The sequence below is a fragment of the Acanthaster planci genome, linkage group LG19 (genome assembly GCF_054643075.1).
Source record: "Acanthaster planci isolate LZ-2023a linkage group LG19, COTS_SCS, whole genome shotgun sequence".
Lineage (NCBI taxonomy): Eukaryota > Metazoa > Echinodermata > Asteroidea > Valvatida > Acanthasteridae > Acanthaster > Acanthaster planci.
The window spans coordinates 12226945-12299033 of record NC_141795.1 but is presented as its reverse complement, the minus strand read 5'-3'; the positions used below and the strand labels follow the sequence as shown (position 1 = coordinate 12299033).

At 39.3% G+C, this 72089-nt stretch overlaps 1 protein-coding gene across 2 annotated transcripts; it reads left to right on the top strand.

The window, feature by feature from the left end:
- Positions 1-30954: 30954 nt before the first annotated feature.
- On the top strand, positions 30955-54726 carry LOC110987863 (uncharacterized). 2 transcript variants are annotated; one of them, XM_087130158.1, is made up of 5 exons: positions 30955-31443; positions 37008-37150; positions 43134-43309; positions 45289-45856; positions 51821-54726. In XM_087130158.1, exons 2-5 carry the CDS (start codon positions 37009-37011, stop codon positions 52375-52377), a joined length of 1443 nt encoding a protein of 480 aa, XP_086986284.1. In that variant the 5' UTR covers positions 30955-31443; position 37008; the 3' UTR covers positions 52378-54726. The 2 variants fall into 2 exon arrangements, with proteins under 2 accessions (XP_086986284.1, XP_022106679.2); XM_022250987.2 differs by having other exon boundaries at positions 37003-37150.
- The last annotated feature ends 17363 nt before the right edge of the window (positions 54727-72089 follow it).

Below are 72089 nucleotides of genomic sequence, written 5' to 3'. Positions count from 1 at the left end.
TATTTTGTGATCGGCTTAATCGCGACCCTTCAGTCTCTGGGCTTCCTTTCACTTATTCCATCCCTCGAAAAAATATAAATAATAAAGGAGAGCTTCGTCTGTTTGACTTCAATTTATCTTGACTGAAAAATTGTCAGTTTTAATTATTGAAACCTGCGTAAATTATTACTGGTTTCGAGCAAAGAAGCCGATTCTACATGATGATCAATATCCCCCTCCTTGCTCAAGCTAAAATGGTACATAATTATCTTCTCTGGGAATGCTTTGCTGCTCATTTGTAGATCCTTGATCAGAACTGCTTTCCTTAACGCCGGATCCCTTCATCACGCCTTCGTTATTCGCTACACATTTGTGCAATGAAGGGAATTCGCGTTACGTATGCAATGTGATTCAGTTTGTCGAAATCGTGATGGACGACGAAGTATGCCACAAAATACTTTGGATACTTTTCGTTTCAACTTAAACCAAAATACAACTGTGAAACAAACCATGGTTTTCTTCGATATCAGACTTATATATAATGACACTTGGGAAAACTTGCTGAGTTGCCTTCAGTGACTTCCATGCACTCTGAGAACAAGGTTCGAACTGAGAGTTAAAGGCACTACTATCAAAATAAAACGGTGCTGCGGTCAACTGATTAAGCCACGTCTTCAAAATTCGTTTCAAAGAGACCCTGAACCAGACAAAAATGTAACTCATGAATGACGGATTCGCTTGGCAGATGAGTTTGAAGTATAGTTAAGTTATTTTAATTGTGAAAATTAACTGTAGAACAAATGTATGCCAATAACTTTAAAATCAGCCTTTTTATTGCCCGTTATTTTTTGTGGGCTTCTTCGCAAAGTTGCGAAAAAGGCATTACTTCTGTGTGTTTTGGCTTCTTCTTATTCTTGAAAGAACAACCCTTATGCATAGATGGCCGTAGAACAATGACGTCAATATTGATTTTGTACACATTTTCAAGGCACCATTTTGTTAACTTTGCGATGCTTTATCATCGTCAAAGTTACAGCCGACAAAGACCCTGATAGAAATATTGTGCTTAATTTATTACGTCAAGATGACGTTGTCACCTAATTTGGTATTGATTTTTGAATATTAATTTTTACCGTATAGGTTTTGTACACGTTTTTCAACAGCCACTCTTCAGCACTCTGGTCAATTTAACTGAATTCTGTAACATTAATGAAGTGTCAACGTTTTCTATTTGTTCTGATATTGTCATAGGTTGCTTTCTCAAAAATTCCAAAACAGCCCACAGTTGTTTTTACAAACTGTCAAACCTCTAGTTTTTTTTGCATTACAGTATACTTAGTTCATGTTACTTTGTAAGAATAATAGACACCTCTCTGTGAACCTTGCCCTATGAATTGAAATCAGTCAACGAGTCACGTGACATTAAAGGTGGGCCCTTTAAAGTGCAATATCTCCTGAAGTGCATGAACGATTGGGTTGAAACTCGGCAGGTATTTAGGAACATTTAAATTTTGATGAAAATTGACGTCATTTGATGATGACGTCATCAAATGATCATGCCACCTGACATTAAAGGTGCACTCTTCAAAGCACTATCTCGTGAAGTACATACCCGATCGGGTTCAACCTTGCAGGTGTCCTAGAAAGGAAGTGCTTTAGACAAAAAATGACCTGATGTGATGATGACTGATGTGATGATGTCATCTTGTGACAAGTCACGTGACATTAGAGGTGCACTCTTCAAAGCACTATATCTTGTGAAGAACATGGCCTATTGGGTTGAATCTTGGAGCACGTGAACAGGGAAGGCTTTTTTTGAGTTCATTAAACTAGGTATCTTCGACAGTTGTTTCAAAACCTCAAAATGCGAAAAGTGTTTTGTCCCTGAGACAAACGCACAGAATTTTGGTTTGCATTTCAGTTTCTTCTGTGCACTTTTGCGTGCGTCTCGTTGGAAAACTCCCTTTTCTCATTTTAACACCTCTGATGTTACGTACAGATTATTAATTGGAACACTTTGTCTTTGTTTGGTCTTCGCAGAAGCGAATGTTAGCCATGTTAGCATGTAGATGTCATAGTTAGTGGGATTTCAAACTCACGCTTTAACGTGACCTGGACAGGTACAACCAAAAGAGAATAAAGAGAAAACTGGAATAATCCTGAGATTTCAAAAAGTAACAAGAAAGTAAAGAGTAAACAACGACATTGTCAATGACACGACCCTATCAGCAGTGATAAAGGAAAGGACCGCTAATGAACTAAGACAGAGCATATTAACATAAACAAATCATAATCATATACTAACACCGAAAAGTGATTGTATTCCAGCAATTGCAATTTTTCCATAATTCTAAAAAAGTAAATCGTTGAATTGGGCCTAATTCTGCTGTAAGTACCAGGCAAAGTCTTCTGCTGTAAAAGCATTAATCAGAAAGAGCATCTCTGCTTATTGTTTATTTGAACCTAAATGTATGACTGATGTATGTAAATGTATTATTAAATGACATGTTGTCCAGACAATCTTAACATGCTACACAAAATTTCCATTCGTGTCAAGCGTATGTGATCAGACTTAACACCTAGGCTGTGTACCTGGCCACAGCTCAAAATTACATACAATCTATTACCAGTTCAACAATTGGCGCTATCCACGGTAACGGAAGGCGGTAACGGAGTGACATTACACGTGCAGTTTACATTTACACACAAGGTAGATCTCAAGGTTGGTCTCAACGTAGGCCTAGGCCTACGTGCGTCAGCTGTCTGCATCATGATGTCGAGTCGAAAAACCGCCTTGTAGCGTCTGTATCTTCCGGGTTTAATTTTTTTTTTTTTGGGGGGGGACTCAGCGATATTCGGTTATGCCATCATGAATAGTTCAATGCTATTCTAGAGCCAATCACATAAATCGTCCTCCCCCAAAAATATTAATTATTCATTTTGGGGGACCAATCATGAGCTTCTTTGATTACACATGAGACGCAGTACTGAAAAAAAACATCCCCACGCAATAATCACGATCAAGCAGACACGAGCGGGTACGCGATGCACGGTTACCAGCTACCTATAGCTTGCATTAGTACAATCTAGTACATGTACATGTACAGTATGTGAACACAAGGTATGAGTACATACTTGTACATGTACGTACGATTAATGGACTTTTTCTAGGATCTTTCTATGAACCGACTAATGTTGTCAAATTATGACAACTTCTTGGAGCCCTCAACGCTGCTGATGTGACATTTTGAAACACTTCCACCTAATAGGTGTACCAATACCATTCATTTCTCGCTAGGGGCGCGTCCTTCGTTAGCGTAATGAGTTGTGCTGCCACGGTACAGAAACGTGAAGGCGTCGGGTTACGAACCAGGATAAGGCACGCACCATAGACCTGGAGGAGAAAATCTCCAAGTCTATGCACGCACATAAGGGAGCTGAGAGTGGCGCAACGGCTTCACTGTCACTCGCAAAGCATAACAGCACATGTGTATTAATAAAAGCAAATCTGCTGCAGCGAAGGGTATTGCGCAACACACCGTGCAGTGTTTCCGCCACGCACGTACAGCAGGGCTGTCGGTCGGGGTTGTCAAAATCATCGCCCAAAAACGCCTTGATCGAGTCTATAAATGACGGGATAAGACCAACAAAGGGCAACACAGAAGAGAATAGTGCTTTTAACAAGAACTTCAAGGAGGGTTTGTCATTTAAGAAACACTTCAAGGATCAAGGCGTGTACAGGAAAAGGAAACAGTCACAGCATAACTCGAAATAGGTGGATCATTGACAATTTTGTTTTTTCATATGGACAAACTTACAGCCACATACATTGTGGTTTATTTTTGGATCGACACAGGGTCATGCTATCAGTTGCATTGATTCCAAGAGTCCACTGTGCGGTCTTTTTATTCACCACTTTGTTCATCTCTCTGTGAATGTCAGCCGGAGATGAAATTTACGAAAGAACTCATTTTAAACTTATGTATAATCATTCTCCACGTCTCTTGAAAATTTACAGTTCACTTACATGCCCTTTTCCCTTTGAAAGGAATCCGACAGGGCTGTCCGTTTTGTGGTTTATTGTACACTATCGCAATTGAACCCCTTCTTCATACCCTTAGAAGTACGGTAAGTTACAGAACAAATGTTTTCTTTACCAGAAACTAACGTTAGAATTACAGTTCTGTTAATGCCAATGATGTCTCTTTTTTGTTAGTAAAACTAGTGGATTTTGTGACGTAGAAGAAACTTATAGATTGTACAGTAGAGCCTCCTTGATTATCATAAATTGCAGGGACTTTGGGCAGGCTCCTGGATTACCTGAACAGACCACCCTCTTGATGTTAATTGGAACAGTCCAGGTCTGAAATTTCTTGTACATTGGAAACATTATATTGGAAACTCTAATAATTATTTCCAGCTTAATTGACAAGTATGCCGTGAAGAATTCACAAAAGTATTGGCCTGATGGAGAGGCCTCTCTAAATCCCTATCTTACAAGAGCAATGTTCTCATAGCAAATCAGTTGGCCACCTCTCCACTTTTTCACATTCTTTCTGTTTTTTCACCTCCTGACCACATTCTTACCGAACTTCAAGATCAACTTATCATTTTCTTTTGGTCAGGGGGAAGACACTGGCTGAAAAAAGTTTCTATACCAAAACCCTCAGAAAGGGGAATTGGGACTTATGTGTCTTCAAGCTTGTATACTAACCTTCCGTTTTTCCGTTCTACAAAAGTTTCTCCAAAATCCCCCCCCCATCATTCGTTTCAATTTATGACACAATATTTCCGTCAATATCGCAGATTACCTTTTATTTCCAATTTCTCAACCTACGAGCTTGGATGAAAACTAGAGGCTCGTATTGTTACACAGCCCAACTGCATACAGTTTGTTAAAAAGTTACCCTTATATACTATTAATTTAAATGAGTTTACCCCAGGTGAACAGACTCTCTTTTCATCTCGAATCTTGGCATGTGGAACAAACTTGTAGGTGACACCTTCGAACAGTTGTCTGGTGAATGGCTCTCTGCACAACATCTTCTAAAACGCGCTTCAGTGAGAATTCTTCAAACGGAACCAACAAACTTACAATAAATTCTTGCCCGAGCGTTTCCTGATTTGTTCTATTCAATGGGATGTCGTCTCTCAACCTGTGACCCTCAGGACTCCAGCAACACTCCATTACTCCATCCAGAGATCCAAATGATGCCGACTACATCATCACTAACTCTACGAGTTAACTTCTTGGAAAACAAGACACTCGCCTACTGGCACGCCAGAGGTGTCATCCCCACTGGCCAAATAATATCGTGGATTTACCCATCTTCAAAAGAAGGGGCAACATTCCCTACTGGTTACTCCATAATATTCTCCCCAGCCTGATGGTTCTTCATCATTTTAAATCAGATGTTTCACCGATGTGTGCTTGGTGCGGTCAAAAGGGGAAACTCTCCACCTCTTCATTGAATTCCCTGCCATCCGACCAGCTCTTTATCTTCTGTACTCTCTTCTTCATAGAATTATTTCGGATGTCACCCTCGACTTCGATATCTACTGGTCGTTACTTCCATATGCCAAGAGTCCATCAAAATCTGCTGTCTGCATTTGCAATTATCTTACTATGAGTTTGAAAGCCGCAATTTATTTTTGTATTTGCCAGAGTCTATCAGCGACCCTCTCACTGTATGGAAATTTTGCATCAAATGCAAAATTCTTATCTTGTTTCACTATTATCAGTCTCAAAACAACTTACAAACTTTTCTCCAAAAATGGAATTACAGCAATACTATTTTTTCTCACCGATGATGTACTCACGTAGCAATTTTAGTTTTCATTTACACCTGAACCACATTAAATGTCTTCTGTCTTAAGATGTAAGGTATAGTAACATTATTCTGATCTTGACTTTAAATGTTGTCCCTTGCCGGGGACAAAAACAACACAGATGGAAATAATTTATTTATGTGAGTTAACAAGTGTTATGTTTATTAGAATTTTATTATACTCCTAGTAATATTTCTTTTCCAGTTAAATTTATTGTATATTTAATTTTTGTCTGTATTCTGGAATAAAGATTAGCTGGAAAAGTCAAAAAGTCTTTCTTTAAATAAAATCTACCTATAATTAGCTTGCAGCCTCGTTATGTGACATAACATCTGGGCATTATGTGACATTGTATTTTGCTGTGCGCATCTCGCTTATTAACAGCAGTGGGTAGTCGGATCTGGTGCAATGGCAGCGCACGTGAAAAAGTCCCGAAAACCAGCAGTGAGAAAACTGCAAGGTTATAGTTTGCATCATTGTACAAAAACCATGCAACGGACGCAGATACTGAAGAAAAGCACATTTCATCCTACTGGTGCGATTGCACTGCATAATAAATTTTGTAAAAGTATCTATCGGCAAAATAAGTGAGAAAAAAAACTCAAAATAAAAGCAATTTACCAATTATATCTTGGGAAGAAACTCCCACGAAACCTTTAACTGCCTATACAGACGTGTAGGTCCGGCTTAATATGCCGGTGAGTAACCGATTGCCTGTTGCGATGTGAATATTTTTCAAATTCAAAAAGCTAAAGCTTAAATGTCAATTCTTTAGGATGTATACCTCATTGAAAACACCAAAGGGTTGAGTGGTCTGTTATGCCTGACCGTGCATCATTCTCAACAAATTAAAAATAAGTTTTGCCAGCAAGAAAAGTTTGTATATTCAAGTAATTATGTGATTCGTAGGTCTGAACCGCCTTCCATCGTCTGGGAGCCAGTCGTACAGGAGGAAGACTAAAGCAGACCATGGCGAAATACGAGAAGCGCAACTCTGCCTGAAAGGTGTTTCGTTGTCTCACTGTTAACCTTTGGATGGGATATGTGTTCTTCCCATTTTTCAAGGGATTTGACGAGGTTTTAATCCCCGAGTGAGAAACAGCAGGACTACTTGCAATGCGTCTCGGATAACGCATGCACTGGAATGTTCTCTTTATTCAACTGGGTATTTGGTTGCCTCTTTCGATGAACTCTATTTTGAGGCTGGATCACACCATTTTAACTGCTGTTCTCTACTGTGAACAAAACAGTTTCAGATTGTACAAGACAGTCTAATTTCGAATGTTGCAGTTGAAAACTGCACGCGTATCTGCTAAGATTTAAGAATACATACAAAAGTTTGTGCCGCCATGGATGTCCCCCATTGGCCTGTATAGCACTACAGAGGAAACATTTTGTAACTAATGGGGAAGTGGCACTAAACCGCGTAGATATGCGCGCATGTTCAAAGCACGTGACTTTTTACGCGTTTATGACGGACCATAAAATGACCCACCGTTACTGCAGAGTGAATTAACGCGTCTGAGCGCGTTGCTCATATAATCTCCTGTCTAATATTACATTCTACGTCTATGAATTTTCCCGCCAGCCTGTTTTTCTTTGCCGGTGAGAGGGTGCTTCTACTCAGGGTGGATAAAGACCATCTCTCATTGCCACACGCTGATTTTAACCGGATACCAACAAAGAAAGACATCAATAATATAGCAGGAAATCAGCGGAAATTACCAAACTTGCTGTTTCATGCGCTTGTTTGTTGTCAACTTAGAACGCTAATGACGAACCACCCAAAGTCTTATTTAATTGCATCCCTGTGCTTGAAATTAAAAAGAAAGACTAATGACCGTTTCGTATGGTGTGGTAAAAATTCTCCAGTAAGAAAAACACCGTTTATTCTCCCTCATAAATCGCTCCCTGATAAAATACAATGGGTGAACCCCAATAAAAAAAACACACACACACGCGCGCTGGTTGTCCTTCGCCGGGTACCGGAGACGGGGCAGAGTAACCTTGAAGCAATATTGCATACAACCTGGTTAAGCCATAGTAAAAAGGGAAATTGAACGACTTTTCTCGGCTGTGCGTGCAACCTCTCCTACCGCTTTGCTCTTAGCCAGTAAACATGGTGTCTCGCTGGCTCCGCTTGTCTACTCGCAAACCGGACACGGCTGAAAAGCGATCTTTCCTCGTACCACATCTTTTCATTTTGATGAACTAGTTTTTGTCCAATGATAAGGAGCCCTTTCTTTAACACTGGAAAATAGATCCAAGAGCCGTCTGTTGTCTGCTCTTGTTAGCTAGTTTGCCACTGTTGTTCCAGTGTCTACTTTATTGCAACCACCAAAGTATTAATGGGGAACTCCAACTGATTTCCGCAAATGGCATGGTCACAATTTAATGCAAGCGATATATTTCCCTTCAGTTTTGACTTCATTCAGACCGTTCTTCGTCGTTTTGAAAGCTCTCAGAGCAAGAGTCACTTTATTATTACCAAGGGGTGTGGTATTAAACATTTCCCTTTCTTTATTTTCAACATCATTCCAGTTGCTTGAGCAACTGGAATGATATAACGATATGTGAAAGATCCACTTCCTATTGTTATGTGTTTGGAGAAATCGGAGCAGAACTTGCTGCACCAAATATATAGTTACATTGCCCTGATCATCAAACGTTCTTTGAAGAAAAGGAAGGATAAAAGGCCACAAAACAAAAGAAAATTGTAAAAATTGACTCTGAGAAATTTCTAGTTGCTTTGGTGGTTTGATAGAAAACAAGTCGCTTGTTTAGACATACATGTACATTGTAGTTGAATGCGCAACTTTTAGATTTTAAGCATCGGTAATTCAAGACTTGATTTCACCGTGTGAGCCAAATATGAAACATTTAGCCTTTTTTAGTGTGTGCACAGTCTAAAATAGATCTTTGACGCTCACTAGAGGCCCATGTTGCAAACCCTCTAACGTTTTGTTTAACCCCATTGTTTCCATTATTACTGACAATCACAAAGACCACAAACCTCTTCGTATCGCCGCGACCGGATTGCGTGCTTCGAAATGAAGCGTACGGCTTATTAGCCAATGATTTTTTTGCAATAATGCCAGTAGTTGCACGGGTTTATTTCTGGTCGCTGAAGGACATTTTAGACAGTACAATAAGAGCCATTTCCCCTGATGTATCCTTCTCATCCCGATCGATGGCAGTTTGTACTTGCCTCATCTGAAGTAAGACAACGGTTATACATGTCCACATAAGGATTTGTCAACATATCTGCTGGTGCAGTTGTATAGCATTTTCTCCTATACTCTTTTGAGGTCATCCAAATGCGACAACCTTAATTGCACAGCAGTGCATTTGTGTGTCTCCACCCGCATGCGAAGGATTACGTGAAAATTACGAATTTTTCATGTCTACCTACTACCGCCTACCGGACCATGCTAAATGTCGACTTTGATAACTTTGTTAATGACACAATTTGTTCATATTTAAAATGGCTCATCATCAAACAATTCAGTACAGGGCATTGGAAATTTTTTTAAGTATTTATTTAGAGCATACTGATTAAAAACCACAACAAACCTTTACAGCTTCCAAATGAAATATATTTCGACATGCTTTAGGCTTGATCCACGCGCTGATTACTATTTTGAATAAATTAATTACAATTAAACGGATTTTTATTTTATTTAGTAAGGAAGCACTTACTTGGGAAAAAATAACAAGATTTCGTCCATATTAGAAAACTGTTTACAAATATATATGACAAAAGCGCAGAGATCGGCATTGACAGTTCTTCGTAGAAAACAATTTTCCTAGATCCCTCAATATGTCACATGCTGGTGTTGTCTTCGTGTGTGTGAACATTGAAAGAGAAAATGTTTGAATTGACATATGCTGATACGCCTACACTCTTAAATCAACCTACTCAAAACGTTGACCGATTTTCCTAGTTGTTCAAAATTGACTACGGATTCAGTCAAACACCTACGCTGACGTTGGCAAATCATGCTTTCTGACAAGATTCCTATTCGATGCCTTTGGAAACATCAATGAACTGACTGAAAAAATCTAGTCAGATTGACTAATTTCCAGTTGCACCCAGCTGACCCTGAAGAGCCAGTCAAATTTTACTGAATTCTAGTCAGATTTGACTGATCCTTTTTAGAGTGTATGTTCAGATGCAAAAAGGGTAATGTTCACAGAAGAGAAAGCTGTAGAATCAGTTACCTTCATCTGCCCTTTAATATAAGAAATAAATTGATTACCAAAGCCCATAGCTTCCACTGTTCTGAAAAGGTAGGCATGTTCCATTTTATCAAAGGCTTTTTTCTGATGTAGATTTAAGACAGCTAAAGGAATATTATTTTTATTTTTTTTATTTATTATTTTTTAACCAACATTAAGTAGAGAAACGGGGAGCCAGTTAGAGACATCTAAAAGAGCCCCCTCTTTAGGAAGTAGCCAATTACAGCTTTGCAACAGGAGATTTTGGTGAATGGGAGCTTCAGAAACTATAAAAAGATCGTCCCTAAGAATTGGCCAGAAAATAAATGGATAAAATCCAAAAGAAAGACCACCTAGTCCGGGGGTTTTGTTTCTATTAAACAGCAACATCAACTTCTTCGATTGAGATTGAACGGTCACAATCTTCGGAATCGGAGGAGTCAAGGTAGGTAAACCATCTAAAACAGTAGCTCGAGCACTGCCATCATTATCTGCTTGACTGTACAGATTTTTGTAAAAATTACGAACATGGTATTTAATTTGGGGGAGGGGTCAGTAATATCACCACAAGGAAGACAAATTTTGTTCATGTTTTTTGAAGCGGAAATTGAAATTTCCAGGATGAAAAAAATGTTGAACAGGTATATATCTCATTATTTATTAAAACCGGGCTCTAGTAAGAGCCCCACGGGCTTTGTATTTAAACATCGCATTCAGGGCATCACGTTGTTCTATGAGAATCTCAACAGTTTCTGGTTTGAGATCGGGCGAAGATTAATTGCACTGTATTGATGCTTTCTTGAAGAACTTTAATTTTCGATCTCTCTTATTGAGAATTTTTTGTGGCATACATTTGGGTTATTGTTTTCACGTAGTACTTACCCACATCCCACCAACTACAAATGCTGTACTTCAATTTCTTCATCTGCCATTGTTTTCAAAATTCTTTGATAGTGTCAACATAAACTTTATTTTCATGTAACGAGTTGTTAAAGTTTGAGTTTGAGACAAATCAATGTTAAAGTTTGAGTTTGAGACAAATCAATGTTAAGTGCAATGGCATCATGATCAGAGAAAGGACAAGGAAAAATACAACAAATTGTATCGCTGGGACCATAAAATCGGTCCAATCTGGCTTTGGGCATGAGACCGGGCTTATTTGGATTACTTTTGATCCAGGATTATTTCTCCGCCAGATGTCGCAAAGATTGGGACTAGAGCATAAATTATGGAGACTAACGGCAATCGAACGTTTCATTTTCATGTCGTTACAAAATCTGTCAAGAGAGGCATTGTATGAATACAATTGAAATCTCCACCGAATATAATAACTCCATTTTCTAATCGCTTACAATGGAGCTGGATCTCTTTAAGAACACTCAAACCTTGATTTTTATGTTGAGGAATAAGAACTTGCATAAATGATACATTGTATTATCAATCTCAAGATGACTGCAATTAACATAACCAGGCGATATAATAGCATGAGAATGGATATGGATGTTATCATTGACTTGAATAAGAGTAGTAATGCCAGTTCCATGGTTACGGCCTTCATTACAGAAAGATGGGTAACTAGGCCATACATTCCAAAACTTTAGGATAGGATTTTAAATGATTGGTTGCTTGACAAATAAAAACGATTATTACATGAGTCTTTATTGTGCAATCGAATAGTGGTGTTTTCCACACAAAATGAACAACCTCCAGTGTTCAGAGATAACAAAGAAGGGACCATGACAAGTAAGAAACTAAGAAGGGATTACAAATGAAGAGGATCATCAGGACCAAGTGTCTTGATCAGTTTTTCAGTTCTGTTGTGTCTTCTTTTGGATAAGATAACTATTGCGAAGGGGCTTTACTTGTTTGACAAGCCCCGGGATATTTTCTCGCTGTTTCATCTAGCTTTTTCCTGGACTAAACTATTTTCAAGAACTTTCTTGATTTGACAGTCATCCTGCATTTTTTTGGTAGGCTATGTTTTTGAATATTTTGGGATTGATTTGCGTCTCTTCCCAAGAAACTGAGTCCGTGTCAGACTCTGCTCCTTCAGTAATAGCCAGAGAATCGGTTGGTGAAGGTGTTGGGGTGGTTGCCTCAAAAGCTTGAGTTGAGGTGGGTGTGATTATTTCCATTGGAGATCTGACTTGCCTGGTATTTTTTCCCGAGGGATGGTGGGTTCAGAGTGCCTATAATACCAGTTTCGGTATGGTGCACTATATTCTCAGGGGAGTCCACTTCTTTACATGTCGGTTGAGGAGGAGAACCCCATCGTGACGACTGAAACGTTGAAGAAGATGATGAAGTTGAATACCATAAATACTCCTGCGCGTAAGATTTGCTAGTTGTTTCTTTGATATTTCATTGCTTATTTGGGTTTGTCGTACCTTTTTGATGCGCTGAATTTTCTTTTACTGGTCCAGGGACAGAGCTCATCTCGATTGACTGCGTTGTGTGAAATGTTGATGGCACAGACGAGACTCTCCTTGATATATCGCAATTTTGGGAAGAAAAAGGCATTCTTTTTGTTCTGATTTTTTTGCTTTTCCGCAAAGTTGCGGAAAAGGCATTCTTTTTGTTCTGATTTTTTTCTTTCTTCGTCTTCTTTTTTTGCAAAAAAGGCTATTGACTTTGTACATGGGTTTTCCACACGCCACTTTTGCCATTAAACTTATTCGTAGGTCATTCAAAGTTGGCATAATCATAGTCCTTACAGCATAGATATGCCCCGACCAGTTACGTCATGATGACGTCATCATGGGTCATGTGACGTCATCACAAAGTCGCATATTTCAAAGCCCTATATCTACAGAACGGTAAGTCCGATTGGGTTTAAACTTGGTAGGTTGTTAGACCAGCATGCGTTATCGATACAAAAAGATTATGACGTCATGATGACGTCATGATCATTATGACGTCATGGTTACGTCATAATGCGATTTTATATATAATTATATTATATTAGATTAGATTTTATGTATAATTTCGAATTTTTGAAGTGTTTTGCCATATCTCACTATGCTATATTATAAATTCAAAATTGGGCAATGGTTGGGCAAAAATGCATGACGTCATGATGACGTCATCAAAAATGACCTTTTTAAAAACACACATAAGGCAAAGTTCGATTGCCATGAAATTTGGCAGGTAGCTAGATAATAGTCTCAGGACACAAATTCCGAGATGAGGTCATAATGATGTCATGGGTTGCTTTTTGTAAATTGAGATTTTTATTCTGTTTATCAAATTGTACACTTTTATTCATTTAATTGGATTCAAACTTCATGGATACAAAATCTACATAAAAATGTCAACTGGTAAGTGTGGGAGTGATACGTTATGACGTGGCCAATGACGTCATCATAACATTTTTAATATAATTTCCACGAATTTCAATAATGCACAGCCCATCAAAAGGGTTTGCATTATGTTTCTTAAGGTAATAAAAAGCATAAAGCGGAAAAGCCTTGTGCTCTGTTGCAAACAGACATAGCTCTAGTTTCTTCCTTCATCTTCTTCCTCTTCTGACCAAAAGCCCATGTGTTTTGTTTACGTTTCTTCTGCCATCGACTTTGGTCGTTTTGCAACTTTGGATTTTTATCAAACTTACATCATTGAAGGAACTTAGTTCAAAGATGTGCATAGGACAGTGACGTCATGATGACGTCATCAAGTGATTTATTATTGAGTTTTCACTATTCATTTCAGCCCCTTGATTTTTTACACGTTTTCCAGGCACTATTCTGGTAACTCAGCAATATTTTATTGTTATCAAAGTTACACCAAGTATTCCCAATAAATCGAAGATAATTCGTTAATAGTTACGTCATGATGACGTCAGAAGTGATTTATTGTCAAATTCGGAATATTCCATTAAATTAGGTCGGGTAGAATATTCTTCAAATCATATACTGATGTAGTCACCGTCGACAACATATTTTGTCCTGACGATTGTTTTTAATTTTACATGGATTCTACTCTCTCTTTGCTTAAAAAATATGGCTGACACCTGATCTGCGCGGGGACGTATTAAGTCGTGAACCCCAAACACGACGGGTGATGAAGTCAATGACAACACCGGACCCTTAACTTACAGATATTACATGGTGTATGCAAATTGCAAGAGGTTTCGGAGTTTTTATAATAGAGTATGACAACTTTCTAGTCATAGTTTAAGGTAAAATTCAGTTTTTGCGCCAAAATGTCCAGGATAGTGCAACAGATGTCATTGACAGCGGTCCTGCACTCTCTTTCTTAAATTTTGTACACAGAAAATCTGAAATGTGTAGTCAATTATTGTTACGTTAGATATCATCAAAGATTTATGGTTTTTTAGAGTAGCAATGAATATTTATGAATATGCAAATAAGGGGGAGTTTGCAGATCCATGTCAACAGAGAATGCACTCTTTAAGGCCCTATATATCCTGAAGTACATGTCCGATTAAATTCAAATCTTGCAGATATCTTAAAAAGAGAGTGCTTTAGAGGAGTTTTGACCTGATGTGATGATGACGTCGTCCACAGAAAAGTCACGTAACACTAAAGGCACACTCTTTAAGGCCCTATATCTCCTGAAGTAGACGTCCGATTGGGTTTAAACCTTGCAGATATCTTCAAAAGCGAGGGCTTTGAAGAAATATTGACCTTATGTGGTGATAACGTCATCAGGAGACAAGTCACGTTTCATTAAAGGTGCACTCTTTACGGCCCTATGTAACCCGAAGTAGATGTCCGATCAAGTTCAAATCTTGCAGATAACTTGAAAAGGGAGTGCTTTACAGGAAAACTGACCTCATGTAATGATGACCTCATCAGGAGACAAGTCACTTGACATTAAAGGTGCACTGTTTTTAGCATAATATCTCCTTAAATACATGTTGTATTAGGTTGAGACTTTTGCAGATAACTTTAAAGAGGGGTGTTTTATACGAAAAATGACTTGATGTGATGATGCCGTAATTGTGAAAATCTACAAAAGAATGCGAAAAAGCCCTCTGTTCTGTTGACAAGCAGACAAATAAGCTCTAGTTGGTTTTTGATCTGGACGGGGATTTTGTACCTGTTGGGCTGGGGATCTGGATTTATGTGGGTGTTTAGTGTCTGACTTTAGTGATGAAAAACTAGAGGGGATTCAGAGGATTGTCAGCATTGACTGTATTCTTTTTGCAGTTTTTGCTCACGTGCCCATGTGTCCAATGTTAAAATATTTGGCCGATTCATTAAATAGGAAAATTCTATAGTTAACACCGGTCCTTTGTAAGCTATATTCATATGATATTGGATGGTGATATCGATACCAATTACAATGGTACAATGGTGATACCAATACCAAACACGATATAACTCTTTGGTCTTGATACCGAGAGGTCTGGGCTTAATTCATGAAACAACCTTAAAAAATCCAGAAAGGTTTCTGGTAAGCACGTCTTTAGGTATTTCCGGATACACATTAGATGGTATAAGGTGAGTAGTTGGCTGAACCAAAGGTGAGACTTCAGTGAATGCGTTGTTATAAATAAAACCAAGCATAACTGCATCTTCCACTTTTTGCCTAGCTTTTAAGTAAATGGCTCCCAGGCCACTAGATATGCCTGATGCTGAAACTACGGAATCCGATTTTTTTTGTGTCTGTGAAGGCATCAACGTAGGTAGCAATAGGAACGTTGTTTTGAACTTTGAAAACTACACCATTATCTCTTGTTATGTTAAAAAAAGGATCAGCATCAATAGTCATGATATTTACTGCATTATTGCTTGATAAAGTTGAATGATCTCTATTAGAATGGTAAGCTTTTTCTCAACCAGCCATGGTGGCCAGCTTAATTCAAACGAAAACTACCCCCTAAATGACATATCTAAAGATATCTCTTACGAATGTAAGCTAACGTACAAAATGTAAACAGAAAAGAGCTGTAACAGTTAAATAACAACCTAACAATATAGTTTGGAACAATCAAGATCTGAAACTATAAAAAAACCCTCACGATTAATGGAGAGCTCGATGGGAACAAAACCCGCTGCAAGCGAAGGAAGGAAAACATGTACAAAGTTAATATCCTAAAAACCGTATGCAAACAAACTGCTCCTTTAAACGCACGTCACGTGAATTACGTTTAAACTGGAAAAATAATGAAATATTACTTGATATTTTGACTCTTGGGTATATTTGTGATCGGGCAAAAGGCTAAATTTCGTCTGATTTCTCTTTCGTTCTGGTTGTAATTCTTTGTAATAATTCTTCGATAATAGTGTGTGGTAGAAAACGTGTACAAAACCAAGTGAGAAAAACTGCAGCTTTCATCTCATGTCACGTGTCCCTTGACAATGTCATTTTGAAGATTCTGTCCTGAGATCTTCTCTTTGTGATTGATTACGAATGTGGATACGTATGGAAACAGTCCGATTGACCAGAGTGCCGAAGACTAGCTCTTAAGAAACGTGTGCAAAACCTACAGGGAAAAATTAAGCATTCAAAAATTAAAAAAAATAACAAGGTGACGTCACCATGACGTCATGCTTCAAGACACATCTTAGCTGGTGGACTAAGAGTGCATACATAGTATATAATCTGTTTGATTTATAAAAGGGCCGAGATTTGCTTGTTGGAACCGTGTACAAAACCCATAGAGCTAATTAAATATTCAAAATTCTATTAAAAATCAGCTGATGACGTCATCATGACGTCATCTTCGCGGCACATCTTTGCTACAGGGTGTTTGCTTGATGCAACTTTTATCAAGATACGAACTTGCAAAGGGACTTGAGTGCTGGGAAGAAAAACCCTTTTACAAAACGAACGGGGTTTTAATGGATGAACAAGGAGGAGGAGAAGACGAGAGGTTTTGTCTGTCTTAAGGATAGAGCAACAGAGCAAAGGACTTTTTCGCATTTTCTTTTTTTTCTTAAGAAAAGTGCATTCCTTCATTTGGGATACTACCACATTTGGATTTCTCACTTACTCAAACATCAAAGTTTCTAATTTTATTTTTGGTGACCTCATTATGACGAAATATTCGAACCCCTTCGAACCTTATGAGATATAACGAATTAAAGTTCGTACCATTTACATCATGTCACCTTGTCTATAACACTTCCCATTCTAGCTATCTACGAAATTTCAGCCCAATCAAGCATGAAGTTCACGAGATACAGGCTGTAAAGAATATACCTTTAATGTATTTCACATGTATTTAATACATTTCAGACATGTATTTCACGGTATATAGTGCTGTGACGAGTGCACCTTTAATGCCACATGACTTTTCAACTGATGACGTCATCATCACATGAAGTCAATAATCGTCTAAATCACTTCTCTTTCAAGATATATGCAAGGTTTGACCCCAACGAGACATATAATTCAGGAAATATAGAGTTTTAAATAGTGCACCTTTAATGCCACGTGACTCGTGGGTTGATGACACTGTCATCACATGAGGTCAATCTCCGTTTACAAACCTTCCCTTCCTACCCATCTGCAAGGTTTCAACCCAATCAGACGTACATTTCAACATACAATGCAAAACATTGTTATCGTGGAAAGAGAACAGTTTGAGATTTTAAAACTTTTCATCATCTCATGGACAATTCACTCTGAAATCCTTTACGGTTGGTGTTTTACTGAATTTTGAAGAATAAAAGGACTTTTTATTATAACTTCTGGTATGATGACGTCATCGGCCCCAACTTTCACACTTGTGTTAACTGGGTAAAAATTATCATCTTTCAGAGAGTTTCAGTTTCAGAGAGAAATTATTAACTGCGCATGTCCCCTTTTTAGGGTCATTTGCATGCGTTATGCGTGCCATGGGAATTTGTGCCAGGTAAACAGCTGCTTATTTCATGATATTATTTCCACTTTCTGGAAATACAAATTCCTGCCCAAATATTTCATATTTCAATATATTTATATTGGTAAAATAAAGCATTTTCCTCACGTGTTTTGTGAAATAAAATTGAGAAATAGTACCAGAGTGGTCAAAAGTAGTGATTTTTGTGAAAACCTCTTTTCGTAAGCGGTAGTTTGTTTAAGTTTTGATGCAATGTAAATGTCCGCAGTGTACCGTGTATGGTACGTGGCCGGGTGGCTGGATCGGCTTTGTGCATGTAAAACACGTATGGGATGCGCTGCGCAGAAGTATCAAATATAACTCATGAAAGTTGAACAAAAAAATCTAACTACATTGTATTGTGTAGTTGCGATTCTGCCCTGTCGTATGCAGTGTCCCACTATTCTTGGAAAACTTCTAAAACCGAGAAATTTAGTGGAAAAACAGACCAAGTGATCAATTGAAAAAGGAAATAATTTATCATCTTAGCAACCACTTGAGGCTAAATTTCATATTTACGTAGCATTTTTTCATGATTCTGTCGTGCTTTTTTCGGTTTATGCCTTGTAGAGCACATACAAAGAGTTTCAGTGTGATCGTTTGTTAACTTTGTGCAAACGAAGTCTTCAAAACAAGAAGGCTCAACAGAGGATTGGCAAGTTGCTAAGGACATTTCCGTGTGGTTCACGAGGTCTGGTCAAGTAACCGCTGTGCACGTCGAAGTCGTTAATTTACAAACGTTGAATTAAGGTGAAACATGCGTGCTACATCAATTTTCAGGCGATTCGAACAAACTTCGCCATGGACATCTTTTCAAAATTCAGTTTTGGGAATTTTTAACCTGTCACTAGAGGGCGCTTGACAATTGCGTGATGTCAACAGTAGATCATTTGAAGAATACTTTACATTGAAAATAACTTGATACCTACTACCACTTTTAAACAATAAGCTTACTTCCGGTTTCACCAGGAAGGAATGGTGACGTGATTTGCCCCACACGAGATGAATTGAAGAATAAATTTTACTCTGCCACTTTCTGCAAACAGAATGTTGTAGGAGGCCACAGTTGATTTTATATGGATTTTTACAACATAAACGTAACATTTAAACATTTAACATTTAATGATAAATCACTTGATGACGTCATCATAAGTTAATTATTTAATTGCTTTCTTTATTTTAAGGTCTGTCCTTGGTGTAACTTTAATGAAGATCGGAAATCGCTGAGTTACCAAACCTGTGCCCTGAAAACATGTACAAAGTAAATGGGCTGAAAGAAATATTGAAAAATTAATAATAAATCACTTAATTACGTCACCGTGGCGTCATTCTTCTAGGACCGTCTATGCACAAGGGTTCATTGACGTAAGTTTGATGAAGATCCAAAATTGCCGATAAAACCAAAGTCGTGGGTAAAAAAAACGTGCACAAAACAAATGGACTTTTGTCTGAAGAGGAAGAAGATGGAAGAAACGAGGGCTTATCTGTCTGTTTAACAAGAGAACAGGGGCCGCTTTGCATTCTTTTGTACATTTGAACAACTAAGTCATCATCGCATCAAGTCATTTTTCGTATATCACACCCCCCTTTCAAGTTATCTGCAAAGTGTCAACCACATAGAAATGTATTTCAGGAGGGCCTTAAGGAGTGCATCCTTAATGTCACGTGACTTGTCCCCTGATAATGTCATCATCACATGAGGTCAATATTCCTCTAAAGTACTCCCTTTTCAAGATATCTGCAAGATTTGAACCCAATAGGACATGTACCTCAGGAGATAAAGGGCCTTAAAGAGTGAACCTTTAATGTCAAGTGAATTGTCTCCTGATGACATAATCATCAGATAAGGTCAAGATTCCTCTAAAGCACTTCCTTTTCAAGCTATCTGCAAGATTTGAACCAATTCGACATCTACTCATTCATTAGATATAGGGCCTTAAAGAGCGCATCTTTAATGTCACGTGACTTGTCTCCTGATGACGTCATTATAACATAATGTCCCTTTTCAGGATATCTGCAAGATTTGAACCCTGTTGGATATCTACTTCAGGACATATAGTAGTTTAAATGATGCACCTTTAAGGTCACGTGACTCGTTTGCTGATGCCATTGTCATCACACGAGGTCAATTTCCGTTTGTAAACCTTCCCTTCCTAACTACCTGCAACGTTTCAAACCAACCAGACATGTACAATACAGTTAACAATACAAAACATTATAATTATCGCGAAAAAACACAAATTAGACATTTTAAACATTTACTCCTTTTGGCGTTCCATTCATTGCGATCTGCTCTCGGCAGCACGCGCTCTGCATTTTGCCAAGTCCTGAGTATATGCACTACGCACTGTGCGCCGTCTACGTTGCCGGCAAATATTGGGCGTCCACGCACACAGTAGCCAATGCACAGTATGGGTATGCCACTTGGATTTTCGAGTTGGCAATTTATATTGTGAGGGGGTTTTGTCGACGGCGCTTCACGTGTGTGAAAAGTACACCGGTTATGCACTTCATGCAGCAGACCTAATGTTTTAGCCGTCTTCTCATGCACAATTCACGCTTATATCTCGTACAGTTGATTTTTCACCGAATCTCGAAGAATAAAAGAAGTTTTTATTCTAACTTCCGGTCTGATGACGTCATCAGCCCCAAACCTCACACACGCGTTGACGGGTAAAGATGATCATCCACATCAATTCACGAAACGTGGCAAATATAATCCAGACACTGCAGCTGAGAGCAAATTAGGACGTAGTATATCACTCTTCTGACACCACACATACACAGCCATGGTGCAATTTAAGTACCGGTAAGTACTTAGTTCTCAGTACCACTTATTGTTGGCATCACCCACATTAACTTATACGATTTCTATCTGTAAAACATGCAGATGTACTCAACATAAAATGCACAGAATTATTTTTCAGTCACTTTAGTTATACTAACCGGATACGAACACTTGATCTTTGGGTCAAAGATTGTGTAAAGAAGACACAATCTTTGACATAAACATGATCAAGTTACATATAAACCAGAACTGAACTTGGATACTTGAATAGATCATGGCCGTATTTTTTCTTTTTGAGCTCTTCCTAAATTGAGTACAAATTCGTTCACGAGGGTAGTCCCTTCTGAGTCTTGAAAGAGAGGGTAATTGCAAATCACATGATGGAGCTTTCAGTTAACAAACATAACACTGTAATTACCAACCTTTGGGAAACTAACTCGAATGACAGTTGGCCACATGCAGTTCACATGCAGTATCACACCTGTATTTATTCATGTAATTTTGGGTAAAGATGTGCGCAAGATTTTTTTACAGACGTGTTTCCTTTACTTACCATAGCGATTTTTATACTTGGTATAACTAAATCTTTTGTCTGCTTTCGACTTAGAGCCGACATCATGCCACACGTTGTGCGAAACTCCGCTGAAATGACGAAAATTGTGCTCAGCTATGCGTGAGTACAGCACTTGTGGCCAGCTGCCGGGCTGAACAGAACGACATGCATCGCGCGCAGTTAGTTGAGGGCAAAGGTCACCGTGGACAAACTCTTCAATAAAAATGAGAAACATTCAAAAATTTATAAGAAATCTATTGGAGCAACGTAGCTTTGCAAACATGATTTGAGGCAGACTGTCTACGTACCCAAAGAATTTTACGTCGGTTGGACTTTGTCTAGTATTTACAATAAAATCGTATTCCTAATCGCATTTTGATGACGTCATCATGACGGCAACACATTTTCCAAGTAACTCAAACATCTACTTACCCTACCAGAGGTATTGCAAAAATATTTTTGCAAAAAACTTGTTTTGTTCAGGAAATACATCGAAGAAAAGGTTAGAAACGAAAAAATTATAAAAATCGTAAAAATTCAGCTGATGAAGTCATCATGACGTCACTCACATTTTCTTATATGAAACGTCTTCCTTTGTATTTCTACCAAGATTTACTCAGATCAGACGTATTGTTCTGGAGATATAAGCTTCCGAAGAATTCAATTTTGAGGGCTTGTCACGTGACAGGTGATGATGTAATTATGACGACTATCTTCCAGGACCATCCTTGGGTAGTGGTCTGCTGATATGCCAAGTTTGAGGTCAATCAGATTTCGCAAAGTGCCAAAGTTGGTGCGGAGAAAAATCGGTGCCAGTAAAAATCATGGAATAACGGTTATTGTGGAAAGTAGGTTTTTGTCATAATTGTGGTGAAACTTTAGCCTTAGTTGTTCAATTTTTTTAAAAAAAAGTTTGGTGACCAAGAGCATATCTTTTTGAATCCAACCAATACAAGCTTGTGTATTTTGAAAAAAAGTTTCTGGTGCCGAAAAATGCATTTTGCAGACGCGGGTCGTGTTTTGACCAGGTCTAAACTATCCCAACCCCAAATCCAGTACCAGGCGCATTGACGTGTACTAAGAGGTATTGCGCAATCACGAATTTTTTACCCTCTTAACACCCAAATTTCCTCCCAAAAACTATGCAGTATGTCTGTGGCACTGTTTATTGGTATCACTAAGGCAAAGCAAAGAACGTGCGAGGCAACTTTGTTTGCGACCGGTTAAAAGTGTCCGAAACTTCACAATTGCATCTACCGAACAAAAAGAAAGGCTTTTCCGCACTATGCAGAAAAGCCAATAACGAGACGAAAGTTGTGTCGGTGTTGTAAACAAAGACTGAGCTGTTTCGGTTTTTTGTGTTGTGTGTTTCAAAGATATAGATGATTTTTGTTTTTTTTATGAATGAGACCATTCATAAAAAATGATGGTGAGGTTTGTGTCATTTTTCATGTGTGTACTCATAGCTAAGTAATAATGGGAGTTGAGGAGATAGGGTGTTTTATAAGTGTGAATTTGTAATGTTCTGCGACTTGGCCTTTTGATGTTGCAACGATAAGACGATGTTAATTTCGTCGATAACACTTTTTTTCTCATTTTACACAAGTTTTGATTTTAATGAGGTATGAGGCTCTTAACTTGGTGTAATTTCGATGGACATTGAACGTCACTAAGTGACTACAATAAGGGCCTAAATCTGTGTACAAAGTCTACACGTATGTTAAAAATAAGATATACAAAATTCAATTCAAAATCATGTGATGACGTCATGACAACTTTACTCGTTTAATACAATGTATGCTCTAGGCTCTTCACTTGGTGTAAAACTTTGATGAACATTGAACATTGCTAGGTGACAAAATCGAAGCTCCAAAATCATGTAAAAACAAATGGAAAAATAAGGGCCTAAATCTGTGTACAAAGTCTATAGGGGAAATTAAATATTCAAATTTAGTTAAACAATACGTGATGGCGTCATCACGACGTCATTCATTTGATAAAATATTTGCTACGGGGTTTTTACGTAGTTTAACTGTGATGGGTATTAAACATCGCTAAGTGACCAAAAAAGGGCCTAAATCTGTGTACAAAGTCTATGGGAAAAATTAATTATTCAAATTTCAATGAAAAATCACGTGATGACTTCATCACGACGTCATTCATTTGATCAATTATTAGCTACAGGGTCTTGATTTACTGTAACTGTGATGGACATTGAACATCGCTAAGTGACCGAAATAAGAGCCTTAATCTGCGTAATTAGATATTCAAAATTCAATTAAAAATCAAGGGATGACGTCATGCTTCTTGGACTATCTTTTGATGATGGTTGAAAGACCTGCCAAGTTTGAAGTCAATCAAAAATTGCAAAAGGGTAGAAGTCCTGCTCATAACGAAAACCCATGTTATGGAATGGGATTTGATGTGGAAGAAGAAATAAATAAATAAATAAATAAAAAGAAAACTAGAGGAATGTGGCTGTGAACAACCAGGGAGCTGCTTCGGATTCAGAGCCTTTTTCTATACATAATTTATATATTTTGTGAATTTTAATTCCGAGAAAAAATCTTTTAGAAAGGGTGATTCCCACAGTCCGTGCCATCAGACTAGTCCTAGCTTTTTTCTCGGACCGCAGAATGTGGAACAAGCACAAACTGTGCCGCACGGGGCATTTCCTCACCTGTGCCCCGGTAGCAGCTGCAAGTGTGTGTACATGGGTAGTATGCATCAAACTGAGGGCAAAGGTCACCGTGTCCACAAATTATATCATACGATCTTACGAGTAAATAACCGTATTACTTCATACTTGGCTCTTAATAAAGATCGAGCTAATCTGCACATATATGAATTATGAAATTGGTGAATTGAAATTTACCGTTTTTCTACCGAATTTGGTATAAATTGGACTTGATAAAGTTACCGAAATTATGACAAGAAGATAGTAGCGATATACAAGCAAATTCGTATTCATGTAAATCTTGAAAATACAAATAAAAATCAACAAATGAGGTCATGATGAAGTCACTTCGGAAATGCAGTCAGGGATTAACTGTTAACGTACTGAGTGAATTTTACAAAGATCAAACATTGCCTAATGTGTAGAATTAAAAATCGTGCATTTTGGTGACGTTATCATGACATCACAAGATTTTCCAACAAATGGATATCTAGCAAAAAGGAGGTCTAGCAAAAAGAATTTGGAAAAAAATTGTGTCTGGGTCAGGATGTTTTTAAAAAAGAACGTCAAATTGACAAAAACTTAAAAATCTTTTTAAAAATTAGATGGTGACGTCATCATGACGTAACCCAAACTTGTACTTATAACACATTTTGATTTGTAATTGACGGCTGATTTCTGTATTGTAGATTCAGCAGAGAACCCGCCTAAATGTATACCACGCATAGGAATTACACAAGATGTCATTATTCCGAAGCCAGTTAGCTAGCTGACTGCATCAACCATCAGCCAAACGGTACACTGCTGGTGGAACTACCCCGGTTGGATGCGTATGAAGTTAAATTAAGGAAACGTATGCCTTGAAATACAACCAGCGCTCAAATTCCTAGAAACTGGTTCCCACAATAATGAAAGAAAATCACAAATTTTGGGATTGGTGTGCAGTTGTATGGACAATTACGTTCTCAAGTTGATCTTTACCAAATAATATAATTTTGCAAAGAACCCACATAAATGCATCTGGTGCAGTGTACTTCTTGTTCATATCTTGTTGGTTCACAATTATTCCTGTTGTTTTAGTTAAAAAAAATCTTACATGCTCAACTCCTATTCGAATTAAGTGCACAGTATATTACCAATTTTTCTGTTATCACTAAATCTGTCCTGATCACATGTCAAATTCCATCCATAACTGGAGCTGACGACTTAGATACAGTCGGAACCGACGCAGACTGTCTACACGACGATGACGATATCCTTAGTAGTCAAGATTGCCTTGGTTAAAAAAAAAGAAATATTGATCGTGTATCGATGTGACTTGGCAAGTTCATCAGTAGACAGGGTCACAGTTGGGAATAACAAATTACACAACGGACAAACCTGATCCCTGCTCGTTTATCTGCGGCTCCCCGATGTAAGCACGTTATTAAGAATCGATTCTTCACTTAGCGAGCGACCCCGTTTGGTGGATGTCGATGGAGAATGGTTGGAAACATCGTTTGAGATTCCTTTTTAGGACACTGCACAAGTAGTTGTATACACGTTGATCAAGGTGTCAATTTTGGAGTCTGTCTCCATTAAAAAGATCGTTTGTCTGTTTTGAGGGAGCCACATTATGGTGGGCATAAATAAGGGACTCGAAAGCATTTTTTCGTGTATATTGGCTGTCACTCCAAACAAAGCGGTGGCAAATTTCACAACATACCAAATTACCCTGCCCAAGCTGTATCCCATGGTGGATTTTGTAGGGCCCTTTAATGGACTGAACTAAAGAGTCAGCAAGAGCTTATACCAATCGAGAAAATTCTCTCGTCTCCAGGAGAAAAAGGCCCCTTTTTGAGCGAGGAAAGGGGGCACAATTGTGACACCTTCTAGGAGAGCGGGGGATAGTTGGATGGTAGTAAATGACTGACCAAGGCCAGTTGGTACCCACACTGACAGAGAGCATGGCACATGAGAGTGATTTATTGAATAGTGCCAAAATTAAAAGGAAAAGTGAGGCTATTATAGATATCTCTTATTGAACCGAGGACACAAATCAAATATACATTATTTGTCACCCAGCCCTCATTTTCCTTAAAGCACAATGTCATGAAGGAACTCGATGATACTGGTCCGTTTAGACTGGAGTATTTTACAAAATAAATGTAAAAAAATCACTTTTGTTGTGGCAACATTCTTAATTTGCTCTGCATATAGACCTTGTTTCAACGCAGATATAATTCTTACTTGGCAGTTTGGATTTTCCGAACAGACACTGAAGATCCAAAGCAAATACCAGAAAGATTTTCCATGCATATACAGCACAGCAAAGAGCTACACGGAACAGCACTGGCCCAAAACTGTCTTCCCTTCCCCAGAGTTCTATTAATTTGTTTAAATCGGAAAGGATCAGTCCTGGTACCATTGGATGTTTTAGTAATGCAACGTTGTAGTTTAGAATCTGAACAATGCTGCAGCCGAACTGAACACTTGAAAAAATCAAAGTTTGAACCTCGCGCTAGTGAATAGCCAATTAAGGGCAATTGTTCATACAAATTGCTGGGTTTTGTTTAAACTAAACTCCCGGGTACCGTAAATGGCCATAAGAATTCGATACATATCGTACACGGTCTCTTCCAGGGCGCAAATAATTGATCATCTGCGCTCAAACGCCGGGAGAGAAAAGACGGGACGGAAATCCCTCTGCTCGCGTGCGAGCACGGGGAATACGTGACCACCTCTATAGAATCATCCAGTAGACTGGGAAGCAAGCCCAACTGCCGCTTAATATCAACATTTCCGCCGGCTGAGGACTTCATATTAACACTGGGGAGCGCTGCGGCTTGTTAATACCGGGCGTTCCAGCGAATCCCTGGCCGATCACAGTCGGTGATTGTTCTTAATTACTTATCTACTCCCCCTTTTCTGATATAGGTTTCATTGTTCGTCTATCTTGGTACTCCAGTGTAAGGTCTACAATGCTGTAAACTTTCAAAAGTGGAAGTAGGCTTTCAAACCCACGTATTCGAGCGTTACACAGGGGTTTGTATCCTAGACTACACGCTCTACCGAAGGCAGATTTGGAATGGATAATGTTCGTCTTTAACCGGCTTCTCCCTCAAGTCCCGCACGTTCTAGTGTTTGCCTGAACTTAATGAACTGAGCCGTTTATTGCCAGCACCGGCAGCTGAGTAACCCGCTGTTCCACATGATACGTGTCAGATCGCCCGCCCGAAGATCGCTGGGCAAAATGGAGCATGCAATGCGGGACGAGAATAGTTTGTTACTGCAATAGAAAGTATATTTGCTAACTGTCGTGATTTTTTTACAAGGCTCGTTAATTGCAAATGACGGATCAGCATTAAATGTGGATGTACATGTATAAGTTTTAATTGTCCAGTAATATCTGAAAAGACTTCCCAGATGGTGACAGTCAGCTGTCCGTCAATCAAACAACCTCAAGGAGTAGGGAGTCTGGCAAACTTATACAAACAGCTTTGGTTGAGGAATACTAAACGATAAGGGCTGGAAAGTTAACTTTTGCTTTGAGTTCTTTTTGTAATGAACTTCTTTAATTAAAAACATGCATCGGCAAAAAGGACTATTAAATCTTCAGCTAAAAATTCTGTCGCATAGAACTTCTCTGCTGCAAAAAGGTCAGTTGCAATTTTCTTCAAACATCTTCAGTTTAAAGGGTCCTCGTAATTAATTTTTTTGTACACACAGTTTTTTGCAACTTTATGCTCACCCTCTTAGACATCCCTTTGAAATTAAATGTGTTAAAATGTGCACATTTTTTAGCAATTAAAAGTGTCCGTTCTCATAAAAAAATCTCCAAAAAGTCGCTTGTTTAAGTGTCATCATACATTTACACAGCAATCAATCACGATGAAAAGGAGTTTTAAACCATTAAAATATAAAAAATCACAGCATTTGTTTGTGCACACATTATTGTAGCAGTCAGGTTTTCAGGGATATCACACTTTTGCAAATGAATATAGAAATTTCCTTACCGTAAAACCAAAAAAGGCAGTTAAAACAGCACTTCAAATAGAAAACCAAATTTACTGGAAAAGATGTATTGCATATAGACCTTTGCTGCCACGGCATATGATCCAAAGTAAGACTTTCATTTGCAAAAAATTGATATTGCATCGTTATATACCTACATCACGCGTCTGGCTGGACATACACGGCAAAATTGCTCTTGCAGTCAACACTTCTTAGGGTTTCTGTCTTGTACCTCACGGTAGGAATTTGACATAATGTTAATCTATACTGACGATTGGATTTTGTGGAGGGTAGAATGAAACTGGAGGTTAGCATTGTTTTCTAAAATTGTACATTTTCAACAGGCTTATTTTGTCAACAGATATTTCAACATTTCCAAACAGAACAAAGCAAACAAAAGTGTCCAAGCCTCCTTTGAATATGGATAAAAAACATTTAACGGATGATCTATCTCAAGACGTAATAGACCATAAATTCCTCAGCAAGACTGTGCCTATTTTGGTGCACATGGAAGTATCCCGACCCCCAATTTGGAATCTCATTGTGGAGACGTTAACACAGGGTAACTCCTTGACCGTTTTTGTTGAAAAGCATTTAACGTTAACTCTACAATGATACCACACTTTGTACTGTACACTTTGGATACATCCATCTATAATTAGGATTACCTTTTAACAACTTAGTCCACTCAGCTGCTGACTGACTGATGACGGATGCGGTAGAATAACTGCAACAACACAACAAACGGAAAAACTATTCTTATAATAAAGTGATATAAAATTCGGATCATATACAAGGAAATAAAATGTAAGACGGTTTACTAACTCACATAGAATCTGCTCATTTTAAATGCCTCTCGTAACTGTGATGGCGATCATCACTTGCAAACGCAATTACATCCATAATTAGACCCAACCCCAGAATATGGGGGTTGGGTCTATTACTAACTTTGACACTGAGATTGTCACTGAAAAAGTCGCTCGTGCTTCGTTTTACACCTTGTCGCCGCCAGAGTCCTAATTTTGGCCGTGTCCGAATCACTTGGCTACAGCTGGAAATTACACACGACTCCATGGAAACTGGTGTAATTTCAGGCCGTAGCCAAGTGATTCGGGTAAAGCTATAGTGCTACTATATGTATTTGTGTTTTCTTGCAAGTTTTCTGCAAGATGTTTTTACGTTTCATTGTTCACATGAAAAGCAAATAAATGTCCTGTGCACATAAGATACCACCAGATGGAATAATGGGTATACAGCTTTACACACCTGTTTTACATACAAAGTGTGGACATTCCTTTGTTCTCCTGTGGTTAAGGAAACTCGAGGAAAATGCTCCTTTTTCTCCAACTAGGATAACTAGCCACGGATAACCCTGACCCCAAAATGCCTCTGAAACTGTTTTTCAGAGAAGGGAAAATATTGGGTGGAAGTGTGCGAGTCCACACAACGCCATTGCACCAACATTATGTGGTCTTCTTTTGTGCAGAAGTCCACACTATGTATGCCACGCCTGCACACATCTACACACACACAAACAACAAAACATCTACCGTCCGTCTCACGCTGCAGGTTGTGTTAGGCATGTCATTACGGGTGCGGTTTCTCTCATAGACATGTGGTTCAACCCACGCTGCAGCCCGGTAATTTTGTTGAATTAGGTTCAATTGCCTATCTTAGACGCAGGGCTAATTGAATCTTATCAAACAACGTCCGTCCGGGGTTTTCTTTTTTTCCTGTTCTCCCATTGCGGAAACTAGCTTTATTTCTCTCCCGATTGTGCAACCCATTTCCAATCAATCAAAGCAAGTTTAGTTTTCATAATTTGCTATTGCCCGGCATGCATTACTCCAGGAGAGAGGGGAAAGTGTGTCAATTTGGGTATAGTTGACATTACCGGTAAATCGCGGTCTCAACGATGCCAGTTTTTTAGTTTCTTTTTCAAACAAGTACATAGAGGTTGTCTTCGTGAAAATCATTCAATGTACAGTTCATAAGTTGCATGCCGTACTATTTTACACCATGTAAACTTAAACGTCGAATTTGCTTCTCTAAAGAAACTTTTTCGATTTGGTTCAACTGCAGCGGGAAATTGGTGCGGTGTTTATTACGAAACCAACCATTAATGGTGACAATAAGACGGCTTTCACAGTCCACACACCTGTTCAAATAACAGCCGTTCGTTACCTTTTAATCACAATCATTGTAGGTCTGCCTAGGTAGGTGACAAGAATCTTAAATCCATAACAATAAGTTCAACAGTAATTATGGAAATGAAAACTTTCACCAAAGTGCCTTTGTGACAGTAAAACATTTGAACGTTTTAGATTTTCTTGCATTATATTGTTTGTCATAAGATGTGAATTTTGCTCGGTATAGCAGAAAAATCAACACCTTATTCCGGAAATGAGGCATCGGCATGAGCTGCTATAAAAATACGCACTGCTGCAGAGTGTAGCTGATATTTCGAACCCAAAATGTTAGTCTGGCTGTCCAGATTATCCAGAAAAAAATATGAAGGATTTAGTTGGATGGCATTGGCCCCACACTTGTAAAAACGGTGGAAAAGTTATTACTTCAACCCCCAAAAAGAGATATTCCTGCACTATAAAGCCACTTGCCGTCTGTGCTTTTGCAACATAATTATCTGTATAAAGTCACAGTCTTTGCAAATGAAAACGAAAAAAAAATTACATTTATTCTTATTTTCAGTTATCCGGGTCATCTGTGCAAAAACACACTGAAATTGCGTAAGATCTTGTGAACGCAGATTCCACGGCGATGATTCCAACTGATTTCCAATGGGTTATTCTGGTCATTTTGAAAGTGTTGGCTTCAGTTACAATACGTGATGCAAATATGACACGGCAGCTATTACCCTTGAATGTGAGATACGGTTAGTAATGATGGTTGACCGCTACAAGGGATCCTCAACAGCCTCGCACATTTAGCTGGGCCCAAGGAGCGTGCGCAATCAACTTGTACAGTCTGAGATGGTTGCGGGCGCTGTGGCTGTGAAAGGCCCGACGCCGGGCTAACAAAACGGCCACGTGTGGGCGGGGTTTCCTCAGCTTTGCCGTCAAGCCGTGCACAGAGCCTTTCTTGGGGCCACTGTTCGTCATCGAAAGATGAGAAGCAGCGATGTAGGAAATATGTCCATTATAACCTGGGCTGGGGTTTAGAGGTTCTCTTAACCGTATCTGTCACGTAAGCAAGTAAGGGGAGTGAGATTCCTATTGTTACATATGTACCTGCCTTGCTACTGCGAACAGAAACCAAGCTACTGCCAGTGCTGTTCATATCTGATCAAGTTTGATTTCCTGGGAGGCATATCAGTGTTTTCATAAAAAAGTTTCCAAACACTTGGGATCACGGCAGAAGGCAGCATTTTCCTAGACTCACATTAAATTCGACCTGTTTAGAAGCTGTTACTCTGTCTGTCACTAGACCAGTGAACAGATATTTTACACGGACGAGATCTTGGCGTGTAGGAAAAGTGGGACATCGCTCTTGGAAATAAATCAAATTCTGCATCGACTCGATTTTGATCCCCGGTGGTGGATTCCTCACAAAAACGGGTAAGATGTTTAAGTGACAGTGATACGTCGACATTTCTGTACGATGATGTGCAGAATAATTTTTTTATACAAAGTGAAAAAGATTGCTGCACGTAAATGTTCGATCTCATTCATTCAAGTTGATATCTACTCACGATAGATTTCATTCAATAATTTGCCAGTTTTTTATCGAGAGTTTTTCAGTTTTTAATTAGGGAATTTGTTCTCTATCTAGTATGGGCTCAAATTTTGCCAAAGAAAAACCCATACATGCAATATGGTTAGGAATTACATCTAACTTTCATTCTCTAGTCCCATATTCTTTTCTGAAGCTCTTTAATTGGTGGAAATGATTAACAAATGATGGTCAAACAAAAAAAAAAAAGAAAAAAAAAGCCGCTCCATGATTTACGCGATTTGGTGTGCATTGCTTCAGATCTTTCCCGCTACTACTTCGAGCAGCATTCCTCGTTTCAAGTTCTTTTTGCGAGTTGCTGTTAATATTATGCTTCACATTGGTGTTTAAGTATAGTCTTTACCGGTATACCTGGTACAATTTTCCTTTTTTTAAAGGGACAGCTTTCTATAAGTAATTGACAGTTACAACAAAACGTCAGCACTGAATAATGATCTGTGCACAACGGAATTCTTTGGTGTGTCAAGTTAACATTTAATCCGGGTGTACAGATATCTTTATTTCTAGACGTGCCAAGTTAAATTTTATTCCCGGAATAGAGATATTTCTATTATTAATAGAGATATCTCTATTCCTAAAAAGATATCTCTATTTCTAATACAGATATCTCTATTTTGCGATAGAGATATCTCGATTAAGTTCCCGCTTCTGAGGTCAGCAGGTCGCCCTCGACGTTTTATGTTTAAAAGTCTAGTATCTTGAGGCTCAGTGAAACTTTGTACGTGACGTTACAATGACCTCTCCGTTGCCCAGTGTGCGGGACCGGAATAGAGATTAGGAATAGAGATATCTGTATGAATAGAAATATTTGTATACGCGGATTAAATGTTAACTTTGTACGCCATAGGCCTCCAGACTATGACAATCATTGACACAAATAACATCATTATCAGCAAATCCGGTAGCAAAATGTAAACTGAACTAAAAGTTCATTGCAATTGCATCTTTTATTCGACCCGAAGACGTTAATGTGAGGCCAGATAGATTTCTCTATTGCGAACTTTTACTTGAGCTTTAGGCGTGCATTAACATGACAAGCATTATAGTTCACAGCGTATCGCTGATTCATTTCCACAGTTCAGATTTTCTGTCAGTTTGGAGCTTTATTAGGGACATTGTAAAACAAATCCTCAACTGAGATAACTCGTCTACTGGTGTTTGGGGTTGTATGTAAGAAATATATATCTTATGCACGAGTTAGCTGAAGGAGAAGAGAATTTTTTCACTATGTCCTTAACACAGCGTTGTATTACGATGCCACCGCCCGCTTTCCCCGTCTCTTTCTCGAGACGATCTACCTTTTCCCAACTCCCACAGTCCTTACTCCCGCAGTCTCGAAACAGAACCTGCCTATTCTCCGACGAGTTCCCAATAACACCCAGGCTGAATAACACCCGAGCTGATTGATGACAATGTACACAAGTGCGGTGTACTCAGTCACCAGCCGAGCAAAGAGCCGTTTTTAACTGGCTACTCCAGGGAGAGCGCAGCGAGCAGACCGCGCTTGATTTGATGGGCAGCGTTGACTCCTTGCAGGGAGCCGGCTTACCTTGCAATCAGCCGTTCACAACGTCAGTGTCGGTGGAAATGGGCTGGGGTCTTATTTCTGGACTGGCTGGATATATTGGTAGATTATTTTGTTGAGTCATTTTAATAGATTATGTTGTCATCATGAGTTAAAGAAATAAAGGATTTTAGAAAATGATATGTTTAAGTGTCAGTGTGGTGGTTTTTAAGAATCTTTATACTATGGGTATTAGGTTTTTAATGTTTGATCCATACAACCAATTTCAGGTGTATCAAAAATTTCACAAGTAATTTGCGATGGTGGACAAGGGGAAATGTACAAAAAAAATATCGAAGTGGCTCGTCTGCCATAATCTTCAGCACTTGCGTCCAAAGAAACTTTTGGCCAGCTTTTTCAAAACGTCATACTAAATATCTCTGCATCTAGATTTTCAAAACAGAGTACCCCAGATCTGAATTTTACATCTTTACAATTTTCATATAACTGATTAAGTGTTCGAACTCTTTAACTTGTGCTATTTTTAGCTTGGATGTTTACTGTCCAAATAAGAATAGGCCAAGGAGTGGCATCCACATTTCAATTTAATATTTAATCAAAATTATAACTGGTTGGCCGGAAACAAAAAAAAAAGGAAAAATAACGGATCCATTTTTAAAATAAAATTTTACCCCCCCGTTTTTAAATCTTATAAAATATAATAACCTAGACCTTGGTTTCTAAGCTTTTTCCTGGGTTTACAATTTACATAAGTATACAAAAAATAGAGGTCTGCTACTTCTCCAGAGTTATTCTTGAAATTTACAACTACACTTGGCGGTATGCAAATAATGGAACTTAACTCTCCAGTTTAGCTCATCTTAGTGGGATAAAATTTGTGCGGCATTGAAACAAAATTCAATAACTATACAAGCAAACAACACGATTGCTAGGTTAAGTTGTTAATTTGTCGTAGCTTAATTTGATGGACTTGTCCTTCAGAAATACAAAGGGGTTGAAAACTTTCATGCCCGTCTTGAAATATTTGTCAAACACAGCTCAAAAGAAAATGTTTTGATATATGCACTTTTCAGACTCAACTGGCTGACTATGTGCCAAAGCAATGGAGAATTTTTCTTTTAACTATTTAGGATTTCCTTTTACATAAACACACATCTTTAAATCCGATATCTGTCCTTATGAAAGCCAAAACAACTTGTAGAATTCTGCACGTTTGTGCTTGGGGAGTCCGAAAGGAAAGAGCGAAATTGCTTGGCCCGAGTATACGTGACCGAAGCACGGTTCGTGGGGGTAGTGCTGGTCGAGTTGCCGATCGGTTGCGGTTTAATCACAATTTACCCGCTGTCTGTTTTCTATTCTGATGGAAGAGTGTGCGCGTGGCGCGTTGAAGAAACGCTACAGCACGGACGTGTCTTATTCGCGTCCAATGACTCATAGAATCATCTTCTTGTAGAGGTGGATGGATTCTGCCGTCTCAGTACATCCGACGGATTATTGGGGACTCTTCTAGAGTCCACTGGACCTATTAATCAGTAGTCAAAGGCCTTGACTTCTGCGGTCCTATATACAAAAGGTGGGGGATTGTGAAATAAAGGAAGACGAAAAAACGGGTGGGAAAAAAGAAGATATTCACTGGTCGTAATTTGAAGGGTTATGGTGGTCGGCACGAACATTACTTGCAATGTGCAATCATTAGTATAAACCTTAGTGTCATGTTGGGTTATAATGTAGGCCTACCTTGTGTTGAAACACACGAATCTAATTGATGTTAAAGGTCCCCTGATTCTCATGATGACATACTGGACACGTATATTTGGACTCCGAGGGCTGACAGTGGTTGCTAGTTTATTCGTAGTAAATTTAAATTTTCTTTCGCAGCATGCCTGATGTATTCTGAAACGAGCAATGCTTATGTGAATGTTATCGTACGTTTAACTGAGCTCTTCACTAAGGTTAATTACTAAAACAGCTATTTTTAGCGAGACAAACACCGTACTGTTTTTGAAATCTCCACTCTCTGGAATACAGATGTACCGTTTTTGTTAAATTACAACGGTAAAACAAATGAACTCATACATGTTTACTGGGAGTCAATGAGTTGAAAGAAATAGGAGGCCTTCTATTTTTCAAACTTAGCCCATGGTGCGACGAGGTTAGCCAGTCGCAAGTTCCACACTCCTCAATACAGTTGAATATTGCAACCAAGCCAAAATCTTGCTATCCAATGAGTTTTCTTTCCCGCCTCTACAAACTACTTCGTGCCTGAACAAAAACTCAAAGGGAAGCTTTTCCATGTACTTCTGCCTTTAATTTCCTTGATTACTTCTCCGTCGGTCCGAATATAATGTCCAGACATCTCTCAGTAATGTTTCTTTTTTTCTCCTGACTGCTCGGTAAGATTCGATTTATATCGTTGCCGCTTAGTAAAACTGCGTGGCTGATTCATTCGGACTTGGATTTGGAAACTATCTTCGCAGCCGCCAGAGTTAAATTTCATATTCCAATCAGCGGGGATGCAGAATTGAATTACATATCTCTTTGATTTTGAAAATGATTGGACAAACCGGCGTATAGTATCAGCGTGGCCTTTCAGAGAGGTGGAGGTGAAATAGCGGCCGTACGGATCGCAAAATTGAAACAGTCTTGCCGTGTCGTTCAGTATTTCCAGCACAAAGCAATAATTTGGCAAATAACTTTCAATGGTGCACAAGATTTGGTGGGAAACATAAATACAATTTCTCCCCGAGCTCCGAATTTATGATTACTTTTTTGTTTAGTGATTATACTCTAGGCTGCGCTTCGTATTGTGTGGTGTGACTTAAACTAATTTCGACTTCTGTTTGAGCAACCCTCACAAAGGTGGTTTTGCTTCTTTGCCAAATATCTGGAGAACAATGGCCTTAGTGGCGTGAGAGGTAAAATTCTTGTAATTTGTATGATCAAAGTGACTTTGCTGAAGCGCTTGGGCACATCGTTGTTGTAACTTGTATATATCATCAATTTTTTGGAGTCACTGGCAAAAATTAATTTAGAGGCATATCGAGTTTCTGCATCAGAATAATAATCGAAATCCCACGCACTGAAACAATCCGTTCCTAATTCAATTTTAATCATTCACTTTATAAACTAAAAATAAGGGCTACCTGAGATGTACAAGTGTATCAGTCTATCTAAGACACTTGATCAAGAATTCATGAATTGTGTGTTAGATCCCCAAAGGGTATACTTCCCGTTCGTCTGTTTTTAATTTACTGACCCACCTCTGGTCTAAAAGTTACTTATACGGCCAACAGACTGTGAATAGGACAACATTTAGAAGGCAAATTTTAATTGTTAGTTGTACATAATTTTGGCCAAATTTGCTGCAGCCTTGGAAATTTTAATATGCATTTACCATGACGCAAATGTATTGTTTATCATTTGATAAACACTACCATTGAAAAAAAAGTGAAGCGGTAATATTGTATACAGGGAGAGATGGCACGACAATTTGTACAAAAAGAGTCAGAAGTAAAAATTGTATAACACACTTTGTTAATTAATTAAGCCAGCATTCATTTATGTCATCCATTTCACGTGTGCGTATGAAACGCTATTTTTTTAATCCGACCCTTCCGCTTCCCGAAACCGCAAACAAAAACGATCCACGGCCGATCGACTTTTGTCCCAAGTTTATAAAGCGTGCACACCGTCGATACCGACGTAACACATATGAAAACGACGAAACAGGGGATGACCAAAACGCAGTTCGTGGAAACGAGATAACGAGACTGAATTATGACCCCGGCCTTAATATTGCAGCAAGAGAAGACCAAACTGCTGATAATTCACATTTACGTTTCTTTCCCATTTAATGTAGTACAGGATGCAACCCAACGGGGGATCTTACAGCCCTGCTAGTCTAGGCACGATGGGGGCTATGTACTATCTACACCAACACGCACAGCAGATGTACCCAAATCATCCACCCTCCGTGCCTGCCCTGACCTTAGCAGAACGACTGGCCGGTATTTACTTTTTTTCTCGTTTTAAGCATGTGTTCATTCTAACCGCTGCATGTTTGTTAACATGGCCATGTTCACTACATCAATTCAGCTGAGCTTACCATGATACTTGTTTCATGTTCACATTGATATCAACCCGACGAAGAAACGACAATATTGATGAAAAAAATCAACAAAATGGCAGCCGTTTCAAACAATGCAACTTACTAAATGTACATAGGTAGCCGAATGTATAAGAAAAATCTTAATGTAAAAGGGATGGGCAAAAGGAGTTTTTGAAACAACGTACACACTTTCATGCATAGACACAAGTTATGGATCTCCACGGTAAACTAATCCCATATCACATGTATACACGCATTCAAATCGTAGACTTCGAACATCATAAGGGAAAACAGCGCGATAGGGTCCACCCCGGGAAACTGTACAAATCCTGTGGGTTAAAGTGGAACTCATGGGCTTAAATCCCGGGAGGTGGGGATATATATATACGTTTGAGTGGTTTTAAAATCAGCAGACAGTTTAACTGAGAACAACATTAAATGTGAGTAAAAATAATTATTTGTGACTTAATAATGCATCACTGAAATTATTGAAAAGAAGGAAAGTGTGACAACCTGTCTTTTTGCTAGCCATTGTGAGTTAGTAAGCCATTGTAGCGCACATTCAAAACGTTCCACACCGGGATTGAGGTCTCTTGGCAAGGAAGAGGCCAGAAGAGAATATTATATTAATTCGTCGAATGAAGCTTTTTTATGTTTCGATCTTCGGGTTTGCCTTTTTCCACAACATAATCTCAAACACCGACCTTAACAGCGACAAAAAAAACCTCTAGCTTGAATTTATTGTCTGTCGAATCAAAGCAGAAATAATGAAGACTGCTACATTGGAAAAATAATACATTATTGATTTTAATTCATTGCTGTTCCTGTTCAGATCAGCTTTTCATTTCTTTTCAAGGTGCCGGTTTCAAGATCATCAAAATTAAATCGCTCACCAAGTAGCCATCGAGCTTGCAATCAAACCACTCTACTGTGCTTTTGTCTTTATAATGGTTGTAATATTGAAAGCAGGATAATTGGTCGGCTCTCAGGATAAACAACGCCATGTCAGACATTGGCCCCCGGTCTCTTTTATTTTCCAATTTCAGTCTCTAATCTCTGTTTTATTATTATAATTATATTAAAAATCCCGTCAAACCAATTAAACTATATCTTCTTTTTGTGACAAAGTACTGTCAAAAGGAGGGGGAAATTAGTTAAAACCGGCGCCGGTGCGAACGGCGGCCGTGCACGATGCACGGCCCACCCGATCGTGGCTTAAACCGATCCCTAGTATATTAAAAACCAAAAATTAGATACGAACTTTATTTATTTTATGCCATAAGAGTATTGTTCATGACGTTACGTTTGTCATCCAAGCACAAGATTGCGGAGCACAAGGGGTAGAAAAGACGGGAGAGTGGTTAGATGGAGACTATTGTGTTGTATCTTGAGTGGAAGAAGGAAGAGATACCACGGGTAGCCCGGTCGAATTCAAAGGACGTGCGTGCAGTGTCATTGTGGCCACCAGTGATCATTCGGTTGTTGAAACAGAGTGCATTCGAGATTTAACTGTTGGACGATGCAAATGATCAACCGAGTGTTGCTGCAAATCATGAAAATGTATTGTGAGGAATCACCCACTCGGCTGCCTTGTTCACGTTTTATGTAACACATGTGATTTCAATCCTGTTATCATCGGAACGGACAGGATGATGAAACTAAGTTACAGTTGAGTCTGGTTCCTCTCTACTGTACACTATTTGTAATGTACCGACTGGCCGGCTTGTACAAGTGAGCGAAATGGGACTCTATTTCGATGTTGACCTTTACAACTTGGCTGTCATTTGGAGACAGTGTACCCTGTACAATATAAGAACGACCCTTTCTCAACCGTATACCAGTCTTCCAAAGTTCACAAGTTACAAGAAAACGAAGGCGCTACCAATGTCAACAAAATGTGACATGTGACTTTTTACCGAGCTTGAAGCTTCTTAGAATCAGTGAGTCGAAACCAGTCGGATCGACGAACGGAGTTGAAGCCGAAATTTGGAAAAATCTCACTTGTCCGTGATTCAGGTTGCACGAAAATTAATTGTACATGGATCCTCGCATATCACACATCTGTTTACTCTTGAGCTCATGCAGAATGGAGTTCTACTACATTTTTGTCCACCTCATGTGCTTGGAAAGAAATGTTTGAAGCTTATTACTTTGTACTCCCAAAATCCCTCTTACAGAAGGTAACAACTCTGATAATTTGAGAGGGTTTTTCCTGAAGAAAAAAAGTGAAAAATCTGCATAGCCTGAAAGAAAGTGACTGAAATATGTTCCCCTGTTCATTTTCAATTTTCCGCAATGTTCACGGAAATTGCTAGTGCAGTCTGGTATGCGCATGCGTGCATAAATTTGAATTTATTTGTAAACTGGTCTATTGATGAACTGCACATGTTAACTAAGCAGCCACGTCAATTAGTCGGTGGTCTTTCAGCTTTTTGTCGCAAATTATGTATATCCCAAATTCAAATTGAGTGATGTGTAAAAAGCAAAAGAATTGGTTCCTCAAAAGACTGAATCTTTGAAAGAAAGACCTGCGAAAACCAGGTGTCAAATTGATCATCCACCTACAAATCAAATTCTGGCCACGGGGACCCGCCGCGCGCTGGATCGATCTCGGCAAGATAGAGCATCTCAAGCCCGAGGCAAACGTTTAAGCGGCTGTTTTGTGATCCAGGAATAAGTTATAAAAGTGCAGCTCCTGGATTGGGATGTATCCAATTTGTTGCAGTCAGACGCATGCAGTCAGTGGAAAAATAATTTGCAATTTCATTTGGTTCTTGTTATTGTAAAAGGCCTCTCTGCAAAATATCAAATGTCGTGTTTCAAGTTAATGTGGATGAACATATTCAACATGTGATAATAGCATTTTCAGTTTAAATTTAAAGAGAAACACAGAATAGTAAGAAAAACCATTATAACAATGATAAAAGCACACTAAAAGCCTTCATTCGTGATACGCAGAAAGCAATCCAAGCTTTTAATGTAAAGGCATTGGTCTTGCTGTGATAATAATCTGAATAGAAATCACTTCAATGATGAGTAGAGTGGCACAAGTAAAAGTTATTACTTGCTGGTTCGATAGGCCTACTGCATTGGTACTGAATCTGTCCCGGAAAAGTATGTCAACCTGGATCACCTTTCTACCGCAAAATTGATTTTAAAAGGAGCAGGACAGGGAAGCCAAGATTATCAGTCAGTCAAGGTTACATCAGTCACACGTTACATGAGTACATCGGTCAAGATTACACAAGCAAACCTGTCATTTATGCTCAAAGATATTTTCATCTGTTGACAAAGGCGGGTGGATACCGCAATCTTGGACAAAATTCCTAAAAATAGAAACGAAACCAAAATATTGCTGGCTATGATCAATGCCATTTCAGGAAAGCCGGAGGGGACATCATTTCCTGACGACTGAGGCAAAATACTTTTTCTCAGCCTGATATAATTATCATCTCTAATTCTTTTGACAATGTGATCCACAAGCGTTGGATCCTTCTTCGCTAATAAGATTCCTCACTCCGACTTTCCTTTTTTTTAAAAAGTTTTTGTATCTCAATGCCTCCTCCTCTTCGTCACTCTAACTAACATCATTGAAATCTTTGCAATGAGACAGAAATAAAGACCGGAAGCAGCCACAGTTTAGCGGCATGTGCGCTATTGTGGCTAAAGTTGCTTTGACCTCTTGAACTTCTTGCTTGAACTTCGTACCCATATGCCCAATCTCCTCCTTGTTGCATGATCTATTCCTCTCGATATCAAAGTCGCTGGCTTCAAACCGGTGACAGTACTTCATTAACAGACTTAACTCCTTACTTTTCTATAAAATTGTTAGGTCTTGCATTGATTCTGTTTCTCTGATGGGCGCGACTGATGCAGAGCGTAGGTCTCTAGGGTCTTTTCCTTATTCCCAGCTAACCATCCACTCAAATTCAAACCTCATATTCAGCAAAAACAACCATACCCCGAACCTCAACCATTCTCCTATTGAAAAAAGTGTTAAACCTATCGCTGGCGTGGGTCTTGCTTACTGAATTTCTGAATCTTTCATCGAAATTTAGATCAAATTTCTTTCATTACGAAATCATTTCTTGCAACTTTGGGGTCATGTCTAAGCTTAAGATTCCCCCAGTATCTCTACGAACCCTTCTCTACTACAATGCCCTCGTCTTACATCACTTTATTCATTGCAATATTGTTTAGGCTCGTGCTAGTGCCATCAAACTGCATTCTTTATTCGTTACCTTCAAATAGCCGTTCAAGTCTGTAACTTTTCCCATCCCAGAGATCACTCTTTGCTCGTATTGAACACCGGTTATGATTCATAAGTGGTAGTAGAGATATTACTCGTACGTGCAAGTTAGCTCAAGGAGGGGAGAATTTGTTTCACTCTGCCTCTAATAAAGCTTCTTAGAACGACGTACAAGAGATGCCCTTGTCCCTGTACTATGGAACGTAGATTCCCATTCAATAAATACCCACTACTGCATGAAATTTACGAGTCTGTTTTTCAGAACCATTGTTTATTTTAAGGAAAACAAATTGTCATGCAAGGTACATTTTTAATTTCTTTTGCGTAGGGCAATTTTTTTTCAAGTTTCTTTCTAAGATACATTTCCCAGGTTCGTTTTTTGCAGATTTTTCAAATTTTGTTTTTTCAAGGTTTTTTTTTCGAAAAATTCATAAGCCCACCAGTGCCATGAAGTATACATGTTAAAAAGTGAAGTATAAGTTTTCGAAGTTCGCTTTCATGAGATATATTTTTCCAAAGTTTTTGCTAGATAAATTTCTTCAAACTTGTTGATAACGAGATGCACAGCCATATCTTATCAATACTATTTGTACAGCTATGCTCCAAAGAGAACTCGGTCTCTTTTACTTGAATGTAGGTCTTAGCTATGACCAAACCACAGCTTCAACATTGTCAAATCGCAGTATCATCACCATTAACATCAACTGAATCGTCAACTTCAGGGGATCAGACTATTTTGCCAAAACGAACTTTAAAAAAAAACCTCACTTTTCAAAAATATATAATACATCGCACTTGTAGACTTTTATATTATCCCAATATTTTTATGTATCTTCATTTTGCCACAAGTATAGTCCCTCCGTTTCTGTTCTCTTTTTGTAGGTTTTTGTTGCCTCATTTGGTTTCTTTCTTTAACTTATATTACAATTATAGGTGTTATTATTTTGTCCTAGTCTATCATTGTTTTCTGATACATCAATCTTTTCTTTAGTGTAATCTTTCAATCCTTTGTGTTTGCCCTCTCGTTTCTAGTGTTCGTTCTTGGCAAGCCTCTGCTTACCCAAACAGCCCAATACTCCTTTTTAATATCCCTTTATTAACAATTGTTGTGCATATGTGCTTGTTATTTCCATTTTTAATTAAAGGTAGGTTTTTTAGCTCTTCCTTACTATGGCGATTTGTATTTTGATGGAAGAATGGAAACAAATGTGATATTTAATTGAAAATTGGATGGAATTGAATAAGTCAAAAACACGTGTAGAGACTGCGTTTAAAATCCTCAGTAGTGCCTTCGACGTTTGCTCAAGGTTGCGAAATAGCCCTTGTAAACTGTTGGGACAAGGAGCATATGTTTTTTGGAGAGAATTTTTGTCACACAGGAGATAACCATTCGACATAGTTTATGCTTTTACTGTTAATGGGTATCATAGCATATTACTCTACTTGGTTATCTGCGGTGCTTCTCATTGCAAGTTTAACGGGACCTTAGCTGTTATAGGGTACCGGTAACTTCGCAAGGCAGACGTACTTATTAAACATCGCCAAAAGGATGTGAATACATTTCTGTATCTCGAAATATAGCATCGGATATCACCTCTTTTAAGTAATTTGCCCAGTTATTGTTTTCTTTCAGATTTTATATTGGAAGCCCGATATGGTACCCACAGAAAGCAACGGCGCAGCCGCACTGCGTTCACCAACCAACAGTTAGCCGCGCTGGAGAAAACATTTGCTAAGACACATTACCCGGATGTAGTGATGAGAGAGAGACTTGCGATGTGCACCAACTTGCCTGAGGCGAGAATACAGGTGTGAATTCAAAATCTGATTCTTTTCTCTCTCCCTTTCCCTCCCCCTCTCCCTGCCTCTCTTTTCACACACACACACACAAAACAGGTTAGAATACATGTTAACCACATCTTTTTAAACACGACTCGTCCAAAGGAATAATAATGATTTCTTCTCAATATAGCGTTTTACAATAAATCTCGAAACTTTCCCCCAAATTCAAAAGCAAAAGCTGGAGTCAAAAGCAGCAGATAAATCAAACAGAAATAGTATAAGTGCACGTTGTTTATCGGAGACATACGCAACATCTTTATGTACTCTAAAAAGGGCAGTTTCATAGGCAGACTGAAATTTACCATACAAAGCATCTGCCCGAAAAAAATGTTTAAAGTTGAGGCAATATCTTTCAAATATGTCGAGGTTATGATTTGACGCGTCCTCGGAGGTCAAAAGCCTTGCATCACTGGGATAGGCTCGAGTAAACCTTTTGTGCATTCGTTGTAACTAATTCAAAACAACAAAAAACAGCTTCAATTGCATACAAACATCATGAACAATGCCAGAATCAAATGAAACATTCACAGTACGTACTTAATCAGGAGCTTTAATGTCAGGATAACCTGTGACTAATTTGTTATTGGGCATTGGGTCTGTTGAACAAATTTTGTACGCATGGTTTCCACCAATTGTTAGATAATTATCATCAGTTTTCAAAGGGCAAAAAAACCCCCGAAAAAACCAACCAACCAACCAACCAACCAACCAACCAACCAACCAACCAACCAACCAACCAACCAACCAACCAACCAACCAACCAACCAACCAACCGACAAACAAACAAAACAGACAGACAGACAGACAGACAGACAGACAGACAGACAGACAGACAGACAGACAGACAGACAGACAGACAGACAAACAAACAAATCAACAAACAAACACACAAAAAACTAATATACGAAATAAGCTTTAATTACATAAAACGTACTTATCTTCAGTGGTATTCTGTAGATTTTATTGGGAGATACGAAGTAGTTTCTTAGAAAAGAAATTAGCAAAATTATGAGTAATGTCACAACATACAATTTGTCCCTCAAAACACTTTTTTATGTGCATTTAAAAAGAGATCTTTAGTATCAGGTGCTGAAATGCGATGTCGGTGAAACTCAGTTTTGGTTTGGATCAGTATTTTATTATACGACTACCGCATCACCTTGTAAATTTCTTTCTGCAATAGAATCTGGTTAAAACCATTGTGAGGTTTATCGGTCAGTTTATCAGTTTATCAGGCAGCGTAACACATGTTCGTCAATAGGACTGCTAAGAGTAAAGTTGCTAGTCTAAGAAGGAGCGTTCATGCTTGTGAACTTCGCAGGTCCTTCAATGAAGAACAAATAGAATATAAATTCAATGTTTCTGAATGCACCAAATTTTAAAATTTCCTAAGGGTTTTGAATCATCTTTTAAAGAAGGGTTTCCGATATTTCAACACTAATTCTTGTAATTAAGAACGCTTTTTGGAAAAGCAGCCTTTTTAAATCGAATCTTACGTTTGAGAAAAGGCACATTGATAAATGTTATAGATTAAATTTGCCATTTTCATTTTACGGATTTCTGATGATTTTTCTTATATCTTACTTTCACCGTCTTGTGGATGTTGCACTATTTGATTGTTTTCACAAAAAAAAATAAAAATCTACAGAGAGACCATTTTTCATGAAATTCGCCTCTTCGTGAAAACGCTGACAATTTGCAGGTATTATCAAACAGACCCTATCCAAAAAGTCAAATAGGCAACAGTCACAAGCACATTCAAGACATTAAAATGACAGCATTTTGAGGGACTAGGACTAAAATGTATAGATACATATCTTTTCATGCATGCAGAGGAACATTACTCTGCTTGCATTTAAGAAACAAGGCAGAAACTAAGAAATCAAGATGCACTTAAACTGGGAAATTCAAAGGTTTCAAATTTTTTTGAACTTCACAAATGTCAGGTCTGGTTCAAAAACCGTCGGGCAAAGTTCCGTAAGCAGCAGCGTTGCAAGTCATCATGTGATGACAACAAGAACGTAGATGTTGAAAGCAAAGGAGAGACCAAAGAAGGTACAAAGCCAGAGGGTGCCACGACCACCACAGCTGAGGCTGAGAGCAAGGGACCCGACGACGCATCGGGCGGTACCATCAATCCCGCACGCTCGCATGCCTCCGCCGTCGATGGTGGAATGGAAAACTACCCATCCTCAAGCTCCACGGAGCGAATTCAATACGTGGAGGGTAGTACTCCTGGCGAAACCATCTGTTCTCATGAAGAATTGGCGGTGAGTGGAGATGAAGATTCTGAGAAAGGTGAAACTGATGACGACAATGATGACGATAATGAGGAGAACACTGCAGCGGATGAAGACAAAGAACATACGGAAGATAGCAGGGAGACCAGGAGCGATGTCCAGTCCATCAATTTAAAGATCGAACAAGTACACAACAAGGAGGAGGAGAGTAACACTGAACCAGCCTTAGACGACAGTACCACGGTTTCACCTGTAAGAAGCCTCAGTGAATCCAGTAAGTCAGTTTCTTTAAAGATTCCATACAGCTGAATCTCGTTGCATTTGAAAATAATAAAAGTCTATCTGTGTGCGGTCCCGCACCCTGTGAAATTACACACAAAAAATATTTGAACATATAAATTACTTTTTTAAGATATACATCTGATAGCTGTGTATCTAACTACATCGTTGTTTCCAAAATTAATTTGTAGAAATTAAGCGGTGGCTTAAGTTGAACCATACCCACTGTCCTTTCTCAACAACTTCTAATGTAAGCCTACATATCAGAAAAAAAACCAAACAAGCGAGATTTACAGAAACTTTACCGAACTTGCTCATACCATTTTGTTTCGAAACCCAAGCTCCCAGAAAAAAAATAAACAAAGGAAACAAAGGAAATCAATCAAGACAAAACATCACATAGAAAACTTACAGCCTAAGCGTATGAGTGAAATCTGTACCTCGACTTAACTAGGCATAAAAATCACCAGAATTTCAGTGTCAATAAGAGTAGTGTTGTATTGGGAAAGCAAATTTTCTGCCAAAATCTAAAGGGAAATCTGTAATTCGGTGACGGCTGCAACGTTTGCAAGATCTTGATGCCATCACATTAAGATGGTAAAAGTATGGCTTGAAATAGCTGATGAGGCTTTCATTAATTATAACTTGCCACGAGGTTTTGAATTCAAATAGAGAAAGAACGAAGGTCAATAAGTTAGTGGGAGATGTGTCCCCTCACTATTAAAGGCTTACTTTATTTCCCCACCGAGGCCCTAAACAAGTTTACTGTCTTATACCTACCCACATTTTCATCCCTCACCTCTGAGAGGCAATCGACGCCCACAAGAGCATGGAGTCATGTTGAATTACTGTGTTAAAGGCAATTTACGTCTTCACCACATGCAACCTTGTAAGGGAATGTAGAAGGAAGTGCATGTATTCCTATAACCTTGTGTGTTGAATCATACAGGTAACCATTACTTTGCAATGCTGAAAAATAACTGCTACGAATGAGTGGACACTGTCTTATATAGGTCTATATTACCCTAATTATTCAAACTTCTTTGTTGTTTGACATTTTCAATTTTCCTTCTCGCTTTTTGTCAGAAACATACAAAACCTTTTCCTGTAGACCCTTTCCAATAATGCAAAATTTATCCGAAAAGATGCCCCTCCCGATATTGGCTGTACTTAAATTACTCAAACTTCTAAAGTTTATCCTGAATGTTCAACATTCAGTCGCACAAGGTTACTTCAAAGAGTAAATAGCAAAATATCGTCGGAATGAAATTGAAAAACGATTTCAACGAAACCACAGAGTCAACGTAATTTATGAAATAAACCCCGTTTCTACGTCCTTACTGAATGCATTCTTTGAGCTAAAATTATAACATTATGTTATGAAATCATACAACCCGACTTGTCAACCGATAATAATATTTGTACCAGGTTTTGTCCTTACAACAACGTACGTACTGTTTTATTCTCGGTGTGGTCTAAGAATTGCGAAAAATTGGCAAGCTTTCTCTGGCGGGAATTACTTAGGTACTCGTTGCTACATTAGATTTGAGCCAGCTATACCCGATCCCGGTAAACCTAGTGGTCAAGCAGTTGAAACGAGTAAACTAATAAGCAGGAGGTTGTTCGTTTGAATCCCATCAGAGGGGCTTCCAATATTTTGGAATACAGTGTATCTAAAATACTTCATAACATAATTTGTTGTGGATATACAAGGTGCGCAGTGATCTCTAACGCTGTCCTTCCCCTATGAGAAAGCTCACAACTCTCGGAATGCACATCTGTGTGAGGGCAAAACCTGGTATAAAATTAACATTCCTGAGACAAAGCTCAATTAATATCATCGATAAATAATATTTTAAAATAAATTCATAAATACCTCAGACAGTTACCCTATTCAAGTAACGCGCAACGTGACCGTGTATTAACGTTTGATAATGCCCGCTGCGTAAAAACGCAACGCTCTGGCACCTGGATACGAGACAGTGTAATCCATCCCTATTGGTCAAGAGTCGGTATAAACTGAGGCACGCCCAACTCGCCATGCGCGCGCCAAGTCCAAATAAGGAGATTCTCCTGGACTCCTTGCACGAGGAATATACCATAATATGGGACAGGGGTGTTAGGGCAAATGAAAGTACAATTCTTGAACAAATCCTTGGAAATTTATTGTACAATGACTTCTCTTGACACTCTAGCTAAACAGTATTTATGAATGGGAATAAACGCACATTTAAGGCCGGCCAAGCACAGCTTCCCCTAAAAAAGTCAAAACCCGTGTGATGTCGTGAAACTTCTGTCCAGTCATAAGCTATATATAAAAATACAGCTCTCTGTGTCCAGTCCATCACGATACCTACTAGTCTTCTCACATCTAGGCTAATCTTCTCAAAAAAAAATGAGTATGAAACTTGGAAAATAAAGGTTCGAGTAAATTATGACAAACTGTAAAACTGGATCGGACTGGATCAAGAAGATCTGCTTTGCCTTAAGACGGAAAAACTTGGTTTACATAAATTGTGGTTAAAAGGATCTCCTTGAATCCACATGTCTCTACAGCTACAGCTCTTTTGCTTGTTGTACAACGCGTACACAACTAATACTCCATGAAAATAATGCGTTGTGGATTACTTAAATATATCCAAGGTCAGGAATCATCCCTTAGGCTGTTTCTTCGGAAGTTGTGAAACACAATACGGCCTCTCAGAAACCCATCGAGGCGTCCATAAGTTATCTTTAATAAAGACTAACAATAACAGCCAAAGCAATTTCATAGTGCTTCTGATGCCCAATTATTACTGGTAGGTTTCTGGAAGGGAACCGGTCTGATAGAAATATTTCGTGTGCATGTGAATTTTGTTTTTGTTACAGCAAAGAATTGACACAAGTGAAAAGTCTCTCTCGAGCAGAGGGTGATGACGGAGGGGTAATGTCTTTCTCCACGTCTGATGTTGATGTTAAATTTGCTGTGATGGGTCCGGATAAAGCGGCATTGATAGTTATCTCCGGGGGTTTTTGAGGTGTAAGCTAGCGTATAATCGCCGAGCTGTCGGAGGTATTCATTCAAATAAGTGTGGAGGCAATCATTGATTATACCTAAGATCAAAGGAGAACTATAGAGGAATGGGAAAACAATTTTGTTTCCCGAGCTGTTTTACCTCGGAGCCAGGAAATTCTTTCCAGTACAATTTGTATGTACCGCCCCAGGTTATTTTGCCCTTGCTTTGTCCCCAGTTGACTCCCAGCTAAAGGAGAATAACAAGTCGGCAGAAACGCTGTTATCTTCGAGACTAATCGACGGAATAACTCAGGGCAAATCTCCCGCAATCACGAATTCACAATTTTCGTTTTTTCCTTTATTCTCATCTTTCTTATTTTTGTTTTTCACAATGGGCGAATTAGAAATTAAAAAGAGAATAATTCAGGCGCTGGTTTTTCCTTGCAGTTCCTGTTGAAAGGGTCGGAGCACCGTCAGATTCCATGTGATTCTGTTGGCGTTGAGAGATGGATGCCTCGAACTCTTGCGATGAAAAAAACGATCCGTCGTTCATGTTTATGAGAGAAAAGCCCACAGACTAATGACCTTTCCATAGAGTGCCCATTCCCATATATCAAAAGAACAACATTTTTCCTTTGAGTAACTGCGTACGAAAGTATTGACATCTTGCAAACTTAAACGCTGTGGCATGAATGAATGAAGTAAGCACCTGTAAGACGTTATCGCATGCACGTTTATCTTCCAATATTACGTAGGCCTATGTGCAGTAGAAATGCAAAGGGAATGAGAAAAGTTCCTTTTAATACCATCCTTTAAAGAACGTGAGGTTCATGTTATATCGTGCCGCTATATCAGTTGTCAGTCAAATACAAGACCTTTACTTCCTGCCATGTTGATTCCTAATTCACAGCTTGTTTTCTTGTGTTGCCCGCACGACGTGCACGAGTCTGATCGTAATACGAGATTCAGGCCTCGGGAACTTGGGACGTAGGAGAACAGCAGCGTGAAATGAGCTCATTGAAGCGGTCCTCTCCAAACCTTCGGATCGCTGGATATCTCCATCTTATTCGAGCTTGGCCAGAGCTTTGCCAGCCATGCCGTGCCCGACTCATCACATTAAGGCTTTCCTAATTGGAAAATTACTTCTCTCCCTTATGGTTTCTTCTGAGATCTGGCCATGATTTCGTTCTTCGGCTGGTGTAGAGATAAATTGGGGGAGAAATCAAGGAGTTTCGAGAAAAGCGTGGAAAAGCGGCAAAACTCGGGGCCCAGGGGCTTTTTTTCTGAACTTGTTCTGCTGCTTGGTCCCTGTAAGTGATTTCATTATGAGGCCCACGGCTGTCGCTCTGGGCAAGTCACGAATCTTTCTTTGCCGAGAGCGTTAGAATTTAAAAAGCTTCTTAGTTACCAGCACTACATTCATGCCAGAGGAAGATATCCGGAAAATGGAGACCCCCCTAGCGTATTGTGTATGATTATAACGTTATAAAGCAAGTATAAATCCTGGAGCTTGAAGGGAAATGTCTCGGCTTCCAGACAATTTGACAAGTAGTTCAAAAGTGTCATGACTAAAGCACTTCCAAAATCCTCATAAACATAACATTTAAAAAGCCACTTTGAAATACAAACTTTGTTGCTGCCTTTGTTGCAAAAGTGGAATATGATGTCTTCGCATTTGAAACACAATGTTGGCATAATAAATTCTAGCAATGGAGAGAAACAAATATTTACAAAAACCTTGACATGTTTTAATTAGCATCTTTCTCCTATCTACTTTTTTAGAAACGCTTTTTAGACCTGAAATACTCCGAGCGCAATACCGCTACTCTTGATTGGTCAATGTGTGTGCATCCACCGTACAGGAGTAAAAGGCAAAACGAAAAAGGAAACAGGCATTTCGAACGCCATCTTCTTTTGTGTTTCTACTTGCCTATCGACCAGGCTCGAATCGAGTTCCGAACTGATGAAATAATTCGGTAAAAGAAACGGTGGAAGTCACTCACTCTCGAATCAATCCTCTCCGCGCTTGCTAAACCGACTTTCTGTTTGGATTCCCACGGGGACGGCCGCAGCATAACTGACCGGCTTGAGCGCGTGCGTGCGAACCAGAATCTGCGGAGCTGTTATTTTCTCCCCCACCACCTTTCTTCCCCGCGGGTGCAGAGCGAGCGCTCGCGTTTCGAGTGGGAGTGTATTTGTACGAGAGCATTCTATTGATTTCCAATGAGTGTGCTGCAGCGTTTCGCAACTCCGACCGTTGGGGTACGGTTTCAGCCGTCAGTCGATACTTGTATCTGTCAAATCGGGTTTTGACGCTGAAACTGATGCAAATTTTTACCCGAGGAAACTTTTAAACAGGTTGAAAAAAGAAAGAATGCGCGGGAAGAAGATCGAAGAGAGCGAGAACTATCGATAATTATGATGGCGGTAACTTTCCGGGAGCGCTGAAATTCGAAGCGATATATCGGCTGTTTGCGCCGGACTTTATTAACGGAAAGGATTGTTTCGGAAAGTTAAGCAGGTTGATACCTTATTTCCTCCCCTGGGCATACCCGTGTAAAGTTAGCTCTTTTTGTGCCAGTGGAAGATTATTGAATTAAACGAAAATATCTTGTTAGCCTTTAAAACAAAATTGTCCCTTTGCACACAAATCGAATCACAAGAGCTAGCCTGTTTCGCGACTAGTGTTTTTCAGTAAAGTGCTTTCCTGTTGAGTAATTTTTTAAAAAATGGATCATTTTTATGCGATTTTTCTCCAAATACTAATACATGCAAAGATTTTTTTGGCAATACAAGGAAAATGTTTCCAAGTTTTACATACCTGGGGTAAAACAGCTTGTAGATTTCCTCAGAAACAGAAAGATAACAGGAAATAAATGCCTTCTTTTAACTGCTTTCGTCGACGCAAAGTTCATAACTTTTTATGGAAAGATACTGTATTCTATTATGTTTTCTTATGTGCAGGCGAGGGCAACTGGCTTATGGATTCCCTCCGGGGTGCAGCTCTGAGGACTGGAGCGGGGCCATCAAACGGCCTCCCTCACCAGTTGATGGAGGTTGCATGCCGATCTGGGACCCCCCATCAGCATCCTATAGTCGGTCACCTCCAACCCATCCCCTTGGACCTTCTTTACCTCATGCAGCGTCAGGCAGGACCGGTCGGGCACGGTGGCCTCCACAGTGGTATGTTCCGGCCGCCGATAGCTGTCCAGCCAGGGCCTTTTCTCCGGATGGACCACCCATCTGGGCTTCTGTCTGGGTTCCTGCCCTCCGTATCCCTCCCACCTAACTGTAACTGGAATCGCATGAGGTTTTTACCTGGCATAGGGTCACCACCACCCCAGCTTCCCCCATTGCCGCCAGCGGCTGCCACTGCTGCGGCAGCGGCAGCTGCTTCAGCCGCCAGTTCTGCTACGGATAACGTTCAGGAAGGGACTGTGCACTGCAACTCCAGTATTGAGAGTTTACGGTTGAGGGCCAGACAACATGCAGCAGCCATAGGGTATAACCACATACGCTGAGGACTCAGTAGCATTTCAAGTAATGGGTCAGCAACATGGGATGGCCAAACCGTTGAGTCATCTATTCCAACATATTCGATTTTTGGGTCAGTTTTAAACTACCACTTGTTGTTGTTGTCTTTGTCAGACTTCACTCAGTATATTGATTGTGTTGTTTTGCCCCTTTTTTCTTTTACTCTTGGTACATTTTTTAAAGTTTCAAGTAATTGCAAAGTCATGTGTCTATATGTAATATAGACCTGCATCTTTCATCTTGTTAAAGTAACATAGAAAAGTTTAAAAAAGGTTATTGGAGGATGTGTAGTGTGCTTATTATAATTATAAACTTGTTTGTACATAATGGATTAACGTTATGAATACTGAATAAGTTGAGATTCTAGCATCTTGTTATTCTACATTGAACACTATGAGGTAGTTAGTTGTGTTATATATTATTCCATGTAGAAATTGCACTACGGTTGCCAGAAGTCCGCCTTATCATTCTGTTAAACTGTACTTTTTCACGCATCTTCTTAAACCTATTTTCTAGGAGTTGCTTGTTTCCAGCGGACGCAGTCCGTTTACATTTTCACCTAAAAATCCTACAGCTCGTTTATGTTCCCCTGCAGCACTGACTTTTACATTCCTTTTCCGGTCTGATTTTGCTAATAAAGTACCTTGATTAAACATATTACTGCTTATATTGAAGAACAGAGACTGACAAATAGAAGACAAAATCATAAAGAAATAGCACGTATAATAAAAACAATAGTAATAATAATGTCACCGCACTTACAAGGCGTACAGCTTTTAAAGTGTCTGTCACTCTAATAACACCTTCATATATAAACAATTATACTTGTAAAAGACTGTAACCATTCAATCATGTAATTGAAACCACATATATATTAGTGCCTTTGCTGCTTGAAAGTTGCAAACATTAGTGTTTTGAGGGTTTGTGGTCGAAATGTCCACCTTTGAAAATTTAGAAATAAAGTAAAAAATATAATCAGCAGCATTTACGATGACAACGGCACAATAGACGATTAGAAGTTTCTGTACCTGAAAAGAAATGGCGTACGATGTGCACTTTAAATTGTATAGCATCTTAGTAGAATAAATTTCTTGCCGCGGTACTCACGGCAGTGGCGTATCCAGCGGGGACATGCTACCAATTTCCTTTTGGGGAATCGAAAGTACTATATAGCATTTTTAAAAATGGTACTACAGCCATTCTTTAGAGTGCAGATTCTTTTAAGGATCAAAAAAGAAAAAAATTGTTTACAGAAACAAACTCCCGTCTCCACCATGAAGAAGGGGAAAAAGTTTTCCAGGGCGACAATTAAACATAATTAACAGTGTAAATCGAGTTTGTGTGTGCATGATAATCTGGTCTAACACTGGAGCAGAGTGTTGTAGCCACCCCATCACTGGCTAACCACAAACAGCTATTAGTCCCCCATCTGACATGGGCTGGGGAAAATAGCGTGTCCCAGGTCTTGTGTTAAGGGGGAATATTGATTAAAAAAAACTGTCCAAACTTTTCAAATGTAAAAGAATCGTACTCCCCTAGAAAAAAGGTAGTGGTTCCATTTCTAAAATGCCAACGCTTTCAATTAAAAATGGAAACATGTTTGGGGGTGCAACTTGCCTGTGCCTCCCGCCACTGGTTTGGGATGGTCCCATCTCCCACACCCATCGCCGCCTGTGCAATATACAGTCAAAGATTTAAAACACGAGCTGCGTTCCCAGTTTAACTCACTGATCTCACGAGCGTCATCGGCCCTTTCATGCAAACGCCCACGGTGGTCATGTATTCCGATTGGGGCAGGGACGTGCGGGCGCAGCCGATAGCGCGTCTCCCCAGAGAATATACCCGCCTGCTTGTCCTAAAAGTGATGACGTCGCTTAATCATCTAATTCGTCATGTCAGTGCCTGGCAGGCCACTGCCTGAAATGATTGAATCCTTTTCCATTACGTTGATTTTTTTCTCTCTCGATCTTCTACATTGAAGGGTTAAATTTGCCCATCCCGTAACAATTTTAAGACAGTAATTAAGGTAAAATTTGGCAATAGACGTGTTCCGCAGTAAATCCTTATACATACAACTAAACGCTTTATATCGTCAGTGAATTGTTTCTGTAGTTTTGAAAACAACAATAAACGGTCTAGCGTGTTGCAAATCATTGATTGTGCAATAGAAGAGTTTGGAACTACATGTAGTGTAAAACTTGTGAGGTTGAAAATGGTGTTAATTTTTCCTGCATAAAATAAAGTCGACAAGCAAAAGGCTACTTATTCCAAACCAGTAGTTCATCGTCACCAAATTTCATACTGTCTTTTCACGGATGTGTATGGTCCCCTTCATCATTACCCTATTTTCAGGCTATTTTCAAGTGAGTGAATCAGACGTAAAACCAAAACCCTATGACAACATCAGGTGGTCAGTGGTGTTCCATCAAGAGTTAATCATATCTAAGCCTATATACCTTCAGCATACTCTCTACTGATACACAGGCCATAGGACACAGGACAAACGTTCTCGTTTCAGAGGTTAATGTAAGAATACCATCGGTGAATATGAATGCACGCGTTCAAGAAACAAAAGTGAAAAAGAAAATACTCAAGACAATGAACTGGTATAAAAGATATCACCTTTGTCCTGTACCTTAACCTCTATTAAGATCCCGATGACAACAATGGCGAGGATGTTGGCTGTACTTTCCTTCTGTGTCATCCACAAGGAGCCTCTGGGCGACATGACGTCTCGAGCTGCCTACCTTCTCCATCTATCCCCGCAGGCACAGTTGATGTGATTAAACTAGCATCTTGCTGTGTTTGGCTTAAGTTAGCATAGAGCTTGTGTCATTTACGGCTTGATGTTGTTATCACGAGGCCTTTTCCCCAGTTCAAACCGTTGTTCCTCTGGCTTGTCACTTAGCTAACCAATACCAACTGAGACTTTGAAAACGATTACCGCACTTTACAAGTGATTGTGGGCCGCTAGCTATTTTGTCCTAGTCAAAAAAGAGACTTCAGATCACGTAGAAACAATCCCAATATCGCTAAAAAAGACATTGGAGATTAAATCCAGAAAGCAGAGGGAAGACAATCAAATCTAGCCCGTTGGTGTCACGATGAAGTTGGGCTAAATTTGGTTTATGTAGGAGGGGGACTCCGTCTATTGAAATGACAATGAAGAAGAAGGCATGTTTGAATATCAAATCCAATTTATAATCAACGGCGCCCAACCTAACGGTTCACCGTTTGGCGGCCAAGCTTGCGAACACCGACCGAGGGGAAAACTGGAACCCTTTTTGGGCGAGGTATTGTTCGGCGGTGCACGGTAAAACCAGATCTTTTTTACACCAATTACTCCTGAAAAGAAAATTCGCCTAAATTAAGAAGTTCCCACCTTTCCAACTACTCGATCTTTTTACCCTCTCGTGTTATCCAGCCGGGACATAATAGCAGGGGACCCTCCGAGGGGAAGAACGATTTAAATCGATTATCTTTTTCGAAGAGGAGAAGTAATCTAATATAGTTTTTCACTCCTCACAAGTTAAACGTAATGAAATTAAGGGTTGGCTCTCCTTAGAAAAGAAGCCAAGATGCCTTCTTTGGTTTCACCGTCTCCTGCGTATAGCAAGGACTTGTCCTCCTGGTCGCTTTACTGCCGTTTTATGAGTCATTTTACAATACTAAAGCCGGAGTAAGGTCGAACTTATTTAAGGATGCATAATCTCTTGCTTTACTACTGTATGCAAGGCTTGGGTCATGTAGTTGGGTGATTTTAAGTTAGTTTTAGACGAGTAGAAGCAGAAATGTTGGAACTCTCCTTTATTTTTTTAAAAGAAGTTTCCTGACGGCATTAAATCGAGGTAGTCTGCCATCTCAACGTCCAACATTGACTACGTCATTTATCAATTCTAGATAAATGATTTTCATTCAACCCCCTTTTCCATAATATTATTGGGGGAAACCCTATATGCTACATGGGGAAAGACTAAATGCATACTTCCGCCTACATGATGTCAACTAACGAAAACGCTACAGGTTTTTGGTATAAAAACCTAGCCATCTCTGGGCATTTGCCTTCAGTGAATATCTCATTGTTCTCGAATAAAAACTGTCGCAAATACTGTCTTCCTTAGTTTCTTGCTTCATTCGTATTATTTTTGAAATGATGAATATGTTGTTTAGTTGCAGTGTACCTTTAAGGTTTAAACCTTTGACTGGAAGAATTCCTAAATGATATTTACAGAGTATATCTGTAAATAAAAAGAAACACATTTCAAACCTTTGTTTTAACTCCAAGTTCAGTACAGGTAGCTTAAGGCTTTCAGATGCAGTAATCGTAATTGATGAATAAACAAATGGCAATAAAAACGAATTAATGATAAATCGAATAGATAAACTGGTTTTAGATGCAAGTTACTTCGTTAGCGGCGGTTAAAATTTGGAAAACATTTTACTACTCAGATACATGGTATTGAATTAACGCAGGTTCTTAATGCAATAAGTAACCTTGCTCCGTGTAGGCTTCTATGATAAGTGCTACTCATAGCTCTGCCGTGTCCAAGGGTGCTGGTGACTCTTAATTTCTTTCGACGTAACTAGCTACTTTCCTGGGATCAGCAGAGAGTGCATGTCATGTTTAAAGGCAAAAAATTACTCAAATTGTTTTGTTGAGTCCATGTTTCCTTCACAAATTGTTGTGAAAGTATAGCGGCCACCGGTAACTTGGATAAAGAGAACGAGAGATTAAAGCGCTATGTTGTTTTACATCATGCTTTGAGGATAATGGGGACGGTGATATCGGTAGATAAGCACAAATTTACACAGGTACACTTCAGACGGATTGTGAAAGTATTCGAGAAAAGTCTCTAAATCCACAGGAGATCATTAGAATACTTTTGTGACAAATATAATAAGCCTTGGCCCCTTTGCGTTTTTTTCTTAGGAAGGGGTAATCATCGTATGTGGGCGTGGTTAACTGCAAACTCGATCAATTTAGTAGACACTTAGAAACTTAAGTTCTAAGAAAAACGCCGGGCTTACTTTCCTATTATAAAACATCCTCTAACCAACTAATTCCCCAAGAAAAAAAAATCTACATATAGACTCGGACCCTCGGCTTGTTGGCTCGAAGTATAGCGCTCTGCTAACAGAGCTACCATTTAAGTCGACCAGAAAAGCAAATTTATTGTGTCTCATACTTAGATGTTTGTATATCGTACTTATGATAATTGCCCCCAACCTTCCTAGACAAAAAACACAAGCACAACGGTTAAAATATGCCCGTTTTATTGTAATTTCCCTAAATTTCCCAGGAAAAAAAATGACGCGGCCCGTCTGCGTGTCTGCAAATCGTTGTGGAATGTTTACTGCCTGAACTAGCTCGTGCGCCGCGTGCTCCTCTCTCTCTATCTCTCTCTCTCTCTCGATCTCGATTGTGGATGATTTAGAATGTTGCGAACTTATTGCTCCTATAAGGCATCATACGATTGAAAAAATTTACCTTCCTGTCATCTTGAAAAAAAGCAAAACAAAATAAACACACATACAATCGAGAGTATTATCTCCCTTACCCGAAGGATTCGAGTCAACACGACTAACTCACTCGAATGCAGCCATGAAAACAAACAAATTCCAGCCTATAAATGCCCGTAGAACACACATCCTGGTGAAAGTCGCCTGTCAGGCCAGTGTATTTCCGACTTCATTTCCAGTTTGCACCTCACAAGTTTTCTTTGTGCATAACATTACAAAATTGAACAGAAATGAGGCCCCGTTTCCAAGCCCAGTGTAGCCTCTATAGCATTTAAACTAATATGCAGCGTTTGAAAAATTTGGAATAGGATCTTTCTTTTTGACAAACTTACCAACATTTCATAATTATATAATTAGTGTATCTACAGCCATTGCAAAGCTTCAAAGTACTTTCAAATCAGCCTGGGGTGTCAATCAATGTCGTCTGTTGGATATGGAAAATCAAAGCGTTTTCAAACCTTAATACCTGTGAATTCAATAGAAAAGCAAAAACCAAGCCAGTGGCGTAGCTAGGATCTTACTAGGGGGGGGGAGCATCTTATGCACTCTTAAAACGTCCTGGTCAGATTGACCCAGAATTGGGTCCCATTCGGTATAACCCTTTTCCGGGTCAAATTATGACCCAGAAAAGGGTCATACCGAATGGGACCAAATTTTGGGTCAATCTGACCAGGAAGTTTTTAGAGTGTGGGGGCACCAGCTTTCAGTAGTGTGTTTTCTGGGGGCAAGCTTTTATTAGCCTGGTTTTTTTTGGGGGGGGGCACGTGGGAGCACCGGGAATTTGTGGCGGGGGTTCACGTGTCCCCCCCGGCTACGCTCCTGAGCCAAGTTAAGTAAAATTCAAATGGAATTATAAAAAAAAAATTATGAGCCAAGAAAAGAATACATATGTACAAATAGATCATCAAATAGATAAATACATAATAGTTCATAAGACTTGTAGTAATTATTGGAAAAGTAGTGAAAATCAATCAAGATTTTACTTTTAATTTGATGTTTCCACACAGTGAGGAGATTGGTGGAGAATGAACGAGGGTATATAGGAAATACGTGTAGCTTGCTGGCTGATATAAATGTAAATAAAATAATAAATAAAAAACAGTTTGCTAGATTGATCTTCCCCTTTGGACTTCCACTTTTGTGGGGAAGGAGACACATATAAAACAAATCTACAGTGCCCTCACTGGCAAAAATTCTTCTTTAGGGATTCTTTTTCCCTTTACATTTGTACTTGCCCCTCCCAGTCTGCACTTGTAGTAATTCTCTTTAACTGGTTTCATTTTTAAATATAACTATCAATTTCTAGGCTCTAAGAATTACTTTATGTATTTGTATTTATTTTGTTTATGTTTCAATTTTGTAAAGACCAAAATTCAGCCTTCTCGCTGCCATTTGCCAGTTCTTATCAAACAAATAAACCAATCAACAATGAAAACAAGTAGAGGTCGAAATATTAAATGAGACCGGGAAAACGGGCGACTCAAGACACAGTTGAGGAAATGTTAGCGTTGGCTGCACGGCTCGGCACTGGATAAAGAAGTGTAGAATTGTTCCTCTGTCTCTGCACCAACGACACGACGGTGAGATGTCTGGGTTGACGAGTTGTAGAACTGGTAAACTAGGTAAAAAGTTACATGTATGTAGTAAGATATCGCCCGATTTCTTCAAAAGTGGTAGGTGGTAATTTGGCTTCCATTGGAATTTTCCTCTATAAAATAGCAGGCTTGACAAGCGTTTCCAACGAACAAGAATTTTTTTGTAGTTAGTTTTTACAAATTTGCCACTTCTGTTGAAAGAAATGAAAGCTATGCAAGAAGTTTCTCGTGTGAACTGCAAGGGAATTTTTATTACTCCACTGCAAGTTGAGGGGTATATCCATTCTCTTTATCCATGATCCAACCCACAGATTTTGAGATTTCGTATGATTCAAACAAGCATTAGAAGAACATATATCAAGCTGTGTTTAATACTGGTGACAATTATAGATACATCATCGGCATAAGCCAAAGTAATAACGGTAGTTTCACAATCTGTTACCGTAAAAACCAAAAGGCTTTAAATTACATTTGAACGCGTGAAGAAAAAGTTCGAATGGATAGTGAATAAAGTGTTAAATCCACAGAGTAAAAATTCATGCCCTATAGAACTACATACCTTGAGGAGACATTGGCCATCAGTATCTAAGAAATAGGAAATAAATCTTTCTCAAAAGTCCAAACAAATAGCTATAAGCTAATGCCTTTCTCTGTGTAGATTTATCGTGAGAGTGCAAAGAAGGTCATCTGTTAAAAAAAGAATTATATTGTCATAAATGGAAAGACTTGGAACAGACTAATTGTGAAAAAACATTACCGATACTTTTTTTTAGCGAGCGAACAATCAAGCCGGGGACAAGCAACAACAACAACAAAAGAATGGGGCTCAACCCTTTGTAATTGATCAGGACCCTGTGGTGTCAGTTGTTTGGGAGGTTCCCTGTGGTGTCAGTTGTTTGGGAGGTTCCCTAGTCTAATGATTTCTTGCCGCTAGTGGACGAGGTACAACTGGCTCAAGCTCTAGTGAATACTCCTTTAAATTCGACAGTATGGCAGCGTGTATCGCTGCATCGCAACACCTGTGCTCCCAATTGACGCCTGCTCCTCCTCCTCGTTTTCTTCCTTTCTGTATAGAAAATTTGACTTGTATGCGGACTGAGCTCAGCCATTATTTCTCGGTGACCATGTGGCTTGGCCATGCACACAATTAGCATTAGCCTCCTCCAAGTAGCTGTATGATGGAAAGTGAGGGGATAGACGCATTGGATAATTTTTTGTTCGCTCGAGCTACCCTTTCGAGCAAAGACACGAACGTCAGTTCTCCTGAAGGCAGCTGCAAGCCTGGTTAATTTCTGGCCTGGCAATGAAACATCGAAGAACGGGCTGTGGTTGCCTGTTTAACGTTCATTGTCGCTTTTTAATTTTTTTCAGTGACGAACACAGGGTGTACCACTCAGAAGCAGAAGAAAAAAAATAACGGAGGGACACGGCTCAAGAAAGACCTGGTGATGGACCAGTACTCGCAATTCCATTAGGGACGGAATCGCTGCTGACAGTTTAATGTCTTGTTTACTCAAGCCTCGATTTTACAATATCGCGTTGAATAAATCACATTAGACAAGTTCTCATCATGAGGGGTCCCCTTTTGTGTGCATAATGTTGAACACCATGAGTGAATCACTCCAATTATCGTGATTCGATTAGCGGGGGTCGCCGGGACAAGGGCTGGAGTACGCAGCCGTCTTATCCGTCACTTAGACGGCCGGATGGCTTGCTTGTTGCCTGCTGATGAGAGGTAGGCCTTTCCCCGTCCCAGACCTTATTCGCGGCGTTCCTACCTTGGGACCGAGACGTTATTGTCACTAGCCACCAGCAATCGCTCGCACATGGCCCACGCCTCCGCACCATTACGCCGCTGATAAGATTACCCATCGCGTGTTTCTATCCCATGTTTGACTTCCGGGCTTATGATTACTAGTGGAGCAAGGGAGTACGGTACATATCGCTATAACCATAAGGAGAGAGTTTCTGTGCCTTGTTGCGCTTCATCTTTTGGATCAGTGCATTTTACGAAAAGACATAACCGTTCACTTTCTCACTCATCATTTTCTTCCCTTCCCAAAATAGAGACCAAATTTTTCCTACACACTGTGTTTTGCTGCCTTAAAACCTCCCCTTGTGCAAGACCGTACCAAACCAGGTAAAATCCAAGCGTATTGAATGATCGATCTGATCGCAAAGCAAGTCTTTGTCATATTCTACTTTTGCAAAGTCTTGGAATGAAAAAACCAATGAAATAAAGTCAAACTTTATCCGCAGACAACATTTGAAACACAGTGCTTGGACAAATTTCGTGAAAATGCTATTTTCAAAGCGTAAAGGTAGAAAAGAACCGACACTAAACAATGGAAGACCAGTCGGCACTGGCCCATTTAGTTCAATACCAGGGATTGGAAAAGGAAGTGTCTAATCTTTTTTGTTAATTTTTCCCAAAAATAATATGTTTCTATTAGAGTACCATCGGTTCTTTTCAGAACCCCACATACTCAAAACGAGATATAGCCATGGTGCTACCACAAACCTACTTGCTGTATCTCCACCATGAAATGCTTCAAATCTCACGTGTCTATTATTGCTTGCTATATCTACGGACAGTAGACAACCAGATCGCCACTGTCCGGCAAGGCTAACCAACCTTCCAAGATTATTGGATTACGGCACGCGTCGCAATTTTTTTGGAAAAAAATTAAAAAATATATAAATGAAGCTGTATTCTAAACTACATGCATGTTGTTAAGGACTGACCCGTTCTCCTGGACGGTGAATGAAATGATGTCAACTCGGGTAATCATGCGAAGATGCTGTCCATTCTTCATGACTAGTCTTGCATGCCGTAAAGTGAACTCCACGGGAAATTAAAAGGAGAAAGACGGGGGGGGGGGGAAGCAGCGCAAATGGACCCACGAAGAATTACTGGTTCGGGATCTGACTTGAGAAAACGTTTATGATGTGCTTTGACCGCCGTGTCTGATTGCTGTAGGCGGTGCAGTGCAAATTTAATTGTGTATTACATGCGGTGAACTATTAGCATTGTCCGGGTGGCGTGGCCGTGTCATGCAAAGCATTGTGTTGTGTCGGGCTAATTGACTAGATACATTATAATACATGTTTTGTACATGAATTAATGGAGAAAATTCTAGGCGATTTCAATTTTCGGGTGTCTTGTTTTCTGAGCTTATAAATTTAAGCATAATAGAGATAGAGAATGTCCGTTTAGCGCGTCCAAAATCCGATAAATGAAAAGAGCTCAAAGAAGAAGAGCACGTGCTCATACCGAATGGATTAAAATGTGTAGACCAGCACCTTGCAGATAAAATGACTTCATTGTCGATGTTACAGTTATTTATTACATCTTTTTGCTTGACTCCTAAAGCGAATTTGCTAAGACATTTAACCAATCCCTCTTCAAAATTGTTATTTTTTTCTTGTTTGAAAAGCTATAACCATATGCACCACCGTACACTCTGCCCAATACTGAAAACTGATAAAAAACACATACCCACAAATTATGATCATATCACACAATAGATATAGTACGAACACTGTAGAAAAAGTCTGTCACTTCTGGGAAGAAGTTTTGCCCAGAACTAACGCAGAAGAACAAAATATAAGTCTGGCTTTATAACATTACAAACAAAATTGTATAGAGGTCAAACCCTCGATATACGTTCTGCCATATCCTGAAACAAAAAAAGAAAAAAAGATGAAAAGGAAAAGCTTGAGCTGGAGCATTAAGGGAAAAATGAAATTTGCCTGTCAACTTGGCGGTCGGCAAACCAAATCAGATGGCATGACTGGCGTGGCCGATAGCTGCTGCGACAGGAATAAGCTGGAAGACAAAGCGCACTTGCCCGCCGCCCCACTGAGAAAATTATGGGTATTATTCTTTCTTGTTGCCTGTAAGAACTTGCTCAGGCGTCCTTATGGGGAGGGAAATTGTCTTTTTTTTATTTGATTGTGACGCGGGCGCGGCATTTGCAATTCGATGGAGAACCTTTCATCTTTATTACACAGGGTTGAATCTTGACTGACGATGTATAGAAAAGCAGTGGAATGAAAACCACATTAACTTTTAACTTAACTTAAAAAAAATATGGCTCGCTCCTTTCTTTCATTTTGGGAAGAGGATCTAAAATACTGCAGTACAACTGCAACTACTATGTTTTGGACAGCTATTTGTTTATTTTTTTATATAGTCCTATTTGAGGTGCGCGTAGTGGCGTAAAGCTGTACTGGAAATTGGGGGGTGGGGCGGGGAGTGCGAAAGGTGGGGATGACTTGCCTTGCTGTGGAAATTTGAAAAGGGGGGTGCACACTCTATAGGGGCGATGTTCATGATAAAGATGTGCACACAAAAATGTGTATCAAATTTATGCAGAATCTTACCTCAGAATGATATGCCTTTTAAAAATTATCTTCTCCAATTCGAAAAGAAAAGAGAGATGAACGACTATTGCGTTGCCCTGTGAATCTCAAGTTCCCCCTTTGAACTTTAATCTAAAGAATTACTCTATAAATGTGTAACTTGTGGAAAATTTAGTGAACATTACCTCTAAATATACTTGCACTGCAGTTACTTTATAACTGTCAAACCTTCAAGAGCAGTGCCCCTTTTATTTGGGAGGTTGTTTGAATGCAGTAGTAAACTTTTCCTAAGGACTTATACTTTGCATTCTTGCTGCTGAACTGATGAGAAATCCTGTTTTGCATTACCTATATAAATACACGGTCTTCGTCATGGTAATTGACACTGAGATCATTCCTTTTTAGAGAGACAAGACCCTGAGCTTGACTCTCTTATTAAAACCAAACCAAACCAAACCAAACCAAACCAAACCAAACCAAACCAAACCAAATGACACAATTGCAGGAATTTTCCCAGGGGTTTGATGGTAAGACCCTTCAGATATTTTTTTTAGTCAGATTGTCAGGGACAGGCTAACACGTACACATATAGGTGATGCTATAAATTGTTACTGGTGCAGAAATAATAACAGTTCTTACAGGCTGTAATCTTTTTAATATTCTTATAATTGTTATTTACATTTTTTTCTTTTTGTTTTGGTGTGTGGTAGGGGTGCCCTTAGATCTGTGCCTAATATCGTATATTTTTAACACCGGCATAGGCCTACAAAAAGAGAATAAAATAGCCTTGTAGAAAGGTGTGTTATCTGGAAGAGAATATTACATCTGTCGACAGAGGGCAGCAAACGCACCTTTGGATAATGGCCACGTCTACGTTTTGTATCAACTACGTACACTGGCCTTTGTGAAGGCCTAAATGCTGAACGGACTTGACTTCGATGTAGTGTGTAGCTGTTGGTAACGCTTTCCATGAAGGCATACCGTGGAGCAGGAAGGTCAAAATTGGCTATAAATTTTAGGGAAACATTGTTTTTTCCTTCCCTCAAGTACTAAATAATATTCCAAAAAATATTTATTGGTAATATTTTGTCAGTGCTTTGTATGAATGAAAAAAGTGTCTTAAATTATTACATTCTTAGAGGTGATTTGTGGTGATAATGGCGGTGACGGCAGCGAAACTTTTAATCCAATCCTCCAGATTTTTATAGTGATGTCCTATCCGGGATGACTGAGCATACAACTCTTGATCAAATACATAATTATCCATATTAAACACTGTGTGCTCAATTCTTTTCGCCTAGATTGTTCTCAATCGTGACGAATGACTTACAACATGCATCGATTTAAAAAGGAAACGTGTGTGTGTGCAACCAAATTAACCCCGGACCACAAGATGGCATTCGTCAGTACGCCCATGGACTCCACAGTGTAGAACGCATTACATTGCATGGTAGTTTAGAGTTTCACCCTTTGTCACTGTAGAATAATAACCATTATTTTCTGTCCATGGCAGTTGGAATTATACTCGCCTTTTTTAATTTTAGGTGATTTGATATGCCATTCTAGGATCTCCAATTTGTGCTCACAAGTTCAAAGGCTGTATATAAAATAGTGCTAGTCCCACATGCAAATGCAAGAATTAACAAATTGCGCTACCAATTATCTGTGGCCTTGACGTTGTTCGTTGAAATGTAAATAACTAAAGCAGTTAGAAAACGTATCCCTGCTTAAGAGCAATATACACGTATATCCCCGTCCATTCCGTCCATTTCTGACAGGAAATTTGACTTAGTCGACACACAGTTCGGTCAATAAACAAAGGCATGGATCAGGGGCAACTTCCTGAAGGCAGATATCGCGGCGTATAGTCAGGAGGGGGAAAAGGCGGCACGGAGGCCGATCAGGCTAGGCGATTGATCTGCTGATAATCGTTTGAAACCCCGGTAGAAAAGACCATCTCCACTTGGCAATTGTCCGCTCTTCTTTCAAGGCAGCTTTTGGGGAAATATTATATATATATCACAAAATGAAACGTTATGTATCTTCACGCCAGTAACTCAGTGAAGGCGGTACTCTGTCCATGGCCGCATAAAGCCCGGTAAAACGAGTGGAAAACTAGCGTTAACTGCTACTCAAAAGGGAGTATCGATCCGTAGCGACAATAACTTTCCTTTAAAGCCTGCTTCGATCTGTTGCCTGCCTGAAGACGACGACGAGGAAAATACTGTCTGTGATCCTGCTGGATGTTTTCCACACTTATGAATACGTAATTTTTGATACTCACCGGCTTGGTCGGTGACAAGAAAAGACTTTCAAAATTAATTATTCATGGTAGACAGTCCACGCAGGAACAAACAATGTGGATGCAACGACCTTGATGTTGAGGCATTGTTTTCAAATAGGTGACCATATCGATAACACGGCCTGAGGAAAATTTATCCCATTAAAAAGAAAGCCGAAAAGTGATCTGATAAATTTCGAATACCGCTAAAACGTGATTCACTTTTACCGGGTAAAAGTCCACATAAAAAGTATACCGAGATTCAAATTACTGTAATGGCAAAAACTACTTTATATATGGGAAAGAGAAATATATCTCTAGATAGGGCAGGATGCCCTCTTTGCAATGGTATACAGCCTGTGATGTTATTGACACGATGAGTGAACAAACTAGACTGATGTTAAGGGTACTGAAATCAGCATTATGACAAGTTTGCATGTTATTTTGGGACACCCTTTATAATCAAGTTTTTCGTTCGCAGTAGCATGTTCATTCTTATGGCCTTTTGGAATGACTGTTGAAATGCTTGGTTGCTGAAAGTAACATTTACTTCTACGGGTAGATTTTCAATTTGTCAAAAATAATGTTACTAAAGGAAATCAGTGAGTTCGAATGTTTTGTTATCTTTTGCATTACATCGTCATGCACCGTTTTCTCAAAGAGACATATTAGCCCAAATTACAATTTTTCAAAATTCTTCGGTTTTTTTTTTTGCAAATCAACTTTGCTATGTGATATCAGTTTATGTAATTTTAAATTTTTTAACCAAATCTCCTGAAATCAACCAAATCACCAAGGGCGTAACAAAGGCATTTTCTGTGGGCGGACGCTAGAGTCAATTTGCCTATTGGATAGCTTCAAACCTCGCCAACAATGTGTCGTGTAAAACGGAAATACGTGGTATGATACATTTTATGCATTTATACATTTTTTGTCAACCGAAGCTCTATTTTCTCAATGGAATTAATAATTGGGCGATGGTGCTGCACCCCCACAGCTTCTGGTCGCTACGCCCCTTCAAATCACGATAATCTCCTGGAGCAAAAATTTAACTACCCGAATTTTTTTCAGGAAGAGAAAAAGTTCTCTTCTACAGTGTAAGATATAGCTATGCATTGTCAAAGACCAGTTTGACTAGTTTTCTGACTTCTGATCTTCGGATCCACGTCATATTTAAAATTTTACAAAATACATAATATAATCACACAGAAACGATAAATGAAGATGAGAAACAAGTTGCAAATAGAAACGGAACACGGGCATATTTTTGATTGTTTCACTCCATTGCCTATGGGTGTTGTACATATGTCGGCTTGCAGAAGTTTTGTTCGGAACTTGGAATTATGTTAAAAAATTTCGATTCCTCGGAGAAGGACTTTGCCTCATGCCAGAGGCTTAACTGGGATGAAAATTTGAAGAAGGGCTTATGGGGAGCATACATCTTCCAGCAATTTTTTTTCTGCAGCTTTTCTGTAGGTCTTGCTCATTTAAAGATGTCAAAGACCACTGCCTCATGCCAATTTCATGACAAACGGGTTCACATTTTAATATGCGGTACGAGGATTGCTGAACTTTACAAGTATAAATTTTATTATCACTATGAATTAATTTGATTGCTTACTTCTCTACATGTGGTGATAGGAATTTCTTTCTTTAAATAGCCTGGAAAAACAAGCTTATTGTCAGTGCTAGTCCAACGTGAGCAGGGATGCGAGTGGTGCAGCGCGAAATTTAAGAGGGTCATTCCTGCACATGCCGTCTTCAGGGGATCACATTGAGAGCCATTCTGTCTTCGTTTCTTGCGTTTGCTTTTCTCATAGCAACATTACTTTTCTTCTGTTGGCTCTTCTAAATTTAAGGCCTGCGCCAAACGTCGTACTTCTGCCGCAATTAATTGAAAAAGAAAAAGAGTTTAAGTTCGACACGGCAGAAGCCCAACGTTTGACGCAGGCCTAATGTAACTAACCTGTGGCAGCCAACCTACGGCAATTTGGTTGTGCGGGAGTAGATTCTGGTGAGAAATTTTTGAGGTATATCTTTCTCATGTAATTTTAAATGTTTTAAAGGGCAATTGGTCTATTGAATTGAACGATTGTATTTTGTTCTTGTTCAGCTAGTGGTGTCTACCCAGTCTTGTTCCATGTTAAACATATAGTCAAATCTTAGTGTGGCTCGGAACTTGATGTGCTGATATTTGGAATAATTTGAAGATTATTTCTCGGAAAGACAAATTGTTTAGACACGCTCTATTATTCGCCATTTAGGCGTATAATACCGTTTTCGGCCATTGATGAGACCACGAACGTTGTACATCCTCCCTTCACTAACCTTCAGACAGGTACAATGCTTATCGTAAATTATCTTATGCACAATAAGAAATTTTGGGCATGTAGGTCGTTATTACGTATTAACATTTTCGATGTGCTTAAAGCTTTCAAGTAAGAAGATTTCGGTATATGTATTTGTTATTAGAATTATCATTGGTGGAGGGACGGGCATTTAAGTAGATGTAACGATAGTCTTGTCTTGCAGACTACATAGCAGACTACATAGGAGCAGGTATTCCTCTTTCAATGGTTGTAAATCTTGAATTTCCAGAATAGCTGAACTCGACGCTTAACATGTACATGTATTAGATTTTTAAATGTTCTCTCTATACAGATCCCTAATCCTCCCATAGCCTTCTCCAAGTAGTTCACTATTTTACCCAGTTTATGCCTATCACATAATTTTCACCATAAATTCATTGTCCTTGTTAGAAATATGTTTAGCGACTGGATCCACACCAATACACACATTTTTCAGTTGTGAGTCCCAGAAGAAAACGAAAAAACATTCTCGAGAACGACCCTACAAAAAAGTTTTCAATTGAGTGTTTGTCCCTTCTCCTCTCACTCGCTTGGTCACATAAGCAATGAGTCATTGGTCTTTCCACAGCGTCAATCGTTTCTCGGGTAATATGCACACTCTCTCATATCCATTTTTCCACCTCTTTCTCTCTCAGTTTGAATAAGCCTGGGAAAATGCAAAAAAAGTCGGAACGTTCGCAAATAATCTACGATTTCAGTCTCGGGGCCACGTTGCAGGCTGGACTCGTAACGCTACACCACTGAGCAGTTTTAAAGAAGCTTTTAATGACACGTTGTTTTGTGTTTGCACTCAAAAGCCCGCGGGCCAGCCAGACCAGCCTGCTGTAATAAAAGCGTATCTAAGGCGGGAGGGGCCTGCCAAGCAGGCTCAGTCAGCTACTTAAATTGGGATCACATGAGGGGGATATGATCTGCACTGCTATTTAAAACTGCTCTAATCCCACCACCCACCCCGGGCTTACGAGTGTGTATGGGACAGCCACTAAAAAGAGAGGAGAAAGTAAGAGGGGGTACAGAGGTAAGGCACACGTGCTGGAAGCAACGGGCCGTTATTGACAGCTCTGCCGGACCGGGGGAAATGAGGTCCCCCGTACAAGCCCTTCAAGAGCTGAACAGGGTGTTTAGCACATGAATCAAACTTTCATGACTGCCGCAGACAGCCTGTCAGATGATATTCGATTCTACACCCAGACTTCAATGAAGTGAGCGGGGGGCAATTAAAAGGAGGCGCGGACCTGGGCCCTCTCACAAATGCGCTGGGAATTAGAAGGACCATGTCCCAGTTTTTGTGCTTTTTTTCTTCCTCAATGACGGGAGGTCTTTCATCGAAAATCCCTAGTCTTTTCTTCAGTAAATTGGGGGGGGGGGTCGGAGATAGGGGTAGAGCGCACTTTAGATACCAGTCAAGCCAGTCCAGTTGATGTATGGGATTAAGGCCTCGTTGAGTCATTGCCCTCTGACCCATATCCTGGTTATAGTCATAACCTGCTTACTCTATATTCAGCGTTTTAAACATAAGAAATATATGAATATCAACCATAAAATAACGGCCTTCAAAAGCTTGATTGACCTTATGCCAAATTATATGGGTAAAACTGAGTGTTTTTTCATTCATTGATAGTCAGAGTTCAGCGATAACAATGTAAATTGCAGTCAAAATATCCTCATACAAAATTCTTGATTTCTTGATTGAGATAATTTCTACTTTTTTTATCCGCGTATTCTTTATCAGGCGAAACATTAGCACATTAGTGTATGTGAACAACACGAGTAAAACAATGCGGTTATTTTTACTTCAGAAACGGCAACGTCAGAAATAGGCAAAAGGCACGCGTCCTCCCAAATCTATATTCTTTCTTTTGATTCGGATAATATATTAAACAGGATCGTCAGCACGTAACCATTTGTCAAAACAGATATACCCAAACATATATTTACGTTTTCGACTCACTTCTGTATGTGATAATGGAAGTTATTAATGCAAAATGGCCGTATATCTTCAAATTACTATACTAAATTCATTCCTTCATAATACCTCATTAGCTTCAACTAAATGATTTTAATTTCAAACTTTTTGACGCAGAAATGATCTAGGTAGTCCGCTATTAGGCAAGTATTTTAAGACTCAATGTTTAATCGTACTAATGTTTCTTTGCAGATTAAAAACAGTTTTAGATTAATAACTGAATTCCCACCAGGCGATGTCTGCTATCTACCGCAGACAAAAATAATGCCAAGTAGCCAAACAATACAGCCAGGGCACCGAATGGTTCGAATTGCGCTCGGGATTTGTACCAAAAGAGAAAATCTTAGGTATTGTTTTCATAGCAGGCGCCACCGTATGGCCGCCTCTGGCAAATGTAAGGAATATTCATACTTTAGAATTATCTCTCATAAATTATTTAATGCGTTCTATTTGCACGGTTCTATGCTGGTGCCGCCTTCGTAATGATATGTTTTACACAGTACACAAGCATTCATCATAGCGGTGTTTGGGTCCATCTGAGGAAATTTTTTTAGACGCTTTTTCTTTGCCATTTGAAATACTTCTCTTCAGCGTATGACAACTATTAATTCTGACGTCTTTTTCTGAGATACTTATGTTCACCGTTTTCAAGAATACTTAAAGCAGTCCAAACCAGCTTTACCGGACTTCTGATAGTTGTTGGACGCCATACAGGAAAGACACTTTTCAGTTTAGAGGTTTTCTGTTCAAATTGTGAAGCCAACATTTCCTCAATAAAACATTTCTGAGGTGTCGTTGCATACGCACGTGCTTATACATAATTTCGGGGCGATTCATAAAATAATACAGTACGACACCAAAAGGTAGCCGAAGAGAGGTCATTCCTTCAAGTTTACGGTTGACGACCGGGTCGCCACTATTTTTGATTGACGGTGACATTCCAAGAAACAGAAAAAAAATCTACTCGAAATATACTTATTGTTCTTCCCCAACGAAAAAAATTGGGAACAATTCAAGTCATGGGCGGAGATCCCAGGGGCTGAGCGATACAATATTCCTCCACTTTTGACCTGGGCAGGCCTATCAATATAATCCCCCCTCCCTTTTGCAAGTCATTGCACGATACTTCCAATTCTTTTCCCTTCGCCGATATATAGGCCTACCCATTTTTTCCGCCTCCGATACGCACGTCTTTGAGCTTACCGTTGCACGGCTAATAGCAGGAAATCGAAATGGGCTACTGCGTACACGTTGTGCGCGTGGATCGGTTTTGTAGTTCCATGTTTCCCTATCGAAATGATGAAGCTAAAAACATTTCTATCCCCAGGGACCACACAACACTCATTGAGTTTTGCTTGAATTCATAGTGTTTGAATTGCCTAAACTATCTACCATAAAATAATGTTTTCTTGGGGTTTCATCTGTGAAAAATGAGCATTTGTTTTCAAGTGGCACTTTGAGGGCTTTCTGTGACACCTAAAATAAAACTAGCTATTACTTTTAAAAAAGAATTGGAAGAGAAATACCCTCGAAAAAAGGAGGTTTAGATCTTGAGTGTGAGCGCATTTGACCACAGAGCTGAAGCGCATCCGTGATTTTCCGA

Excerpts from the sequence above, each read along its gene's own strand:
- LOC110987863 (XM_087130158.1), top strand. The coding sequence starts at position 37,009 with ATGCAACCCAACGGGGGATCTTACAGCCCTGCTAGTCTAGGCACGATG. Across the intron at positions 37,151-43,133 it reads CTTAGCAGAACGACTGGCCG|ATTTTATATTGGAAGCCCGA; the intron begins GTATTTACTTTT and ends GTTTTCTTTCAG. Across the intron at positions 45,857-51,820 it reads AAGAAGCCTCAGTGAATCCA|GCGAGGGCAACTGGCTTATG; the intron begins GTAAGTCAGTTT and ends TCTTATGTGCAG.